We start from the raw sequence: 64,849 nt of genomic DNA, 5'->3' as shown, positions 1-64,849 counted from the left end.
TTGAAAGAATGACGACATTGTTGCTGAAATTTTGAATTTTAATAATTCTAAACACTTTGTTGGCTTCTCAGGCCAATTGAGGCGTAGCCAGAAAATTTTATTTGGAAGCCCAACCGAATTTTTCTTTTGAAATCTTGAATCTTGATCTTTTCAAAGTCATGAATCATACAAAATTACTAGTATTTGCCATTCACCGTCCAATGGTGCTTATGGTTTCACCTCTGATCCATGTTCCAGCTTAGATGTTGCCTGAAGCTGTTTCTATCATCAGCTATTACCAGCCAATTTTACTCCAATGTAACAATTGTCGAGTTGACCTGAAAGGAAGAGTGTTCATTACAAGATTATTATTGTTTTTGGACTTAAAAAGCAGCATGGCTATTTCAGAAGGTAAATTACTTTGTGTACAGTCAGATAACAGTAAGGCTCAGTTCAAATCTGCAGTGCAACATCTTCTACATTTATATGCGCAGACATACAATTTTTTGACTGACCCTAAATAGAAGGAACTAGCGTCCGGTTCTGTTTTTGTTAGTTCATTAGAAATCCAACTTATGATTCACAAAGGGACAATAGGAATAAATCATCAACATCATAGAGTGTACTATTCCCGAATGGCACAAGTTTGTAGGTAAATCGATCAAAAATTCAGATCACTAGGCCGACGTGAATCTGACTTAGTAAGATTTAAATCCGGTACCATGACAGAGTTGCGTCGGTCTTGTGTAGGATTTAAATCGAGTGGTTGATCGAATCAACCACCATTTCAGAGTTGCATCAGCTTTGCGTCGTATTTTTGATCGTTTAATCGATTTGTGTTATCTGGAATGATCGAGAGTTGTCTCTATCAGTCTCATCTCAAGAATTTTAGAACTCAAAATTTTCTTTATTTGACAAAAAATTTGATAACAAATTTGACAACAATCCGAATTTTCTTGTGATTTTTCAACCTCCATCCAACAATAATTTCGACAAATCTGACTCATTTTCATCTTCACGGTTCACTAAACTCTTGTTTACACATTAAAAACAACAATTTTCATTCCTATGGGCCATAAAATATTTCACTTATTATGTTTACATCCAAAGAGTTTGAAAAACAATAAAAAATCATCACATGTTAGTTTAGCCACACATCACATCCAATAATAAAAAGTACAAGGCATTGTTTTGAAAGGAAAAAATCTAAACATAAAAGGTGGAACTGACTTTGTTTTTAGACATTTTCATCTCATCCGAATGTGTTTTTCATTGCAAACAATTCTCATTTGAGCTGATGCTAATTATAGATAACCACTGTTAATGTTTATAATTTTCCTCTGCAGGAGAGCAAATCGAGAAAATTGTTTGTACTCGAAAAAAAAAAAAAGAATTAAAGGCATAAAGTCGTGGAAGAAAGTAAACAAAAATTAATTTTCAATTTATTGGATTTATTATTTACATTCTAATCCCGTATGGCTTGTTGTAATTGAAATTGAATATGTCAAATGTGGTTGGTAGTTAGAGGTGTATTCAGGGAAGGATTTTAGGTGGGTCAAACATTGCTTAAGGGGACTGAAATGCGCTATAACTAGTTAAAGACAAACTAATGTCTAGTTAATGACTAGTTCTTACTGTTTTTTGACCACATGGATTGGATAGTGTGATGTCGAAATTTATGGAACCTGTCTGAAATGTCAAGTCTAATGCTAGACAAGGAGTTGACTAATTGAATTCTGATCCACTTGGGAAGGGAATCGATATATAGACGAATTTGTCAGTGTACAAGTAAGGCCTCTATGAACTAGTGCTTAGATGATCTGACCAAAAATCTGTAACACGTACGTTTATGAGGATGTTAGTTCTATTCGTGCTATAGACAGTTCTATCAATCATAGCAAAGAGTGCTGCTTATGTTGACATGTATTGACAATATTAACAACATTGCAGATACTTAAATATTCTTAACGTATTTCTATTTGAACTAAGGTTTGGCCACGAATTCGCAGATTTCTACTGTAACATATAGTTCGCAAAAGAATTACAGGCTTGCTTTTTTTGTCTGCAGGACTACCAATCTAGATGATCCCTACTCAAAACATGTGACCCCAATAAAGGTGCTTGTAGCCATTTGAAATATTTTTATGGATAAAAGAGCTCAGAGCTCGTAGTAGACACTGATCTTATATGGAATAATTACCTCAGGTCAACTTGACTCCACAAAAAATTCAAGCGTTCTTTAAGCTCTAGTACAAATTTGAGTTATTTACCGTTATTTCGTCTACCTACAAATTCCTTAATCTTCCTCCTATCACAAATACATCCCTGAATGTGGATTATAATTCTCAATTGCAAGTCCAATTTGTCTTCAAATTACAGTAAACTCAAACTTTTTCCGGCTATTATGAACACCTGTCAAAAATAAAATTGTTTGTCAATTTCAATAATATTGAACCACAATAAAGGTTACCGCTAGTTCCATTTTTTAATAATCATTAAAATATTAAATATTCACAAGCTACAAAAGTAACTGATGGGTTGAGAATAAAGGAATTGGAAGTAAATAAAGCATGTAAATTGCAATAAATCAATAACCCTCAACTAATATGCAAAAATCCAGTGCCGATAATTGTATATCATTAAGTGCTGCATGCGCTCTGATTCTCTACGACAACTTCAGTTCCTAATGTTGGGTTTCAATTTCCCGAATCAAAAAGTCAAATATTAGTTTTGGTTTTGCATGCGAAATTCTTCACATTGGCAGTTCCCTTTTTTTTTGTCATGCTTTAAATTTTTCACAATTTTCACTTTTGTTTGCTCTAATAAAATTGAACAGCAAACTATAGATGATAAATGGACATTCAATACTATTGTGTACATGCAGCTATAGGAAGTGGATTTAATGAAGAGTTTCAATTCCATAAAGACATGACTTTTTGTGTGTCAATTTGAAACACTCGAAAAATTTGTTGTTGTTGCATTTTCAATCGCAATTGTCCGAAATAAATTAATTATATCCATAACAAACATGAAAGTCATTAATCAAATATTTTGGATGTCTTTATTTACTGAATTTTATATTCATTCGTAATTTTGTCCTGATAGTTTTTATTATTCATGTTTCAATTGATATGATTAAGTTTAGAGAATTGAATTGATTTCTATAGATGCAGAGATAATATATGCAGAATATTTTGATGATCAATCATTGATGTAATTACGAAAGCAGATGAGATTGTATCTTGGAGGGATTTTGAGACGCATTTGTGTCATTAGGATGGAAGAAGGAATGGATACTTGTGGTTTGTGATGAAGATTTAGATTGGATTTAGCCTTAAATATTGAATATTATGGTATCATCCTTTCTAGAATAAAAGATATTGAACTTGCCCTCACAGGCAAAGAGCATAGTTTCATGGTACAGAAATAATACTAATGTTCATAAAACTAGTCTCATTGCCAGTTAGATTTTAGGGTCAAATCTACTAAGATGGTTGTGGTACATGGAAATAACCGATTCTTCGACTGAATTTTGGTACTTTTATTATAATTTAAAGTAAAACTGGTCATAAAATTACCGGAAAATAGTAACCAATTTCCTGACAATGTTCTGTAGAATTAAGGCAATTTTTATGAATTTTTTGATCATATCTGTCAACTTATGGCCAGTTTCTTCCACACATGTTTGCAAAAAGAAGCATTTCATTGAACATCGGTCGGTCCCATGAGCCACGTCCTTCTAGTACCTAATAAAGGCGACTTTATCAGAGTGGTTAGACACTAGAATCGACACTTCTTTGTAAGGACTTAATGAGGATGTTCGGAATTTACATACCAATTAAAACAGCGGTTTTAGACCCAATCGTCCCTCCATCGTAACGCTACATAACCAGAGCTCTAATGCGACTCTATTTTGGAATATGAATATCAGAGTGTGGCCGTCTCAAATTCAAATTCTTCGACATTTGATTGTCAAAATAACAGTCGTTTTTGAGAAAGCCACACTCTGATAAATATCAACTTAAGTCGATTAGACACCATATAAAATTCAAGTCGATTCTAGTTCTCTTTTAAAAAAAATTATGAACTATGCGTTCCTTCTAACAGGCAAATAGTCTGCATTTAGGTACCGCTCTTTCTGTACCATGAAAGCATGCTCTTTGTCTGTTAGGATCTGAATAAAAATTATAACCGCCATCATCTGTTTCTCACCCCGCTCTCATCCCCCTCTCAGCCCACCACTCATAAGCATAACATAATTTCCAAACATTCTTACAATTTTGCTAAAAAGCCAAAATTTCGATTATTAATTTTGTTCCAAACTTATCTACAACTGTCCATCCCTTGCCTCTTCATATTTCCATCAAAAACTGTCTAATGGTTTTATCCCAATTTTACCCATAAATGCATGCTAATTTTCCAACTAGATATCAATAGAATTTACTAATGAGAAATTATATTAAATTCGACAGAACAGTTGCAAAATGAATCAAAAATGTTTTGTGGCTTTATATCTCAAATTTACCAAAATCACAAAATCCACATTTGCCATTCATCCCATGACTATTGTGCTGTCATAATTTTGTAACAAAGTAATTAATTTACTGGACAAAATTAACCGTTACTAATTATGCTGCACTTTTTCCATTCGTCCATTGATAATTCATTATTCATGTACATCAATACTATGTGCGTATATGGCTCATTGAGCATCGAGTCTATGCATAATTTCTTTATTATCAAACTTCCTCTTATAATATTGATTTTTTAAAAGCTGATTTAAAGAAGTGTCATGACAGGTCAACAAAATGGGATCGTAAAGGCTACTTAAACAAAATCTCCTATTGTTCCCCCTTCATCTGACCATCTGTGCCTACAAAACAATGCTAAGTATAGGATCAAATAGAGTAGAATGCAATTGTAACCTTGAGAATGCAACGATAAGTGCTATTTCTTATGAAACACGTGCAAATTCTCATTTTCCACATAATTTATGCAAGTTCATATAGTTCCTAAGGGGATTAAATATCTTTGAATGTTAGGAGTCAAAACTAGAGGTTCTTAGAAAATGAAATATCGAGTATACTTAGTTGAGTTGGGAATAATGTATGGAAATTTTTGTTTTGTATTAAAATGTTGTTTTGTTGACTTTGTGATGCTTATTGTGATGATATTAGGTGATGCTAATGCAAAGCTAATGCTTATGTTTAGGTAATCATAGATTTTTGCGAGTATTTTATCTTAATCAGTCATGGCTTCGAATTTTAGATCATTAAGAAAGATCCATGAGGTGTCTAGCTGAGTCAGTGTCTTGTTCAAACTCCTGACTTGCTAGATAACTCCACCATACTTAAGTATAACATCACAAAGGCATGGAAAAGGCCAAAAATAGTGCTCTTAAGATGACATGACTCTGACAAGATGGCAAAAGATCGCGAGGAAGACCGAAGAATTCCTGGATTTGATGTGTTGAAAAGGACGCTAGAGTCCTTAATATCCCGAACTGGCAGAAGATTTTGAAGGATTGAGCTGTCTTTAGACATTCTCTACGAGCGTCAGTGAGTCCTCGTGCACCCCATCCATGGAAGAAAGTAAGTAATCGACTAGAGCTATTTATGTGACTTGTCTGCCTTTCAGGATATTTAACACAAGTGTGAACAAGGCATAGCAAAGAACTATGATCCAGATCAAAGTTGCAAAACAGAAACCTGTGACAGACAAAAACCGTATAAATTATCTATAATTTTTATGGATTTGTGAGAAAAATCATACAAATTCTCAAGAATTTGTACGGTTTTTGCCTGTTGTTGGTGCCTGTTTTGCAACCTTCATCCAGATGTAGACACTATCACAACAATCGTTTAAATTGTCACTTATACAATTTCTAAATATTTCGGCAATTGTCAGGCAACAGTCACCGATAGAATCAGCTCTATGCGTCATCTGAGGAAGGTCATGTATGATGCAGTTGATCTGTTCGGTCAGCAAATAAATAAGTAGTAAATATTCTAAATATCCCAAATTTCACGGTTTATGACCCAAATTTCTACCTATTAACTTGCTTTACTAAACATCCACAACATATAGAATTTTCCTTAGAGAATTCTCGTTGATTTCATGTCCATAGACCAATTAGACCTTAACATCATACGCCCATAACAAAATGTTGATATAAAATTACAGCAATTAAAAGAAAATTTTTTTCGTGTTATTTAGCAATTAAGGAATAATATCTCATATATTTAATTAACCCATTAAGATGTTACAATATCAAGCAATTCTGTCAACGGATTGTTATATCTTTCACATAGGATCTAATTGACTTAAGTTCATTTTTATTTGTACATACATTTATCAAGTCAAAATCATGAACAAAAGTCATTATGCACATGAAGACGCATAATTTTTTTGTTAATAGCTTAATTGTTGAGTTTTGAATGATAAAAATGGAATAAAAGTGGAACAGAGAAAATGATAATGAAGTTAGAGTCCATTTAGCTTCTTTAACGAACTGATTAACGTATGAAAAAGATTTTATTTGTTGGTTTTACTTTTTAGTGGGTTTTAATTAGAATTATGAAGAAATCGGACATCTCTTCAGGTCATCACAGTTTGTATTAAGAATGAAGCAGTATTGAAAGTTTGAACCATTGATTTCAAGGCGTACAATGGAACTTAGAATGTAAAGATACATCCAAAGAAAAGTCTATTATTTGTATCCTTATGTGGATTAAAGAACTATCTATAAAACCGTCGAAAGGAGTCAAAGCTGTACGTTGTGCCAATTAAAGATGGGCGACATCACCCGTCATGTTACAACCAAGGCACCTTCAACTCTTGCAACCAGTGCGGCGATATAGCAGCACCATATTGACTACCATTCCGGAAAACACACAGCGTTAAAAAACTGAAATTCTAGCCACAGGTTAGCAAGACTACGACTCAAGATTACTTACTTTACTTCGCTGGCCATGCAGATCAACTGTGATCTATGGCATCTTTCAGTTGACGTCTAAAACTCTAGATTGACGGCTCTAGATTAAGTTCGATGAAATCTGGAGTCAGGCCAGAGTCAAGACGGCAAAGAGCTAGAATATTATTAATGTCTACGCAGTATGTTTACCGGCTATCTTCTGCACATAAAGATGTGAAGAGGGTCTAGCCCAGCGTTTCTCATCTTTATTGAAAACGACATAGTGGACGACATGTCTGCTGTACTTTTGGATCAGATGTTTTGCAAAATACCTGACACCATAATGCAGTAGTCAACAACCTTTTATTTTTCGTGACAAACCTTAGTGGTAAGCCTCGACCGAAATCGCACATGACATTTGCTAACATTTTGAACGACACAAAAAAATCCATAGCACACAAGATGCTCACCACAGCACTAATGTGTCAATCTACAATCTTAGAATGTTTGGGTTCAATCAAATAGACAAATTTCTAACTTACTTACTTCACTGGCCGTACAGATCAAGTGTGATCCTTGGCCTCCCTCAGTCGGCTCCTGAAGCTGGCTCTATCGCTGGCTACCGCTTGCCAATTACCAATTCCAAGTATGACACTATCTCTATCAAATAGACAAAGTACCCCCAAATGAAATAGCAGAAGTACTGTTGATCTAATATCCACCTTCCTGACAAAATATACAAATTACCAATTTTCACCTCAATACACCAACAATTCCAATATTTTGCAAGAATCTTATCCGTTATTCCAATCTAAAACAGCTGTTCACAAATAAAAAAAAATTAAAGTTCTCAATCACAGTTATAAAAAAGCAATTCAACTCAATCACACCTATTCCTTATAATCATTTTCAATATCAAATAATCTACTAAAACTACATTTATGCCAAGTAAAATTATTTCCCTTGAAAATTTCATATATCAGTAAATATAAACATAATTGCATTGCCTATAAGAAAAAAAAAGTCACAATTTAAAAACATACAGAACAGAACTAAAATAAAAAAAAGTGGAGGGGAGAGTGTCGATGCAGCATAGGACATATACACACACACAAAAAAAGTGAAATGAAACATCACATGTTGTGATAGATGTAAATGCATACACACTTACACATATAGGCATATAGGCATAAACAACAAAAAAAAATAATAGAATCGCTGCATAAGAATAACGCAACAGTATAGCGTCAGTTTTATTCTTGATCTCAGTCGATTCAGACGTGCTTTTTGTGAACAGCTCTTAAAAATTAAAAAAAGAGAATTTTCAAAAAAAATTAACAAAAAAAAAATCTCAAAAAACAAAAAAAAAATAATTTTTTAAAAAACAATATCTAATTAAAAAGTTAAAAAAAGACATTAAAAATAATGGCAGTTCCATTTAATATTCCCGACGAGGAAGAAGTTGCAAACAGTGAAATTTTGAGAAATACTCAAGCAACAAATTCACAGCCAAGTTCACCAACAAGACCGATGTCAATTCCAATAAGAAGTGACAATTCACCACAATCATCGCCACTTCCCTCACCCGTTGACAATGAAATGTTGGTGCAAGCATTTTATGAAGCACTTTGCAGATGCTCACAAGGTTTGTAGATGATTCTTTGGTTCATTTTTGTGGACTTTTTTAAGGAAATTTGAATTTTTTAAAAAAAAAAAATGAGTTAAAATTTTGAAAATTTGAAGTTTGTAAATTGATTTTTATAATTTTTTGAATTTATTAATTTGAGTTTTTAAAAATAAAAATTTAAAAAAGATTAAAAATTGAAATCTAAAATCAAATTTTCAAAAGTTAAAAAATATAAAATTTAAAAGAAAAACAAAGACTAAGAATTGAATTGTTATTCAATTCAAATTTTGAAAAGTAAAAAAGTTTCAAATTTAAAAACCAAAAATTGAAAAAATTTAAAAACTTAGAAATTTAAAAGATTTTAAATTTTAAAAAATTGAGAAATTCAAATTTTAAAAAATTGAAAAATTCAAATTTTACAGAATTATAAAAATTTAGATTTTAAAAATTGAAAATTTCAAATTTTGAAAAATTTAAAAATTCAAAATTTTAAAAATTCAAATTTTGAAAAATTAAAAATTTTCAAATTTTAAAAATTCAAACTTTAAAAAATTTAAAAATTTAAAATAAAATAAACTAATCAAAATCTTCAATTTTATTTATCCACAGAACTCCCAAACTTCCACATCAGTCCACCATCATCACCATCAAGTCCATTCAATCAAGGACATTTCATCTTCCCACCAATCTCAGAAAACTTCCAATCACCATCATCACCATCAACATCAGTCTTCTCGTCACCACGCAGTAGCTTCAGAATCAATCAGACAACAAGACGACGATTAGACTCGTATGGAAATCACTCACAATACAGCCATTTCAGTGAAGATAGTGGAATTGCATTTGAAAATGACACAACAAATTGTGAACAAATTCATCAAATTGAGGAAGAAATTTTAAGTGAAGTTCCACAGCCAAAAAGTAAAAACTCCAGCAATAAAAAGAAACCAAAAGATGCCAACAAGAGTTCAAAAATCACAAATTTAGTAATAAGTGCCTTACAGTTTGTAATCGATAGTTTGAAATAGAAATATTAAGCATAAAGTTTAAATCGTAATTGATCTCATAGATGAAATCGGATAGAAGCAAATATTTTTCAAAAGATCTCAAAAGAAGAAAGAATTAAAGAAATTTAAATACTTCAATAAGCGTAATTGTGATATAAGATTTAATAATATTTTGTAAGTTTAAGAAATTAATCAAAAATTAAGAAAATAAAAGAAAATATTGAAATAATTTTAAAAAAGAAAAATTTTGATGAGTTTTTATTTAATTTTATAATTTTAATGAGTTTTAAATTTAAAAATTTAAATTTTTGATTTTTTTAAAATTTTAAATTTTTACAGATTTAATTTTGAAAATTTTTAATTTTTTGAAATTTTAATATTGATTTCAATTGGTTTTTTGTTTTCAAATTTTAATTTTGAAATTTTTTCAAATTTAAATTTTGAAATTTTTCATTTAAATTTTGAAATTTTTTCAATTTTAAATTTTGAAATTTTTTCTAAATTAAATTTTGAAATTTTTTAAATTTTAAATTTTGAATTTTTTTTTTTAAATTTTAAATATGAAATTTTTCAAATTTAAATTTTGAAATTTTTTTTAATTTTTAATTTTGATTTTTTCTAAATTTAAATTTCAATTTTTTTTTAAAAAAATCAAATTTTAAATTTTACAGAACTTACGAAATTCAAAATTCAAATTCAACTAAGTTTTTGTTTAGATTTAAGTCAACTCCAGCCAACTCCATCCAACTTCAATCTCTCCACCAATTAAAGCACTAAACACCATATACCTCATATTTACAACATTTACACAAATTTATGAAATTAAAAAAATTTTATTACAGCTGACAGAAGCCAATACCCACAATTAATGATGCAATAGTCAGTAGCTTGCATATATACTTTTTGCAGTGTTTTTTTCTAATTTTTTTACGACGCAAAAACCAACAATTTAACACTTTTATTAGCTTGTTTAATAATAGCTTTAAGTCGAATAAGAATTAATTTATTAGCATTAAGATTATCATCATATATATGTTTACGATAGTCAGGTACTAGTTTATGCTTCAGACTGTGATGTATTAAGTTGATATTTATGCGATATTCAAGGATATAAGTGAGATTTTGTAGAATTTACAAAAGGCTTAGAGTATTTAGGTCCTGATTTAGTGTTTTTAAAATTTTAGATATTTTATTTTCCTATACGATAATGAACAGATACAGCTAAATCAGCTACTTACTCCGCTGGCCGAACATATCAACTGTGATCCATGACCTCCCTCGGATGTCGTCTAAAGCTGGTTCTATCACCGGATTCTGTCTAGCAATCGCCAATACCAAATACAATGCTGTTCCCATCGATAGCTTTCTTCAATGAGCTCTTTCGTCTACCACGAGCTCTCTCTCTCTCGAGTCAATAAAATCAATAAAATTAAGAATGTGAGTATAGTCATGAAGATGTCTCTTGTTTGCTCGAGTTTCAACATCATGAAATCACAATTAAGCAAATTTAGAGTAAATTAGGTACTATGACCTTCAAAATCCTGAAATTCATAAAAATCCCCGAATACCACAAGTCGTTTAATATGTCTAAAACCCAGCATTAGGCCGACGTGACTCTGGAATGGTTTAAAGCAAGTTTGCCATCAACTTAGGGTCACCCCGGTGTAGAATCAAATTTTAGATCAATTAACCGACTTGTGGACTTTTTTGTACTAATGGAGGCCATGGATCACAATTGATCTGTACGGCCAGCGAAGTAAGTAAGTAATTGATTTGTGCTATTCGCATAGAAACGATTATAAACGCGCAGCTATGGACCTTAAGGTCTGAACAGCTAATGTTTATTTTTTATGTGCTATTCGAGGATCTTCTGCATTTAGATAAGTGACGCTAGAAAATAGCATTTTTGAAGATATAGACTACAATATTGAAGATAGATCTATCTAAAATTGTCTACTCAAGCTACACAGCGTGTCTATAGCACGCTGCTGCATTAACGGTTAGACGCGAAGTTATCCCGACGTCACCGTGACTGAGGATTTCTATCAATTTTCACAGCGTCAAATGTGATTCTAGGCATTGTGCCGCTTCTGCTAATGTCCTATCAATAAGCATCAATAATATACACAGAGTCTGTCTGATTTTCTAGTCACAGTATCTCTAACATTTAATTAATCGCAGTACAAAATCATTAGTCGATACACGAGCTATAAACGAACAAGGCTGCATTACAACAGAAACAAATGTTTCATGTCATCTAGCTTCCAGTCAGCTTAATCAACATGCAACGTCGACGATCAATTCTGAGGATCAATTTTTACATTGCATTATAAAGCCACAAAGGTAGCATCAGCATCAAAATCAACTAAAAGCAATTTCAAATTTCAATTTTAGACCAAGAAAAAATAGATTAGAATCCATCCAAACCTGCCATAAATGTACAAAATCAATGGTAAAAACATTTACACTAATTCCAGCTTTTAGTCATTAATTTTCCTAAAAATTACAACTGTTACAACATTACGATTACATTCTGTTCTCTATTCTCTATTATTTATTTATTTGTACTATCCATTAGGCATTGCACTTGAATATTTTTTTTTCTACTGACTTATGATCCACGTGCAGGTTTATCATTCAAATCACGAGTGAAACAAACAATGATATTCTATAACGTACATTAATCGAAAACTTTGTCTTATACTCTATCATTAATTCCGTTGAATCAATATTACTAGCTTTTAAAGGAAGGGAGTCGATTGTAAGTGATGTGGTAGTGTTAAATGTGAGTATTTGGACTGTTCGATGGATGAGTTCTCGAGATGGAATTGAGATGCATTTGAGTTTATGTCGGTTTAGGGATTTTTGTTTGAAAACCTTAGTTTATTGAAGAATTTTGTCCAAACTGGAGGTGACTTAATGTCTTTACTTCGACGATCTAACGAGACCGTTGCTAAGAGAGTGATCGAGACCATGACTGAAATTGAAACCGAGACAGTGACCAACACTGTGAATTGGACTGGGACTAAGACTGCAACATATATCGAGACCAGGACTGAGTCTCTAACTACGATCGAGATCAAGAATATGACCGGGACCGAGACTTAGACCACGACAGAAACTGGAACCCGTGTATAAATCAAGACTGTGACCTAGATCGAGACTGAGACCGGGACTGAGTCTTTAACCGTGATCGGAATCAAGGCAGCGACCTAGATTGAGACCGAGAATAAGTATACATCCGCGATTTTGATCAAGACTGTAATCGGGAACGAGACTTAGAACCGGACTGAAACTGAGACCGGGACCGAGACTGATACTGCAACCAGTATCGAAATCAACACTGTGATCTGGATCGAGACTGAGACCGGACCGAGACCGAAACTGCGACTGGAACTGAGCCTACAACCCCATTTTGGATTAAGATTTTAACCGAGACCGAGAATTATATCAGCACTAAGACTGTGACCAAGACAAAGACTGAGCCAGGACCAAGACTTAGACTAGGACTGAAACTGCAACCGATATTGGAGCCAAAACTATGATCTGGATCAAGACTAAGACCGGAATCAAGACTGCGGAAGAGACCGAAACTGCGACTGGGACCGAGTCTACAACCGAAATTTAGACCAGGACTTAGAATGAGACCTGAAACAAGACTAAGACTAGGACTTAGACTACGACCAGGCTGCGACTGAGACTACAAATGAATTCTTGAAAGTATCGGTCTTTAAAAGAAGGGGGTGGAGAGGTTGACTCCAGATAGTTCATAAATTAGGCTGTGATCAATTTTAAAAAATTCTACAAGTGGGTAATAGCCCCTCAAAAATTAATAGAATTAACATTTCATTTCTTACCTCTAACCCGATCATTAGGCAATGAAATGCTGCAACCAGAGCTAAGAGACATCAGTTAACATAGAACCAAGTTCCCGCCAATTATCAAACATCATCGAATTCGCCAATGTCTGCTAAATTGCCAGAGATATCCGTCTCGTAGCTAGAGATATCCACCTCGTAGCTTGAGATGTCCGTCCTCCCAAAAACTATACATCATTACCACATAACCCCCATTTACATACAAACTTCTTATAACGAATTTTAATTTATTCTATGGATCTTGAAGTAGAATAAAAATAAAAATAAAAAAAAACACAATGCATCAATATACACAATTTGTTTGTAAATGCTGCATTAGCATTAAGAATAAATCAAAGTTTGTATAGTACAGTCAAGACTATGAAATATAATCCCATCCTATACCTGTATAAGACCCCATTTCAAGTCACTCGAACACTTTCTGTATATTTTTCTTAAATCTAATAAAAAGTATGATCACACATCGTCATTATTATTATTTGATATTATTACTACCAAGCGTAGTAACGTAAAAATTGGATACGAAAGAGAAAAATGAGAAGAAAGATCAAAATTGAAAGGGACAGGACTGATAGATAAGAAACTGCATAGTAATAATATGTAATATACTCATAAAAAATTATTATTCTTCTTATTCTTCAGGCTTAAATTATGGAACTACTTCTTCTTTTTTTCGTCTTTCTCTCATTTCTTTATGCTCATCATATCAAACACAAGTGTTCAAGTCTCGATTTCATCTCATCTGAACAGCACGCAACGATCGAGACACAACAATCATGTATATTTCTTCTTATTCTTCTCATTCGTTCTTATAAGCCTGACTATATATTGAGGTTTGCAGGCTAGAAAGAGAGAAAACAATAACAAAGCCTAAAAGCAGTTCATTGCCTTTTTTACGATAAAGTTTACATAAAGAAACATCAACGTCTTTTTTTCTGTATGTGCTGTATGTATGCCTTTATATACTTTATTTTTTTTTTATCTTTTTGATTCTTTTTTGCCTTGATTTTCTTATTTTGCTGTATATATGTGGGGGGACTGTTGATCAGTTTCGATCATATGGTGAAATTTGAGATGGGTCAGGAACGATTGTCACATATGGAATTTGTTTGTTCGCTTCTTATTTGTTTTTGCAGAGACTTCTTTTTTTTTAGTGCTCATTTTTTTTTTATTTATTATTGTAAAGTGGTAAACCAGTAGGGTGTCTAACTGCGCAGCGTTTAGAGGGATTATTGTGATTTTGCAGAAGAATGTCCCATATTATGGACGGGAGATGGGTTTTGTTGATTTTTGTGCTATAAATCAGTTTGGCAGATTTGGATTGCTTATTGAGATGTTTTGGGTGAGGTTTGATGAATGTCGACCGGGATTTAGGAAAGGACAAGGGGTGCAATCGATGGTTTAATTTTCCGTTCATCTCTAGGTCATATTAATTGAAATACTAGGGTATTTTATAACAGGCAACCATAATTTAACAAAGAACTATTTTAATAGAATGTTACGCCATGACCCTTTTGATTTCCGTCGTCAAAATGGACCAAAACAGGTACCACAGTAACATCGAGTCTTCTGGGACTTCTCAGTCTTAATCTCCAATTATTTTAAGAATTGCTTTACTTTCTCGATATAGGTCTTAATTTGGTCTCCATCTCAAAAAATTGGTCGATATCGACACTTATTCTTTAATTTTGTTGATAAATTTAGGTCAATAATGATGATTAAGTGGATATTTTGTATTCGTTAGCTTAGGGTTTACGTTTAATGTATAGTATGTTCCAGGCAACTGACATCCGAACTCTTTTCTTTATAAAATTACCCAATTTTAGGGATTTAATTCATTAAGATTAAGATTTTAAGCAGCAATTCTCAAACTTTGCTAAGGGACACATTGGCATGTAGCCAAAACCTAACGGAACACCACAAAAATATCGCGACACTCAAGATCAGTCTCAAGATTTACAATAGATATATGATCGAAATACTTTAAGGAGCAATTTAGTATACTTTAGGGCATAGCATGTCGCGGCCAAAATCTTGAGCAACATTGCACATGAGTACGGTAGTACGTCTAAAAATAGGAAGAGTGGGTCATTGAAAAAACCTAAAAACAAGAATAAAGCTGAACACAAATGGTAACCAAGTCAACATAAATATGTTATAGATAAGTTAATGCCCAGTTTATGCTTAACCAATTTTGTCCACTCAAGATAATATATGATTAATGACAACAACAATCTTTTATGTCAGAACATAAGAACTACAAAACATGACAAAACTGTCGAACAATCCACCCACAAAAAAAAAAAACGAAAATATCAATTTTTTTGTAAAACGCAATAGAAAAAAATGGATGAAAACATAAAAAAAAATCAGATAAAAACTAAAGATTTGGTTCCTCACAATTGGTGCCAAAAGCATATATGTTTTAATTTATGATCGATTTATTTATTTTTTCTATCTTCTCTTTATGTATTATATTCGTTAAATTCATTTTCAATAGACCAATGCAACGAGTGAGCTTTTTTTTTACGATCATAAATATTCTTGACCTGTCACTGCTTAAGCCTAATAAATTTCCTACCATTATTTCGTGTTGTAATGCTGATTATAAACTTTTTTTCTTATTTGTTTGATTTTTTTTCCATTCTTATTCAATGAGATGTGCTACAAATAAGTGCCATAAAGAGAGAGAAAATCTAGAGAATTGAATAAATATTAAGTACGTTAAATGCCCATTGAATAAGGTATAAGATACCTGTTAAGTATGTATTTTGAAGATGTTCAATCTTTTACACAAATTGTATTGACAGGCATAAGCTGTCAATATTTATTAGATTGTCTGTCGTTTATTCATAAATCATTGTGCATCTATTTAATTTTATTATGTAGTTTTTGAAGCCCTATTTCAAGATCTTTATGGCGATAATGCTCATAATATCCTCGAACAGTACAATCGATACCATTAATTATGATAAACAGAATTAGATTTGGATACAAAACTTTTTTTTTATTATTTAACGGAAATTTAAAGAAAATAGTAACAAAACTGATGTAAATCTTGGTAGACGGGATGTTACTGCCTTTGCTATTATCTTATTCAATTGATGGTCAATTTAGATTCTATTTTATTCTATTGAATTTACTTATTAGAACCTGTGAATAGCCCCAAAAGGAACCAATTGTTGAATTTTTTAATATTTAAGTAATTTTTTCATGTTAACAACGCGCCTTAAAGAATTATGAGAAGGAAGACGTGTTAAATGTGTACATAAACGAGCCAGACATGTCGACTCCTTCATAAACACGATTCTTCATGACTTTTGAGTTGTACAATTTTTTTTTGAGTTTAAAAAATAAATTATGATTTTGAGCAGGTATCATGTGAAGGCAGGTAAAGTGAATTTATGAATGTTTGAGTTTGCTGTGTTTGCTGAATTTTGATAAGGTTTTTAGATTTTTAGACTGTGATTTAATAAGGGGGGTCATTTACTTGTTGGCGTTCTCTTTTAGAGGGGGGCTTGGGGGATTGTGCTGGTGCCTCAAATAATGTTTTCATGTTATATGTGTCTCAGGGCTAATGACAGAATAACAACTGATAGGAAGAGCTCAAAGTCGACTCGGATTTTGTATGGTAAAATCGACTCGACTGAATATAAAAGTTGAGTCGACTTAGAGCTCATCTGAGTGGGTTCGCTAAACCATAGCGCTTAAACCTAGACCTTCAGTTAATAGTGGCATCCGAGCAATCTTTTTCACTAGTCATCACCTGGGCATTAACTTGCCATATAGTTTTAACGCATTTTTGTCCTCTTGTGGACATAAATGCCTGTGTATTTTTCAAAGGTAGGCAATGCGCAACCTTTTCAGTGCATATGATTCGAAAAAGAAAACATGAAAGGTTCCCTTTGCTGAGTTTCGAATTCAAGCCATTTTGCCACGGAGCCACTTCGACTCACAGCTAGCTCATTAGTTGGCTTTCTTTGGACAAGTTGATTGCAGAAATGGTCAGTTGTACACCTTGCCATCCCCAATCGGATTGTAGAGCTGCCACCCTTCAAACCTATTTAAGTACCTTTAAAGTACATATCCCGCCACAGTTAATTCATGACATCTGCATATTTTCGAGCAGAATTTCTGATTTTTCAATAATTTATAATTTGACACTATCCATAAACTCATTTTTCATTCGATTCCACATGCAAAACATCATCTTAATTCCAATCATTTATCAATAAATTAATATAAATTAACTTAAAACTCACAATTTATCACATTAACTCATATTTAACATATTACAGAAATTTGATGCATTACAGATGTCTGTTATCTATCAACACAGCGACTCGATGCCATTTGGGGTTAAAAGAGTTTCTTAAAAGGACTCCTACAGGTCTTTATCACTAAGAATTACAATAAATTATGATAAATTGACATAGCAGACTTCATATTTACTTTATAAAGTGCCATAAATGTAATCATTGCAGTCACTTGACTTTCATCATTTCACCGCGTCATGCCATGTGTCTCACTTTTTCTCTGTGTTCCTTCATGCTGTTTATTTAATTTAAAAAAATTTACTTTTTTTTTTAGTTGAATTTTTTCGGATAAAAATTGATTATCTCAGTGCTGTATACTTATTTTTTAGCAATTTAATAATCATTTCGATATTGTAGACATGAAAAATTCATTTTGTTATAGGTCATTAACTAGTTAAGCACCCAAAAAAAAATCTCTTTTTTCATCGCAGAAATCAACCCTAAAAATAATTCAATATTTTTAAACTAAAAAAGTGGCAAAATAAAAAACAGATAGAAAGGTCTATTGATGATGATTTAAACACAAAAAAATACTTTCATCGACCCCTAAGACAGATTTTTTTGCTTTGTTTTCTTTTTTAGCACATTTTATGGGATTTTTTTTGAGGACATTATTAGGGTCACTTTGTCTGGAATAATTATTGAGGCTACAACTCTCTTTGAAGGTTGTGTAGGTTGTGTAGGGATGAGGATGATTAAATATCTAGCTTACATACGTCTTAAATGACTGCTTGTGCTGGAGTTGCAATCGAATTCAATTAAACCATGTCAGTAGCTTTGATTAGGACTAAAATTAAAGATTGTGTATAAAACTTATAACCAGGATAGCCCATGACGTAAAATGACTGAAAATCTGACCCCAGACCAGCATGATTCTGACCCTAATCTAGATTTGATGAAATCCGGTCTCAGTCAGCTTGACCGCTCAGTCGACATGATTCCGGGTTATCTTCGAGCCTTATCTAGACGGGTTTTCAGGGCGACGCACCCTGTATTATTCAGAGCCTTGCTTGAGCAGCTATCCTTTAGACGAGGTGATTTGAACTGTCTTATACTCTATTCTATACCATACTTCTCTCAGTACATAGGATGGTTATCAGCGGTGTATTTAGATGTATCAGGCGATACCACGAGAAGGTATGCACTTGACATTTGGTCAAGAGTTTGGATTCAGACTTCGGCTTCTCTAATCCCTAGTAAACAGTCTCTATGAATCGATTGCTACTCAAGAATAACTAAATTTCTTCTAAAATTGCAAATCATCATAATTACCGAAAATGCGTTCTAGTCCCAATTCAATGTGAAAATTCTTACTTGTTTATGATTGTTTTCATAAAAAATCATCAAATACTTTTGTGTCAGTTCAGGCTGAATAGCTCCTAAAAATCCTAATAATATTTTTGTCATCGCAAATGATCCTTGAAGAATTTTTTCAATCTCTTTACAAACTGTTAATGAACAATTTACTCAAGTCACTGCGGTCAATGGCATTATTAACGTCAGGCTCATTTGACCCTTTCCATTTACCCTCGAAGTTGCTGCTTCTTTTGATTTATTTCATTTCCACAGTTAGAAATTTTTTTAAATTGATTTGATAAAGTGACAACATTTAGCTGCAGATTGACGATTTGTCAAGTCAGACAATAGTGAATGGAACCGCATTTTAAAACCGCAATCATTTCATGTCCTCATACTCAAGTGCTTGATGTTGATTGTCACATAAAAAATCTGCGGAATCAACCGGAACATATTACAATGTCCTTTATCCAGCATAAATCTTCCCTTAATCGACATTTATCACTTTTTAAATTGAACTTAATATTTTCAGTCATGCTGAATTCAATGAGTTGAGGCTATTTATATTAATAACTTCCAATACATTAAATCCCATTTAAAAGGCAACATTGTGTTGAGCATGTTAATCCATTAAAAGTGTTGACCATAGAAGAATAAGAAGGCAAAGAAAGAGTTAAGTGAGGATCAATTTAATGTCCAATTTTATTGTCTATACTTCATAATTTATGCGCATTAAATTCTCATTTGGACTAAAGTTATTGGATATTTATGCAAAAATCCTCAACTTTTTTCTACTTTTAATTTATGAATTTGCATGAAAATTTTATACAAATTAATCGTAAGTCATATATAGGAATGGAACCTGCATGCATGCATATGAATATGCTAAATGAGATTTATAGCTGCGTAGTAATACATTATGAGCAGTTAGTTGTTTTGTGTCGAGTGTCTTTTTTGATTTGATACTCTGTATCATTCTAGTCACGATCGTCTTACGAATGTCATAATGTGATCTTCTTATTTACATGCATGTGGATTTAAAGATATATAAAGTTCATCTGAGTAGGCATTTGGACAATTTTGATATTTTTTGAAATTTTAGAGTTTTTTGTGAATTTGAGGATGTTTTAGAGACTGATTGGACACTATACAGCCATTGACTCACGATTATAATTGCATGTAAGTAGACAGCATGAGAGGAAGGTCATGGATCCCAATCCCGAGTGGAAAATTTGACATAATGTCCAGTTATTAACTAGACCTCAGGTCGACCCTAGTCATTATGTCAAGTTGTCCACACGGAAATGGATGCGTACGGCCAGCAAAATAAGCAATAGTCAAAGCAGTCCGCGCAGTTGTTGAAAGTCATTTGACCGTCGTGAACATTTTGTTAAGAATGCTTTGAAAAAGTCAATGACACGATGTCTTACTCTGGAGTGTTGCAGATTGATAATACTTCAGTGACAAAATAATATTCAGAACAGAGTTGGCAGGACTTTGGAGTCCGGACTCCAAAAGTCCCAAAAGTTCGGACTCCACATTGAAGTCCTGCCAACTCTGATTCAGAATCAAACCAAAAATTCAGACATCAAACTAACTTCCTATATCACAACCTAGATCTTTTCTAAAGCTAATTAATTGGATACGTGTTGCACCTCATTTAAGCCACTGTAGCAGCTTCAGGTAAACACCAAAATTTTAATTCTATGTCATGCTGTGACTGTGTAAGACGTTTTGATTCAAAACAACTAATAAGGACTTTTCACACTTTTGGATAAATGATTTTGGACATGAAAAAGGTATAAAAGGATCTGAAATAGAATTTGTCACCAATATTAATTGTTTGATTCCTTACCTTTCTACTGTTTTTGGGTGAATTTGATGAAAAGGAACATCAGACTTCTTTAAGGACTTAGTGAGATGTGAAGAGATGAATTTTGAGGCTCAAGACACTCTGCATGTCACATACAATCAGTCTTGTGATCCAGGAAGTTCTTGATCTAAGATTGATAATTAAAATGTTGCAAAACAGGCACCTGTGACAGGTAAAAATTGTACAAATTCTCCATAATTTGTATGGATTTGTAATAAAAAACCATACAAATTATCAAGAATTTGGATGGTTTTTGCCTATTACAAGTACATGTTTTGCAACTCTATGCAGTTGTTCATATTTTTAGTACTGATCCAGCCCCGAGACAGACAATTTATGTATCAAATGACAATAAAGTGTCAAAAAGTGACAAACTTTGTCATTTGAGTAGTTTATCTCTTGTATCTAGCTCATTGTTGATGCAAACTCCATCCAAAACAGCACAATTTCACACAATCAACTCCATCCTTCCACAAACTGCGTCACAAACTCTTCTTCCAAATCAACAACAACAAAACCACATTAAAATCAAACAAAACACACCAAAGCCTGCTAATAGAACATAATCTGTAGAAATAAAAAGAAGAAAAATTGCAAAAGAAGCACAAAACAAAACAAAAGAAACGCTGAATATGATGATGTTGAGAAGTTTAGAATATAAAGGTACAAACAACTTAACTGCTGAGATGTTCTTCTTTCTTTACTCCAATGCAGTTAATAGTCAGCACGACATGGACATGGAGAGAGAGTAAATGGAAACACAATCATGAAGAAAAAGAAGAAGAAACCTGTTGTGAGGCACACGTGCGTTTTTACTTACTTTGCTTACTGCTGACCATTTATTTACATCATATAAAACCGTTAAAATTGAACTTTATACATAAAGGTTCAAGTTTATGGCAACAATCAAACTCCTTTATGTCTCGTTATGCTCATTTGCTAATAATAGATCCAATGCATTGGATGGATTCTGCGTGCACAAATGTGTATGAGGAATATTCCTAGACTAATTATTATTAATTGGACTGGTGTTGTCAAAGTGATGTCTTTAAGTAAGAATATCCATTTCATAATTGAATGTTGCGTGTGTTTACAACTGTATAATGTGCATGATAAGATGCCAATTCAATATAATTAATAGAAATGGATATAGTTGCATAATTTTATAGCAATTCCAATTGCACACGTGCAGTTGAAGCTTGATTTGTAGTTAATCAGCATACTGAGATTGGTTTCACACTTGCTTAATGGATGAAGTTGTAGCTTGATATCATTTGATTGATTATTGAGGAATTGAGGCTGATAATTGCATTAGAATCATTGAATTAAATTGATTTGCAGTTTAACGGTTATTCAGAATTAGAATTTACAAAACCTTACAAATTCTAATGTAAGGTTCTCAAAGTTTCTTCAAGTTTCGTTCAGTTTTCGTGAAATGAAAACAATATAATAAGTGATAAATTAAGAAAATCATTAATAATTAAACTTCCTGATCGATTTCTAAAGCTGTATCTAGTTCCATAGCTACATAAGTGAACAAATCATTTGTATATCAAGCTTTAGCATCAATATCTCAACAAGAAAAGAATCAATTATTAATATTTGTAATCAAAAATCTTACAAAACACAACAAAATACAGAACTTATCAGCATTTCCATTGGCGACATCATCAGATAATACGAGCGTATGTTGCAACATTAATAATTAAGTATGGTTAATAGAAATCAAGTCTAATGCAAGTCATTGTCTTCTTTCTACATCTCATTGATTGATTATTCATTTTTTTTCTTGCCTTTTGTTCCTATCTCGTCATCTTTATCAATTTTACTCTATCCATCCAAATCCATGTCATTCAAATTTTTCGTTTCAGCACCAACGACCGTTAAAAGAAAGAAGGAACAATAAGAATAAGAAGTAAAAGTTTGTGTAACGCAAGTAGCAACTGTGAATTCGTTATGGGCATGATGTTTTATGATGTTTGAAAAATAATGATAATATGAATATGAGAAGAACAAGAAGAAGTAGAAAGTACAGCATGATGAAGCACAAAAGAAAGAGAAACAAAAATAATCAAATAAATCTTTTTAAATCGAAATTAAAACTTTTGGAGAGAATTGAACCGAACTTGATGCTGATGCTGAACTGTTTATCATTCTAATTATATACATTCGAGTCAGATGAAATAGACAAAACTTGACTATCGAGTTGACTACTCCATTACACGCTACAATGAGTTGCGTGCTCTAATCTATTGAAACAACACAGGAATCACTTCTTCTTCTTCATATGTTGCCATCTACTCATTCTGGGTCCAAATCGGATTTTAAAGCTTCAATTCCCGATAATTAAAAATAAATTGAAAATGATGCAGCAGAGATGAAAAATCGTTCCTTATCACTGAATGAGCATCTTTATGACAAAATTATGCATAAAACAAATTAAAAATCTTGATATGGAGGAACTGTCATACTGAGACTTATTTGATGATCAGATTCAGATGCATCTTCATCGATTATTTTTTGTGTTTTTTACAAATTTTCGACACATCTAGCTCCTCGCCTTTCTGTCAATATTGCTATTGGGGGTTTGGTTGTCTATGATGTCACTGATCTTGTAAGGTGTTTTAGCAGAGTGGAATCTTATTCTTCTACTGCAAAGGAAAGTGATGCGCAATACAGATGCTCATCACCCTTCAGACTCTCTTATCCAAGTATCTGTTTCACCTTCACGTGGTGCATTCTGGCAATGGCAAACCAACAATCAGTCAGACACTTAGAATAAAAGTTCATATATGCAACATTAGGGCTGAACTTGGTGCGTTTCAGATGCGTTGACCTTCAATTCTTGACATACCTGAGCCTTATTTAAGATTGATCCAACCTGAATAGCACATATCGGTCAACCGTTTAAAAGCCTAGCCAAGGCCGGCATAACTTTGTCTTGGTTCACGATTCGGCTTAAATCCAGCACCATGTCAGAGTCACGCCGATCTGATGCCAGATTTTTAATCAATTAACTGAATTATGCTGTGCGAGCTATAACTTCAAACACAATAATATTTAGTAGGTATCTCCCAAAATCTGCAAACCTAATCTTTCTACATAACTAGTAATGAAGCGGATCACGCTTCATGGGAATATTCACACCATACGTAGTTCAGAAAACTGTATAGAAAAGTAAGAATTAAAAACACAACAAAATAATTGATTTATGAAATAAATGTGATAAAAAATTATTATTTACACATTAGCTAAAATTATTTAAATGAATGGTTCCGAACTATTAAAGTTCGAGCTTCGCTCGAACCATTTCTCTACTCACGGCAACATATTTTCATAGATATGCAGTTTCTAATGCTTTTGAAAATTTTCACGCCTTCACTCGCTTCGCTCCGTTCAGGTCGCAAAAATTTGTGAGCTTCGCTCAACCAAGTCCGAACTGCTTTCAAACTCTTTAAGTTCGAGCTTCGCTCGGACTATTTTTCTACTCCCTGAGCTTCGCTCGCCCGATTTGGGTAGATTACAGTACTTTAATAGATCACTATACGAGCCGGGCTGAGCTTCGCTCGCCCGACTTGGGTATATTACAGTCCTTTTATAGATCACTATACGAGCCGGGCTGAGCTTCGCTCGCCCGACTTGGGTAGATTACAGTACTTTTATAGATCACTATACGAGCCGGGCTGAGCTTCGCTCGCCCGACTTGGGTAGATTACAGTACTTTTATAGATCACTATACGAGCCGGGCTGAGCCTCGCTCGCCCGACTTGGGTAGATTACAGTACTTTTATAGATCACTATACGAGCCGGGCTGAGCTTCGCTCGCCCGACTTGGGTAGATTACAGTACTTTTAAAGATCACTATACGAGCCGGGCTGAGCTTCGCTCGCCCGACTTGGGTATATTACAGTACTTTTATAGATCACTATACGAGCCGGGCTGAGCTTCGCTCGCCCGACTTGGGTAGATTACAGTACTTTTATAGATCACTATACGAGCCGGGCTTAGCTTCGCTCGCTCGACTTGAGTAGATTACAGTGCTTTTAAAAATCGCTAAGCCTTATAGTCCAGTAGGATCCGTATAATTTCCAGAAACATAAAAACAAGATCCAGTAGGATCCAGTTCACTTCCAGGCTATCAAAATGAGATCCAGTATGATCCATATAACTTCTAGACCCATAAAAATAAGATCCAGTAGGATTCAGTTCACTTCCAGACTATCAAAATGAGATCCAGTAGGATCCATATAACTTCTAGACCCATAAAAATAAGATCCAGTAGGATCCAGTTCACTTCCAGACTATCAAAATGAGTTCCAGTAGGATCCATATAACTTTCAAACCCATAAAAATAAGATCCAGTAGGATCCACTTCACTTCCAGACTATCAAAATGAGATCCAGTATGATCCATATAACTTCTAGACCCATAAAAATAAGATCCAGTAGGATTCAGTTCACTTCCAGACTATCAAAATGAGATCCAGTAGGATCCATATAACTTCTAGACCCATAAAAATAAGATCCAGTAGGATCCAGTTCAATTCCAGACTATCAAAATGAGTTCCAGTAGGATCCATATAACTTTCAAACCCATAAAAATAAGATCCAGTAGGATCCAGTTCACTTCCAGACTATCAAAATGAGATCCAGTAGGATCTATATAACTTCCAAAGCCATAAAAATAAGATCCAGTAGGATCCAGTTCACTTCCAGGCTATCAAAATGAGATCCAGTATGATCCATATAACTTCTAGACCCATAAAAATAAGATCCAGTAGGATTCAGTTCACTTCCAGACTATCAAAATGAGATCCAGTAGGATCCATATAACTTCTAGACCCATAAAAATAAGATCCAGTAGGATCCAGTTCAATTCCAGACTATCAAAATGAGTTCCAGTAGGATCCATATAACTTTCAAACCCATAAAAATAAGATCCAGTAGGATCCACTTCACTTCCAGACTATCAAAATGAGATCCAGTATGATCCATATAACTTCTAGACCCATAAAAATAAGATCCAGTAGGATTCAGTTCACTTCCAGACTATCAAAATGAGATCCAGTAGGATCCATATAACTTCTAGACCCATAAAAATAAGATCCAGTAGGATCCAGTTCACTTCCAGACTATCAAAATGAGTTCCAGTAGGATCCATATAACTTTCAAACCCATAAAAATAAGATCCAGTAGGATCCACTTCACTTCCAGACTATCAAAATGAGATCCAGTATGATCCATATAACTTCTAGACCCATAAAAATAAGATCCAGTAGGATTCAGTTCACTTCCAGACTATCAAAATGAGATCCAGTAGGATCCATATAACTTTCAAACCCATAAAAATAAGATCCAGTAGGATCCAGTTCACTTCCAGACTATCAAAATGAGATCCAGTATGATCCATATAACTTCTAGACCCATAAAAATAAGATCCAGTAGGATTCAGTTCACTTCCAGACTATCAAAATGAGATCCAGTAGGATCCATATAACTTTCAAACCCATAAAAATAAGATCCAGTAGGATCCAGTTCACTTCCAGACTATCAAAATGAGATCCAGTAGGATCTATATAACTTCTAGACCCATAAAAATAAGATCCAGTAGGATCCAGTTCACTTCCAGACTATCAAAATGAGTTCCAGTAGGATCCATATAACTTTCAAACCCATAAAAATAAGATCCAGTAGGATCCAGTTCACTTCCAGACTATCAAAATGAGATCCAGTAGGATCTATATAACTTCCAAAGCCATAAAAATAAGATCCAGTAGGATCCAGTTCACTTCCAGACTATCAAAATGAGATCCAGTAGGATCTATATAACTTCCAAACCCATAAAAATAAGATCCAGTAGGATTCAGTTCACTTCCAGACTATCAAAATGAGATCCAGTATGATCCATATAACTTCTAGACCCATAAAAATAAGATCCAGTAGGATTCAGTTCACTTCCAGACTATCAAAATGAGATCCAGTATGATCCATATAACTTCTAGACCCATAAAAATAAGATCCAGTAGGATCCAGTTCACTTCCAGACTATCAAAATGAGATCCAGTAGGATCCATATAACTTCCAGATACATAAAAACTAGATCCAGTAGGATCCAGTTCACTTCTAGACCATTAAAATGAGATCCAGTAAGATTCAGTTCAATTTATTTTTTTGTTTGTTTACAAAAATGTATTTTGCAATAATCGGCTATAATTTGGCCCAAAAAAAGACAGTTTTTTACATCGTGTGCCTCAGTGGAAGCATCTTATGGCTCCAAAAACAATACAGTTCTTGCCATACCCATTCCCTACCAGAAGCAAAAAACCCGAAGTCTTAGTATTGAGTTTGAAGAGAGATATCGTGCTGATTAACTAACTAACTAACTAACTAACTAACTAAATAACAGAAAGTGTTTTTTTGCGATTTCTCAGCACTGGAAGCACCAATCAAGATGCGGTTTTCACTGTTGGATTGGTATTTTCAGGCACAGACTTTCCACCATTGGAAATATTTGTCAATTCTGTAAGTCTGATGCAGGAAATTAAAAAAACTGAAATTTCAAAATACCAAAAGCAATATATTCACCCAAATTGAAAATTTGGTGTGAATATGATAGATCTACAATCTTGCAGCTTATGGATCATGTTCTTAAGGTTTTCTGATCAATCCTAGGTTATCCTCATTTGTCAACTAATGGCATTACTTGACCGGTGTGCTTAGCGTAGTTTTGACCTTATGAGTATGAGCTTAAGATGTATTTCATTCAAAAGATATACAAAGATTCAAATGACATCCTTATCATCCTAAAGTAGACCTAAAATCCAATTGTCAGTCGACATAACCTCCAAATAACCCCCAATATTATTATTTTATCTCTTTTATTTTTTATTTTTTTGTTTGAATCCCCAAAAGGTTTTAATTTTCATTTTCGTTTATCGTTTTGACGTTCTCAATTTAACAAGTGTCTGAGTTTCTTTTATACATCAACATAGGAACCAAGCAGTAGTATAAGAAGAAGATGAAGAAGAAACTGCATTTGTCGTAGTAACATTTCTTTATTGAACACCTGTGGCTCCGTAAAATTTATGTATAAACTGTACACAAGAAAAAATGGTGAAAATAAAATGAGGAATAAAACTGTCGAAAAAGAAGGAACAGAAAGAAGGCATAAAAAAAGTGGACAAAAGCAGAGAAAATAAATAAAAAAATAAAATAAAGTTTACAGCTCCGAAAATGAATTGAATATTGTTAAATGGATGCAATGGATGAGCATATTAAGGAACAATTAATGTCTTTGGGTCAATTAGGAACCAGAAATATACTTTAATGGATTTATGTTGTATGTTAAAGCATGATGCATGTGTAGAGAAGCTTAATACTTTTTACGTCCCTTTCCACTTCTGTTTATTTTTTTGCCATTGATTTGTTCCTCTTTGCGGGGGTTGAATATGCTCATATATCCAATACTGCACAAGACATACTCCTTTTGTTATCATCGACTGTATTGTGCATTAACTGCTTCTCCTTCATGATGACCATGGACTTAGATTTTTTTTTATGGACGGATCTTCATCACATTATCAGGTATAGACAATAGCCGACACGTTATAACATGATTTTCCAATTTTACTTGCTTGACTCTTTCTCATGCTCCTTTTGTTGCTATTTATCTCTTGTTTCGGTTATATTTTGTGTGCAACATAAAGCTAGTGCTAGTCTTTGGATACAATTATCAAAAAATATTAATGTTGACTTTTGGAACAGTAAACAATATGAAGCACATCTTCTAGGGTGGCTCTTGCCATTTATTTTTAGAAACATTTTCTGTTCCTTTTATCTTTATGCGATTAAAAACTTCCGACTTTTCAGCAGCAGAAGCAATAATTTCATCTCAAGTATATTCATTTTCCTTGAATGCAGAACGAATCAGCCAGACACCATATATGACGACAATGAGAAATGAGGATGGAAAGAAGACGTCGCTTATTCAAATATAGTCATTGATATTGGCGCCCGTTTTTGTTATGTTCGTTTGTATTACGGTATTAATGAAGTAAGTTGGCTATTATGAAATAATTAAGATTACTTGAGTATAATCGCATTAAGTCTTATTTTACGTGATTACTAATTTATAGTGATTAAAGTGAAAATTATAAAGTGGTTCTTAATGTTATGTTTGAAGGTAAAATTGAGTAGTTTTGTGTCTTTGTTCTATGGTTGTTTGTATTAAGTTTGAATCTTATGGATAACATGAAATGTACTTTTATTTTTAATATTTCAATGGTCCTGAATTAATGCTGATTTTGAGTGGAAAAATTGGTTATTAATTATTTCTTTTTGCCTAGCATTTGATGTGATTGCAGCTAGGTTGGATAATATGAACAAAAAAATATTTGAATTAATTGCAGCTAAATTTGATCGACAAAATCCAATATTTTTCCACAGGCGTGTGCATGTCAAAAATACTTTAGAACTAATCAATGACAAGTTAATGTCGTGTTCTAAATTTATTTGTTTGCTCAAGTAAAGTTCGTCCAAAGCTTCAGATCAGTAATTTTGGACGAACTTGTCCAAATGTTAGTCCAATGTTAAATGAATATTAGGTTTTTCGAGACGGAGACCAAGACTGCTAAGTCTCGATCTCAAGACTTTTCGATGCCGAGATTTCTTATAATTCCCTTAAAGTTTCAAGCTCAGTCTAGAAAATTCGTTTATACAGGGATTATATAGATCAGGTTTGCAATTGATTTATTGTACATACAAATTTTTTTCTATATTCCAGACTACCTAAAAAGCAAACGAAATAAGTAAACGCAGTAAAACTACACTAGAAATCGGGAATTAGCAAGCAAGCGCCAGCGATAAAACTAGCTTTAAACGACATCTATGTGAGGTCATGGATCACAATTAATCAGTACAGCCAGCAAAGTAAGCGAATATAAGAAGTAAACGTTAATTTGAGAATTCGTGTAATAAATGAACAAATGACCAATATATCTCATATATTAGCTAACAATGTATAACAATAGCGCATTCATTTAACAAAAAAAGCAGAACAATCTATTAGTCTAGTCTGACTAATAAGACATAAATCCCGCACGTTTTTGCAATAAAAATTATTCAAATTCTATTCAAACACAAAAATGTTAATTTGTGTCTCAAAAAAGTTTGCGAATATCCGAAATATTTTTATTAATGATTAGATCGCAAAATATCAATAATCAGCTATTAAGAGAAAGTTTTTAAATCCCAGAGTTTGTTCTATATTCCAAAACAAAAAGATATAACGGAATATTAATCTTATCTGTACCTTTACATTAACAAAAACGCGTAAATTATCGAAACCAAAAGTTGAACTGCTAAATAAACAAAATCGCTCGTACACAATAAACAATGCCCGATTAATTAACACGTTCTATCCAAAACTAATCTTCTTAGAAAAAAAATAAACTCCAAATGTCTCAATTACCTCAGATAATTACGATCAGACGCCATAAAGTCTACTTTATGTATACCTTTTTGTTATACATTCTCTTCATAGTAACGATTTATTTATTTTCACATCTCTTTTCAAGTGTCAAACAACACGGGACATGAAAAAAAAATAAAATAATATTTAAAGTGCAAGTCAAAACATAAGTTTTGAGTTCAGTTTTTGTGTATATATAAATAACATGCTGACATTAGTCATAAAGTACCGTTAATTTTCATTACATCTTGCCACACTTTTTTTTTTCATATTTTAAATAAGAGTGTGTATCGATATTGAAGGCAATGAAGGCAACAATATGATTCATCATATTTTTTTTTTTTTACTTCACTCTTAAGTGTATTTTAAATTAAATGAGAAAAAAAAGACATAATTGAATTCGTTTTCTTGGAGATTGTAGGTTAAACAGTAAGTTGTTAAGGAAGATCTTTCTGTCTGTCTGTCCAGTAGTTGAAAGTAGATTAGCTAATGTATGTATCTGGATTGATTGAGACATTTGAAATCGACTTCAAGTAGAAGACGTGATATTAAGCGCATTAAGCGGTGATTCCTGAAACATTTCAACATAGATCTGATCGTGCGAAACCTGAATGGAACATAGCACGGTCATACAACGGACATAGTGTCCCTAGACAACCGTGATTCTGACTTCAAGTTGGATTTGGAGTCACGTTGGTCTAGAAATACTAAGTTCCGACTTTTAAAGTCCATGGTCCTTTAAAAATCTACACTTAAACTTATTTCCTAACATACAATCAGCATGTACATACAGGGTATTTTGATGCGATCACATGGTATCATAGCATAGTCTGGTTGGCATCCATTGAATTTGGACAGAATTATATTCTAGGATAGCTGCATATCTGATCTCTAAAACGGCCAATGATTTCCAAACTATGTACTTGACTATGTATGACTTAATGTTTCAAAAATCAATATTTAAGTAGCTTTGGCTTTTTAGATTAATTGAGAATTGAATGCTTAAGAGAGTAAGTTGCTTTTTTGTGGTATCTTATGATACATCCAAATAGCACAAGTCGATTAATCAATTTAAAATATAACACCAAACAGGCGTGTCTCTGACATGATGCTAAGTTTAAACCAAATTTGGCAATATGTAAGTCAATTACGCCGATTTGACCCGACCTATTAATCGATGAATCGATTTGTGTCTTTTAGAATACTCCAATAATTAAGTAAATTTATAATTTGAAGATATCAACCAAAAAATGCGCCTTAACCACTCAAATCAAACTCAGAAAAATCCAACTCATTTCGTGGTTTTAACTAAACCCAAACAGGTTTCTAATTTTCCCCAGAATCGCTACAAATAAATGTAGAAATAAGTCATTAGTTCGTATATATATATATTTTTTTTTTGTTAGCACACCGATTCTTATCGTACAAACAACTAAGCTATCAATTTCCATTTGCTACTTTATGTCATTCAACCGTCTCATGCCTTTATGTTAATCTTCTATTATTTTTTTATTCACTTATCACATTGTAAAATGAGACGATTCATTTGAACTACTTAATAAGTGACATTTTATGGAGCTCTAAAAATCATCAACAAAACTATGAACAGTGTCCAATTACAGAGATTGTGCTGGTGCCTGAGTACGAGGAATTAAAAATTTTTTGATTTAATTGCGTTTTAAATTTTTTTTATCGTATTTTTTTGAGCTCAAAAATTGAGTTCAAGTTTATGTGATAAAAAATAATATTTACATTAAGCCTCAGTTATTGACAATTTTGGTTTTAAATAGTTTGAGTGTTTTATGATGACACAATTATTTTTTTCATGATTCATTTTAAGGTAGACATGAATTAATTTGAGTGACTAATTTGACGTCAGTCAAATTTTCGCTTTGAAGATGGATTTATGCATGCTATGGACATTTCAGTGTCGATATTTTGGAATTTTTTGCATATTTTTGAAGATTAAAATTATTGAAAACTTAACGGATTTTTAAAATTCAAACGAAAAAATAACGGCTTTTTCGACATGTCCATACCATGGATTTATCGAGAAAATATTAGATGAAAATTTATTTTGAGAATGAAAATGTCGGAAAATGTTCAGCTCAGCATGGGATGGAATATTTGTGGTGATTTAGAAGTTTTAATAAATTGAGCTTGAAGATGATGCTGTGGCGGATATGAAAGTATTATTTTATTATTTTTGTGAATTTTCATTTTTATTAAATGTTGACGGATTGAATGGGATTTTGTGGAATTAATAGAATAATATTTCTTATAAAATTTTCTATTTATAATGCTGAAGAATACTTGCAGTGAAAGTAGCTAAATACAATAATAATAATGGATAAAGTCCTCCCAGTCAATGAGTATACTCATCTTAATTCTCAGTTTTGACATCTAGCTGGCATTCCTTCTTTACTGTCCTACGCCATGTTGCTCTTGGAGCACCTTGACGCCTTTTTCCTTGTGGATTCCAACCAAGGGCAGTATAGCAAGCTTGTGTCTTATCTTCATCTACAACACTATTCCGTTTTCGAAGTGTGTAACCTATCCAGCCATATTTACGCGAATGGACTTCTCGATTGATGTCCTCCTGGTCAGCGCTTCTTAATAAAACTTAATCTTAATCAGCGTGTTTAATTCCGAATTAATTTCCAATTAATATAATTGATGCTCACACAAGTGAGTATGCTCCTTGTCTTTTCAGAAGGATTTCATTGGTTCATGTAGAGATGAAGTGTAGAGCTAAAGGATCTGCAATCCTGATTGTCCATGAAATGAGCAAAATAGCTCAATGGCGCAATAAATTATACAGCAATTTTACTCGTATAAATTTTTTGAGTCATATGTAATAAAAATGCGACTTACAGCTTATTTTTGCAGACTGCAGACAGCAGACAGCAGTGTCGTCAAAAGAGTGGCTTCACACTCGATTGCTGAACTATCGTCAGCCACACGCTAGACTTACGATGATTTGGATTTTCTAGATTTGAACAGCTAAAGTTAAACTGAGGAGGATTCTAAGAGTTATCTTTGGACCTAAGAAAGAAGGAGTCCAATACAAATGTAGAAGTAGTGTGGAGCTGTATCAGCTATATGGAGAGGCTGATATTACAAAAAGAGTCAAAGTAAACAGACTCCGATGGACTGGACATGTTATTAGAAGACCTGTAGAAGCTCCACTAAATAAGGTCTTTAAATCAGACTTTGGAGATGGTGAGAGAGCTCAAGGTAGACCGAAAAACTCCTGGAAGGATGCTGTCGATAGAGACAGCATTGCATTTGGTATTGGCAATTGGCAGGCGGAAGTTCTGATTTCTCGTAGGATAAAAACTACTTTTGCTAAATTATTCTCAATTATTGGTAAACATTATTTAACAACTTAACCAGTTTAAAGTGACAATTTCAAGTGTATAACATTGATCAAAAACTATCCAACTTGTGTTATCAGATTAAGCAGTAATTGATCAGCTACAAGGTTTTGCACAATTTAAGATATCTATTAATAACCCCGGATAGCATTTAGAGTTGACAAGTCGAAAAATCTGTCACCAAGCCGACGTGACCTGGCCTGTGGCAGGATTCAGTGAAATTCAATCTTAGATTAGAGTCAGGACGGTCTGAGTCCGAATTTGTTGCCTAATCGGCGATTTGCCTTATTTGGTAACAACTGATCATCATGATCAGCACAGATACTAAGCAAAAAAATATTAAATAATCTTACGAAACTAAAAAGAACGAAGCAAAAATATGTCAATGACCTACTTAGCACAATATTTCCAAATCTTACGAAATAAAGTGTTAAATATTTCCATCATCACATCATCAGATGCCTAACCTTAGAAATTAACACCTACTGAATAATTTTTTTATATATTTCATTTATTTGTATATAACCGTTAGGTTGTTTTACAGAATTCTTACATTTATGTACATCATAGTGTTGTTTTGAATTATTTTTTTTTTTTTTTTTTATTATTACTACTTATTATCATCACAGTAAGTTTCAAAGAAGTAACTCGGGATTTGAATAAATTTAAGGAGAATGTGTTTTTTATTGTCTGATTAATGAATTGTATAACGATAGGCCTCTTATAAAAAAGGTTTGACTGCCTAATTGTGTACGAGATGACGGAATTACATAATTTTCTCTTGATCTGGTGCGATGTGCATGTCTTTGGTCAGCCGTTAGAAGTACGACATTATTTACTAACATATTCCGTGATAATTTGAATGCTTGGATACATATACTAATTTGACATAAAGTGGTGACGGGAAGGATTTTGATGCTGTAAAGGTCAGATTTGAAAATTTTATTTAATAATATTCTTAGAGACTTTCTCTGCGCCACTTCTAGTGGGACAATGATATAATTTGCGGCGGCTGACCAAATAGTGTTCATACCATGCGCGATTGTACGTGGGCATAGTATAATGCTAGCGCTGTAGTATTAGAGAGGAAATTTTATTTTGCGAGATCTTTTATCTTATTAATATGTTCTTTAAATGTAAGCGAATGAGTCCTAATAATCGTAGACTACCCACGCGTTCAAATGTTTAAAGCACCCCCAGTATTTTCGAATTTCTTCTTGCTATGGAACACCAAGTATTTTGTTTTTTCGATGTGACAAGTCTATTCAGATCAGCCAATTTTCAATTAAATCATGTTCAACCATTGTTTTCAATTCGAGATGATTACATGCAGTGTTTATGAGAGTGATGTCGTCGCAATAAAGTGAGCTTTCCTTTTAGTTCAAGATTAAAAATATCATTTATGTAGACGTTAAAAAATGGACTTGATTCCACCTTTGTACCCGAATTGTGAATTCAGAACATCGTCTATCTTTATTGCTTGTTTTCTGTTTTCGAATAAGAGATGTTTAGAAAAAATTTATCGGATGTAATTGTTTCAATTTAAAAATGAGGATATTTCTCAATGGAATTTTTGACAAATCGATGCAGTTAATTTTTTGATTGTCAATTTCATATCGTGGAGGATCTGAGCTACCGCTATTTCTGTGTTTGACTTTTTTACAAATCCGAATTGTCTAGGGTGAATTATATTGTTTAGATCGAGATGGTCTTGGAATCGACGCTGAATGGTATATTCGAATATTTTTCCCAATATGGGAACACTGATGGGACGGTAATTATTGCTGTTTTTCCTGTCACCACTTTTGAATATCGGGCTAACTATGCCAATTTTGAGTGTGTCAGGAAAATTTCCTGCAAACATTTGTTGATTTAGTTTTGTAATGTTCAATAAAGATTTATATGTCTTTAATGTTATTTGACATTCCGTACTCAACCGCGTTCGAAGATTTCAGGCTATGATAATCATCGAGATCTCATCTTCAGTCTACTGGGCATAAAGTTGTGTAGGATTTTATGCGGTGTGTAAGGGCTACTGTACTGATAATGAGCACCTGTTTACGCATTGAAATGGTCAGCAATTGCTTGGGGGTGTGGAATTCCAACTGAAAGAAGAGAACAAGCTGATCGATAGGGAGATTTGTTGTATAAAATTTCATTGCAATCGTTTACGTTCTGAATGAATTTTTTTTCATAATATAGTTTTTTTGCCTTTCTGATTGATCGATTCACTAAGTATAATACCGATATCTTTCTTTGAAATTGAGTACGGATGTTTGGCTTTTAGCACTACAAACTTTTACGTATTTCAATGAACTGTCGAGTTTTCATGTCTACGAAAGGTTTGATGTAAATTGGTTTGGATAGCTATTGTGTTGTTTAATATAACATTTGCGATTGTTGATGTTAAATCATCAAACGATTCTTTAAATTTTCTAATTGTTTGTTCTTGATGATCCTAACATATTGACACGTTTAATGAATGTTTTTGCATCTTTTCTCTCAGCATGAAATGAAATTTAAGAAGGATTTCATCGCCTATATTATCGATTTGATGAGATACGTTATCTTTATAGAAATGAAAATCCGTAAAGTGGTCTATGCAAGTGTTGGTATTGAATCTGTATGGGTTGGATATTCACGTGATGTCGAATTTAGGAACTTTAGACCATGAGTTGACTGTGTCGATATAATTATTTACAAGCGATGCGGATTGGTCGATATATTAAAATCGCCAAAAAAATATATTTTATGTGTGCTTAGCAGTATATCAAGTTTGTTTAAGAACAATCTTCCATCTTGATCAAGAGGATTGTTAGGTTGTCTATAACAAAGCCGATATTTATATTAGCTTTTATCAAGGAGATTATAATGAAATTTTATTATTGAACGATTTTTATAAGATGTTTCCCATGTCGAACTCTTCAGAATGAAAATTGATGCACCTAATGAGTTAGTTCGTCGTGGAAATGATTGGCTTTTAACAGATTGATTGTTTCTCTATTGGCTTGAACCACACGTTTCGACCACGAGAACGACGTGAATTTTGAATTTGACACTGGATTGAAGGTCATCTAGGGAGTTTCTTTGAACGACTGAGAGTTTAAATAAAGAAATTTATATTGTTATGGGAGTGAATACTTCTAGGAAATTCATTGTGATATTTTATTTAGTTTCTAATTCAAAATAAGTATTTTCTTGATTCATTCTTAATTTAATTATTCTTATTTAAATTATTTAAACGCTATCCATTAGAGCTGAGTATTTTGAGAATTTAATTCCTAATTTAACTTGTTAATTCATCGAGGATGAAGTGGAGCTTTCAAACAATTTTGACATATGAGTATATGTTTCTTTTGACTTTATGATAATGTGAAATGTAAGGCCAATAGTTTGATTAAGTTCTTACGACCAATTGTAATTAAGTGTTATTTTTGGTACGAATGGTTAAGTGGAAAAACTATTTTTCACGTTTTTTTGAAGTCGATCCGGTGATATGTCATTCTCAAGGCCAGGACTGAAAATATTTAATTGATCAATCGAGAATAATGCACAATTATTTTTTTCCATTAAGTTCCATGATTCCATCTTACGATCTTGTGGAATCTAATGTCGTAAAACATCCACCGCGGGCGAAAGAGGTCACCGACTGAGATTAAAGTTGTGAATATGGAGCAAATGTTTTCACATTACATGTTCATAGTACGCTCACTATGTGAACTGGATTCTCAGTAAGAAAACGTGTATAGCTTCATGGCAGCTGCCTCGTTTCTATGAAGAATCTTTTCGTATGAACAAATTGATAACCGTTAAAACGTATACGAGACCATGTGAATCTAAAAGCGTGCTGGAAACCGAAGTATTTACGATAGAATATCACAACATATAATTGTGTGGAAATTCGATGTCTCAATTCAAGTTCAAAGATTGTGAATATGTCTTATAGAAATCGGTCAGATTTTAATTTTTAAACATAGGAAATTAAAATAATTGATTTAATCATAGGATAATAATTACATTTTGGTACTTAAATTATGAGTAAGCGAATAAAGTTTATATGATTAACATGCTATTGTGAGACAACTTAACCAGTTTAAACGTCAATTGTCAAGTCTCTTGATTTTTCAAAAAAAATTTAAAATTGCATCCAAGTTCTAAAACTGTGTTACTCTTAATATTTTAACAGTGTGAATTGATCAGGATTTTGAAGGTTTCAAGCTTTTACACTCTCGAACAATTTTAGATATCTATTAATAGATATTTATTATTACCTGATTACGATTTAGAGGAGACATCGAGTGAAAAATTAATCTGTCACCTTGGAAACCGGATTTTGACGTGACTCTGGCCTGTTCCTTGGTTGAGGTCATTGGAGTACGGAACTCAATTATTTTGGTTCTATTGATGTCTGAATCCTTTAAATTAAACATGTTTTCATTAAGTATTCAATTGAATACCAGGAACGCAGCTTTAGAATTAGAGTCAGGGCAATCTGTGGCTCAGGAGTGAGTTTTTAAAGATGTTTCCGAATTTGTTGCCTTATCCAAAAAGCGATTTGCCATTATGGTTGGTAGCTAAATGATCATCATGATCAGTTGACAGATACTAAGATATTAAGCTATTAAATAATCACGAAACTCAAAAGAATGAAGCAACTTCAGATCTTATTTCCGTAATTTCATCCTTAACCATTTTCAGATCCAAGGTCAATAACCCTATGTTATTCTCGATTTTTTGAGTCAGTTCTTCAAGCTTCTGATTCATCATTGTCATTTCAGAATTAATTTTTTATTTATGACCTTTAACATCTCAACATTCTTGGTATTCAGCACAAAATTTCCAAATCTTACGAAATAAAGTGTTAAATATCCAATAAGAATTCCAACTTCCTTGTTTGCAATCACATCATCAGATGCCTAACCTTAGAAATTAACACCTACTGAATAATCAGTAGAAATTCACTCAAGGACGTGCATGTACAGTTAATCAGTTCCAAAAAGCTATTGAACCCATTAAAAAAAGTTCCGATATCATTTATTAATAATCATAAAAATGAATTCTGAATGAAACTTGTTTGATTTTTATCTACACAAAAAAAAAACGATTATTTCAAGTCCATTGACTGCCTGCAAAAATGAGTCATAAAAAGATGAAGAACTAAATGCGTAAAAAAACTCAATTTTTGGTTCCGAAATTTTCACCATTTCTAATATAAAACTCATCCTTTCCATCACGATTAAGTCCTCCTTTGTCCGCATTCGGGACATAATGAATTTCCATTGGCAAGAAGAAGAAGACACGAACGTCCTTTTTTCCATTTTTTCCTATATCCATCTCATTCTTCCAGCACATCCAGAAAATGGTTTCTTCCCTAAAAAAAACAATTTTTTTCGTGATTTTGTAATATAAAAAAATTCTCGTAAGGAAGTCGAAAAGTTGTGCTGAACTTCTTTCTTTATTTCTCTTTGTGCAGTCATCCACACACAGCTACACATTATTTAATATTAAATTTTATCGTTGTGTTAGTGAATGAAAACATTGAAATCAGAGCAGTTTTTCATAGTAGAAGGGATGGTGGTGGGGATGACGTTGCATGTGATTTGATTGTGTTGGACGCATCGACTGTCTTTTTAGTAAACATTGGAGAATCTTCAGCTTGTTAAAGACTTTCGACGAAGTAAGACCGTCTTTTTGTATTGAATAATTTTTTTTTGTAAGAAACGAAAGATTTTACGTAGTTTTAAATAAGAGAGAAAGTGTGTGGCTTGTTTTAATATAAAGTGGAGAAGAAGACATATTGTGAAATTGAAAAAAAAAGTAATTTGAATATTTTTTTTATAGGTCCTTAGTTTTTATTTTAAGTTTGTTTAAAAATTATGTTTTAAAATTTTTAAAAGTTTTGCGATTTTGAATCAATTTTTTAAATTGAAATGAAATTCGAAGTTTAAAAAAATTTAAAAGTTTAATTTTCAAGATTTAAAATTTAATTAATATTTTAAGTTTATTTTCCAAATTTTGAAAAAAACTTAAATTTAAAGAAACTTTGAAAAAAGATTTTGCAGTAAATTACAAGAAAATTCTGAAAGAAAAATAAAAACGCTGAAAAGATTTTTATAGTTCAACAAGTTGAAGTTGAATACAAATATAAATTAATATTGAAATTAAGTTCCGCTAAAATAGTTATGCAAACTTCTTTTTCAAACATATTTTAATAAATTTTAAATAATTTACAATCTGATGAACAGATTTCATAACTTTTTGAAAATTGAAATTTAAAACTTTAAATTTAAACTGATACAAGACTTAAAATTTGAAATATTTTTGAAAACTTCATCTTCAATTTTTCACAATTCAAATTTTAATATTTTTAAGAAATTAACTAAATTGATTTTCCTGACATTTTTCAAAATTGATTATTGAATAATTGGAATTTATATTACATGATATTTAAATTTTTTAATCTTTAGTTTTCTTGAATTATCAAACTTTATAAAGTTAAAGTTTCATTTTATAAAAATTTTAAATTTCTGTGCTTAATTCTAAAGTTAAGCATTTCAAAATTATTTAAGATTCCTTAATTTTCAATTTCTTACAATCTCTAATTTCTTTAATGCTAAAACATTTTTGACAACATTTACAAATTTTAAAAATTGCTTGGGTTTTAATATTTTATTTCTTCCTAGTTTCTTAAAATTTAAATATTTCTTTGATTTTTATCACTTTTAACATTTTTTAAAAATTAAATATTTAGTGATGTAATAATTAAATTTAGCAAATTAAACAACTAAAATTTAGTTTTATTAAAGATATCCATTCACAAAAAAAAACTTTTTAAAACAATTTATTTTTTGATTTTTTGAGGTTTTTTAATTTTTGAAAATTAAAGCAATTCTTTGAATTTAAATACCTAATCCAAATTTTCTCAATTTTTCAAAAATTTTAACATTTCTCAAAAATCAAATACTAAAAATTCGCAAACAAATTCTTAAATTCTTAAAACCTTTCTTTTATTTTCATTCACATTTGAAGTTCTCAAGATACTTTTTTCTTAATTTCTCAACTTTTCTTATAGGTAAAACATTTCTACAAATCAAAACTCCAAATATTGACACAACACAACTCAAGACCCCCAACAAAGTGCCTCAAATATTTACCCAAGCAAAAAAAAAAGCCAACTCGTGTGAAAAATGGCAGTTCCATTTGAAAATCGAGAACAAAAGTCAAAGAAATCAAAACTCAAATTCTTAGTGGTTAAAAAGAAGAAGAAATGCGACAAAGAAGAAGACAAGGATGGAGATAAATCGACAATATCGCTATTGTTCCTGATGAAACTGCTTTCCGATACGCATTTTAAATTTAAGAGGTTCGTATGACTCAATTTTTAACTTAAATTGGATTGCCATAGGGGAGAGACTGAATGATGCAGGCATAAATATTGAAAATATGTAAATTTACTGCTTTTTATGCCTTTATCTTTTATTATTTATTGAATTTATATTAGATTGTTTTTTTTTTGTATGGACACAACTTGCATCCAACGTCCAGAATTTTAAATTTACATGTCAAATATGCAAATTGAATAACACAATTGTGCAAAAAAAAATGTCTATCCAGTTAGAATCAGAAAATTGCGTCAACACTCGTGCGTTTACAAAAGAAATTTATGAGGACAATCATGAAATCAAAATGAATAAATTAAGTGATATAAATGTAAAATTGGGAAGATAGACGAATATTATTAAAATAACATGTTTGAATGATTCACAATCGAAAGTGTTGGGATATTTATATTATGGATATGGGATGATAATAATGCTAATGTTTGCAAAATGTTATAATAGATTTTTTTTTGTTATAAAGATTATGAAATATGTTCACATAAATGTTGGATAAATTGACAGTATGTGAATATAGTAGGTACTTCTTACGGTATTAGTCAAATACTTTTAAACTTTTCAAGACTTACTTAATTCTTTTGATACAAAATTAAGAACTTCGAACAAATTTTAATCGGAAAATTTAGGGAAAACTGAACTAAAAATCTTGAATTAGTTTTTAAAGCATGCAAGAAGAAAAATCGTCACCAAAACGGCGTCAGGTCCATGAAGAATAGAACAGAATAATTTGTAAGGATTTCTTATAGTATCAGGTGTTATGACGTACTTGTGTCAATGAGCAGAGCTTGCAAGTGGTTCGGATCCCACTATAAATTGTAGGGTGTAGTTCAACAAACTTAAATCACAATGTCTTTAGCTCATAAGGCTGAATCCTTCAAGCATTATATTATATTATATTATTATTGCAAAGAAGCACAGCGATCATCGATCTGTTGTACTATGCCATTGCTCCTACTTTAGAATTATTATATCCTGGATGAAACCGACGACATTCAAATGTAGGTCAATGTAAATTCGGTTGCGGTATTGGTAGAGCTAAGTCCGTGACCTATTTTTGGTCTTCTTATATCGAATGTCATCCGGGTAGGTGTAGTCCGGGTTAAATCTTCTTTTAGAAGTGGCGAAGATAATGTTAGTTTATACTTGAATAACTCAAAATTAATTACTAATTAGAAGAACTCTAGATTATTTTAAACTCTCAAATTAACAAAGAGTTAGATGTGTTCTAGATTATCATTATTCTAGAATCAGTGTTGTCTAATGTGTGTCACCAAATATTAGTGGGCTGACGAAATGTTGTGGAAATGTCATAAAGCGTAAAGCGTGTTCAGATTTTGTCAACGATTACCACCGATTTGTGCTGTGATGCAAAAAATTTTTAGACAATACTGTTCTAGATATTTAGAATGATTATTATTCTAAAATTCAGAATCCTGTGGATTGAGTATCTTGAGGCATGTATGATATCATAGAAGTTACTAGGACTTTGTTGAACACTTACTTACTTCGCTGGCATTACAGATAAAAAGCATAAGCCTCTGAGTTGATTTCTAAAATTGGTTCTATTGCTGGCTTTTCTTTGCCATTTACACTTACTTATTTCCTTTGTTAAACGAATTTCGCAGGGATGTTTTTATTTCTATCCTCTTTGCCAAAACCAATATTAAATGTTCAATTTAGAATTTTTGGTATGTAAAACTAAGCTAAGATCAAAAAACTTTATCAAGACCTATGAATTTTGGAATATTTGTCAAATGTTCATAAACTTTTTTGGAAGCTAAGATCGACTTTTATCAAAATGCCCGGCTTATATTGAATTTTATCTTGTATGAAATGATTTATATACCATAAATATTCTAAAAACATTTTGGTTACATGATCAGAATAATAGCCAAAATACAGTAAAACTGCATCAAATTTGATAATTTCTCAATTCCTTTGATTTTGATTACTTCTTCCCATATGGCACTCTGAATACTTCTCAATAAATATTCCATAATTTTCAATAGCTAATGATATCAAAAAACAGTTTCGCAATCATCCACACCTGTTTACAATTGAATTCCAATTTCACCCACAATGACAAATCCACAGAACTTTATTACCTCGCATTTACATTAGTTAACTGTATAAAATAGACAAAGAAATGATTACTTCATATACCTTTATAAGGTGTCCGTTCAACTTCATTTTACATGATTTTTTTCTGACAGCTTCTTGTTATACCTCGACATGCTTATCTTATAAAAAATAATTTCTTTATTGAATCAAAAGTTTCTCGTCTTCCTGACTTGTACTGGAACTACAAAACGAAATAACTCATACAGACATTATAATGTGCTAATAAAATGTAAAATGATTCATGAGTTTCACACTCGGAGAGTATAATAAAGAATAAACAGCATGAGTCATTATATCAAGGCATACACTGGCTGCGGTCAGTGCAGTCAAGCGCAGGTTAAAGATTTCTTAACAAAAAAAAAAAATTCTTTCGAGCATGAAATGCAGCACTAATTTACAACTTATGATTCTCAATATAGATTGTGCCAATTAATAAAAAATTTGGACACGAAATTTCCGTGTTTATAGCAAGTTGTAAGGTACAATCCAACACATGACTCGTTCGCATAATGAAATATGCAAAATCAACAGCTTTTATGTCCAAATATGCATGCTATCTATGAATTATTATTAATCACAATATTTAGTAATTTAATTTAAATGTAAATTAATTTTTATGATAATTTACTCTAATTACAGGTTCAAATAGAGAAGTCTGGGGAAGCTCAATGACCGCTGACATGCTCAACTAACGATTGATACTTTTTTTTTGTACAGATTTTTATCAGCTATATCATCATTTCATCATCACAAATTACCATAAAATTAATTTTTAGTTTATATATTATTTTTTATTGCACCAGTGCCTTTGGTATACTTATAGGATGTAAAGTTTATAGTTATGTAGTGTGAAGAGTGTGGGCTGGGAATTCTTTTTAAAGTTGGAGTTGAATGGATTGAAGATTTTATTGGAAATAATTTGAATTTTTTTGGAAATTGTAAGTTGAATGTTGAAAATTTGAATTTGCAAGCTTATGTCTTAGACTGTGTCTTATGTCTTCTCTTATGTATTAGACTCTGTGTTTTTCAAACTTTAAATTAATTAAGTCTAATTTATCGCTTTTTCGACTGCATGGCTTCGGGAACAGTTGTGTGATGATAAAAAAAAAATTTGAAAATTAAAAATAAAAATTTCAAAAATCTGAAAATCTTTTAAAAAAAATTTGAAAAAAAAATTCTAATAAGTTCAAAAAAAATTTAAAATTTGTAAAAAAAATAATTTTTTGTACAAAAAAAAGAAAAGAAAAGAAAAAGAAGTTTTTTGGAATTTGAAAGAAAAAATTTAAGAAATTAGAAAAAATAATCAAAAAATTAGGAAAAAATTTAAAAAAATGGAAAAAAAGTAGAAAATTAAAAAAAGATCAGAAAATCAAAGTTTTGAAAAAACTAACAATTTTAAAAAAAATAAAAATATAAAAAAATTAAAAAATTGGAAAAATGAGAAAATTAAATAAAAATTTAAAAGTCAAAATTTAAAAAAAAATAAAAATTGAAAAAATGAAGTTGAAATAAAAAATAAAATTGATAGTTTACGAAAAAAAAATGAAATATAACAAAACATTGATAATCAAAAAAATTAATTTTTTAGAAAACAAAAACAAAAAATTAAAAAAAAAATTCGTAGAAAAATTTAAAAATTGAAGGAAAAAATATATTTAGCAGTAAAAAATTAAAAACTAAAAAAATGAGAAAATTAAAAAAAAAGTTAAAAAAATTTAAGAAAGTTTAAAAATTTATAAAAAAATGAAAATTTAAAAAAAAAATGAAAATTTTAAAAAGAATTGAAAATTTAAAAAAAATTTGAAAATTTAAAAAAAATTTGAAAATTTAAAAAAAAATTGAAAATTAAAAAAAATTTTTAAAAAAAAATTGAAAATTTAAAAAATTTGAAATTTGAAACTTTAAAAAATTTCCAGAAAATTTGAAGAAAAATTTTAAAAAAAGTTTAAAAAATTGAACAAATTCAAATCTCTTTAAAAATCCATAAAACCTCAACTCAATAAACGCCCAATCCACCTTAACATAAACTTATTAACACAAATATATCACATAATATAGTTTTCATTTGATCTCAATTAAAACAACAATAAAAACAAATACCTAATTTATAAGATCTCAAGAACACAGTTTATAAGCTTAAAAAAATATAAAAGAAGTAAAGTAATGAGCATAATTGTGATAAATTTATTGTATGAAATTGGATTCAATAATACATTTATTGCAGTCAATTGAAAAATTATTATTTTTTTTTTCTTGTATTCCTCAACATGTAAAACGTATGCAATATCGGTTTTCATAATCATATTATTCATTTATAATTTGCAATATATTATAATGATATGGAATATAAATGCACAATACCGAATGAAATAAATATCTTTTGAAAAATGAAATTAAATTGTAGTGTTTCAATAAATTTTATAGTTGACGAATGACGGTGGATGATTGAAGATGCCACAGTAAGTTCGTCATTATTTTCTAGCTGCTAACTGTTTTGATTCGAAAATTGCATGTCGCTGTTTGCTGTCTCAGAGTCAGAATTATTTATGTATTAATATTAATGCTTTTGTTCAAATACTGTTTCTCCTTTAATGCAATAAAAGTCGCTTGGTATCGGAATTTGGCAAGTGGAAGCCATCGATAAAGCCAGCTTCAGTCGACTCCTTTAGAAGGTCATGGATCACAACCAGAGCTCGAAGTTTATTCGAGTAGACTAGAAAAAAACCGAATCGACTCGAGTCGACTTGAAGTCGAGTACATTTGAGTCGAGTCGAGTCGACTTCAACCATATCAACTTCGAGCTCTGATCACAACTGATCTGTACGACCAGTGAAGTAAGTAAGTAAGCATGAAAAGTCAATTTCTATTGAAAAATTATTAAATTCAACAAAACTAAACTTTGACATAGTAAAATACATAAATTGCATGTATGTGGGTACAAGACTGAACATGACATTTTGAAACACCTCAACAGTTAACGAAAAACATTTGTAAAGTTCTATACATTCAGTATTGTCAGTTATGTGAAACTAGAATACACACGCTGCATTATGTTTTAAAATGTATTAAAAATGTATAACTTTTAGGGGTAGAAAAAGCAGGGATTTAGTGATGTGTTGCTTTGGTTTAGGTTAGTCTAATTTATTAGGGGTCATTCAATTATTACGTAAAGGGGAGAAATGGGGATGAGAGTGAATTTTATTTAAATAATAGAAATTTGGGCAATTCCATTGTTCATTTCCAAAAAAGTTCATTTTTCTGTAGCATAATAAGAAAGCGGTTCCCAAATTTTATGCAATTTTATTGGAAATATTGTCATTTCTGGAATTAATGGAAATTTAAAATTCAAACTTGTTAATACGACTTAATTTTAAATAAAGTGATAAAAGACATAATGGCCCGTTAACTTATTACGTTCGATTTTTAGGGGTGAGGGGGAGTCTGACGATTTTGTAAATTTCTAAACCAAATTTTTTTTTGCATGTTCATTTTGTAACGAGAGGAGGAAGGAGGGTCTTGAAATTCGTTTGTTTGCGTAACGTAATAAGTGAACGGCCCCTAAGCATTTTCACGATTACATTTGTTTGAGATTATTGCGTCGTTGAAAATCTTGTATAGGCCGGATAAAAAGGTGTGAAGTTTCGAATGATATGATGAAACTAGAGTGTAAAATTGGCAAAATGATCGAATATGATAATCCGAAAAGCACACGGTATAGAAATGTGTACGCCGTATGCTTTTTTGTTAAAACTGTGTCAATGTCTGGCCAAATACTAAGTCTGAATCCTTATCACACACCTTGATAGAAAGGAATCCTTCAACATACTTAAAACTCTTCTTTCGGCCAAGAGTTTAGTGCTGCATTTCTTGAGTTTTAGATACACTTGCCTGCAGTTTTCAGTAGTATCTTATAGTTCGTTTCATGCTGCAGGCCTGCATTTTTGGACGAACCCTAATAATAAATCCTGAAACTCTCTTACTTCATCCTATTACATCAAATCTCTTTCACAATAATTATCACACATTCCACGTGCTTTCTAATCTTACAAAAAGCATGACAAAAACTCATTCTCGGCATTAAATCATCACGCACAACAAAAAAAATAAGTTTCCAATCATATGATTTTCAAAATGTTTGAATACAATGTTCAAATAATTCTTCTTAACTGCTGAAACTTAAAAATACACAAATCTTATCAGCATATGGCCAAAACAAGTGCTGTGACGAAAAAAAAATAATTCACTCACATGTCTTATCACTTAATAATGTCATTAAATATTTATTATCACATATGGTTATGTAATTTACACTACTGATCTAGTTACTTGCTAATCTAATCTCTTGGTGATCTTGATTTTGGGGGTAGTTGGGAAGGTAATGGACTCTATGGGTTTATGGTCATTTTTTGAAGAATTTTGTAAGTTAAAGTCCCTTACCATACCCACTACACCCTTAAATGTATGCAGTAGAACCCAGGGTCAGGTACTTTAATGGACAGTCCTGTACTTAATGTCCATTAAGTGCTGTGACGGACAGTATTGTACTTTTCAGTAAGTACAGTAAGTCAAGTGAGTATATTACTGTACTTAATGTATTTTCCATACAGTAGGTACAGTCCTGTCCATTCATATAAGTTCAATAAGTACAGCAGGTACAGTACTGGACTTCAGCAGTGCCTGACCCCTGAGTACCCCTTAAAACTACTTAAAAATATCAAAAAATTCCTTAAAAATATCAATAAATATTATCCAAAAAATAAATATTAAAAATCTAGTCTTGCATTGAGGTGTGCAGTCTTGCTTATTAATTTCACAATAATCACTTAAAATTTAAATCTGGAACATGTGTACAGGCTTGAAATTAAGCCACAATCCACCTTTCTTAATATTCAAAAACTCATTTGGATCTATTTTCAGTTCCTCACTCGTCCTGCTGTTTACAGTTATTTTAAAACTCCTCACAAGTTGCACAACAGCTGCTTTACATACCATCGATGCAAATTTCATTCCTAAACATTGTCTTGTGCCATTTCCAAATGGCAAGTACAAGCCGTCGTAACTGTAGTGATGTGAACATCTTTCGGGTATGAATTCCTTTGGTTTTGGGAAGTATTCGGGATCATTTTGGATTTGGTATAATGGAATGTAAACATTTGTTCCTTTTTCTATCAAGACTGTTCTTCCTTTTGTCACTTCTAGTCGAACATCTGATGTACATTCTTTTGATATTATTGTGAATGGTGGGTGTAGCCGTAATGTTTCTATAGGGAGATAAATAAATGAGATATTAGTTACGTATTTTGTTATCAGATGGGAAATTTTTGAGTTGTGGAAAATACGTAGTTGGAAAATACCAGTTAAAGTTGTAAAGACTTTAATGCGTGATATCTAAAAATAAATTCAATTACTATGCGCATTATCTGAAAATAATGCATGATATTGCGCATTATCTAAAAATACTTTTAAATATCCATCGCACTTTAAAGTAGATAAAAATATCCGACAATGCGGCACTTATTTAATTTTAAAAATATATCATATCATGATTAATATTCTTACCAGCTATGACAAGTTCAAGATAAGCCATTTCATTAAGCACATCATATGATATTTCGTCGTAAGTATCAATATATCTATTAATTTCATCGCGCAGTTTGCACTGAACCCCCTCATTATTTGCTATCTGATAAAGAAAAAAAAAGGAAGCATTAAAATAGATTTCTTAATCCATGCATTCATAAATTCACTCACCTCATATAACGTATGTGCAATTAAAAGGCTTGTTGTCTCCATTCCATCACTAAAGAACGTCGTCAAATGTCCAGCAACGTCTTTGTGTGATAATTTCTTTTTTTCCCTTAACGAAATCACATAATCCAGAAAATCATCAACCTTAATTCCAGTGCGCTTTCTTAATCGCATTGAGCGTTCAAAAAAGTCGAGAAAAAATTCCTCGACGTCATCGGTTATGAATTTCATTGGAAGGAATTTACGGCAAATTGGAAAAATTTCAGCTAAAATCATGAAAAAGACTGTCTTTTTGGGCGGCGATGACAACTTTTTTGACATTGTTCTGACTTTACTGCAACCTGACAAACAGTCAGAATTAAGATTGAATATACAATTGGAGACGATGTCAGCTGTGAATCTGAGTGACAATTCTCGTGCTTCAAATGGCTGATTTATGTGATAAATCACTTGACTATGTAAATTGTCGAGAATTGATTCAATAATTGGATACATTGTTCTCAATCGGACCGATGAGAATGCTGTGGCAATTTCACTACGATATTCCTTCCATGCGTCACCGCTTGCCAAAAATGGATTTCTTGTGAATAAAGGATCAATTTTTGGATTGAAAATTTTGCTGAATTCATTGGCACTAAAATGGTTGAATTTTCTGATTAGAACTTCATTGACCAGCTTAGGCTCGATGACCATAATTCGAGGTTCGCGCATTTGGAAGATTCCAATGAAGTTTGCAGTTCCTTTGTATTTGCTGGAAATGAAAAGAATTTAATTAATATTTTTACTGCGAAATTTATTAATCCCAAACGGAAGGTTGCACAAGAAGGTCGATTTATATCTTAAAACTTAGTTTTAAATCCTCTGCGTTTGATAAGAAATCTCAGTTATGTGATTCAATGACTAATTTAACGTGACTGCCCAAGTGTTTACGAAACAAAAAAATTGCGTTTCATAATATTTATTTTTTTTATCAAAATAAAAGAAGTAAGTCTGAATTGAGTCTAAGTCTTGTAAGTAGATTCATGGACATTCTGGAGGTATGTCGATGGAATTATTGATAAATTGACTCAGGGTTTGGTTTAAGCTATCTTAAATGGCACAACTTGCAAAAGGTTCCGAAAGATAGTCTTCAGACATTCCCTACGCGCGGCAATGGGCCCTCGTGCGCCCCAGCCAAGGAAGTAAGTAAGTAAGTAAATGGCACAAAGTTTGTAAGACACGAAATTCCCTAACAACACAATGATGGCTGATTTTGATTCATTTTGCGACGAATTATCAAGATAGACCCATTCTTGTTCCGACTTATATCATCAATTAATTTTTTACGACGAAAATTGCAATTCGACGTACTGTACTCAAAGGTTTGGGAGATTATAATGAAGCTGTTTATGCGAATGGAAGTACACTGTTGATAGTGAGAATATTGCACTTGACCCGAACAACAGGATGTAAAGCAAATTTTATTTTTGGAAGTAAAAATGGAACGAAAATTTGCCGAAAACAACCGTTCTGTTGTGGTCAAAGTATCTTTACGTCTAGCCGTCAATGTGGTGACGTATCATCACACTTCTGATTATAAAATGTGCTGCTTGGGTCATTATTAATTGGGATGCATTTTGCTAACGATAGAGCACACTTAAGGAGCTTTCTTAGCGATGCCGTGGATAACAAGTGATCTACATGACCGCTAATCTTAGCACATGTGAAAATTAATATATTGGCCCACCCTAAAGTGTAGATTTACCTTTCCACAGAAAAGTTTTGAATGCTTTTTCAGATCAGAAGGTCCACAGAAAAGTTGGCTAAACTACACACCCTACATGACCAACAATTCATCTTAACCAACTAAGAAATAGTTCAATGCTTAATTTTTTAGTTCGAAAATTTTTTTAATTTCTGTGAATTAGGGATTCTTAAGTTAGCTAATGTCAAGACGGTTCAATGCTTAAATCTTCTAAGAAAATCACAAAATACGAGATTTTGAAGCTGAGCATCCCACCCCATCCTCAAGTACACCTCTTAAAACAGTCAACTACAGTCTATATTCCCAATAACATGCCACTTAGCCCCCAAATCAAATATCAATAATCATAACTTCCAATTAAATTATACTCACTTATAAAATTCAGAAAAATCATCCGACACGTGCCTGAGTCTTGTCATTGATTTCTTAAAATTACCGAAAAACAATACAGGCTTCTCGTATGGAACACCGCGAACTTGCCAAAAATCATAATTCCACTTGAGATAATAATAAATTATCGCCACAATAAATAACAGAAGTAAAATAGTCAACATTTTTGTTTGAATTTTAAAATAGTACTGACACATATCAAGCTTTAATTTCGATTTAAAATATAAAAAAAAAATGAAATTCTACAAATGTGATAAGAATTAAGGTCGATAAGATAGGTTGGAATCTATTCGTTGTGGTCTTGTTAGAACTGGATGTGAAAGATAAAAAATCCCACCAGTCTAGACGTAATCTTTTTAATATCTGAAGTCCGATTTATTTTTATAACTTATTCAAAAGTTGTTCAAAAGCTTAAAATTCGCACAAATGCCTCCAGTTTTAATTTTGGAACTTAATTTTTGTTGATAAGGAATGGATTGTCTTTTGGGTTTTTCAGGTAACTGTGACTTCATAGTTTTAGATTATTACAGCAAGAGAAGCTTTATTTTGTGACAAGACAAATCACATGCTGAAACAGATTAGGTGTGGGAAAAAGTTAGGCTGGAGCAACTTCCAGGTCGTGGCGATCTCTGAGTGACTTCCAGATCGGCTTGACTTCTTGACCAGCTTGACTTCTAGACCGGCTTGACTTCTTGACCAGCTTGACTTCTAGACCGGCGTGACTTTCAGACCAGCTTGACTTCTCGACCGGTGTGATTTTCAGACCGGCGTGTTTTCTAGACCAGCTTGACTTCTAGACCGGTGTGACTTTCAGACCGGCGTGTTTTCTAGACCGACGTGACTTGTAGACCAGCGTGACTTCTAGACCGTCATGACTTCTAGACCGGCGTGACTTCGAGACCGTTGTGACTTCCAGACCGGCTTGACTTCCAGAATCAATTAAACAAATAATGCTTTTCGGACTAATATTAACCAAGCAAATGCACACCTCGATCCATCTCGAAATAGTATAAATCCATAGTGATCTGAATAAGCCTTTGAATAATGCCGTCAGAGCAACTTTGCGTCTTATCGTTAATCCGGGTCGAAACGGTGCCTTAAAAACCAGGATGTGCTATTCGGACAATGACTCTCTAATATTTATTAGAACCTAAACATTGATTTCCTTCCCAATCATATTCAACGTCACTTTAATTCCATAATATTCAAAATCAACAAATTCCTTCCAACATTCTTGATGACGTCACAAGTGTGTCACATCCATCACAAAAAGCTTCACAAAAAAACCTGATCGAGATAAGACATTTTTTGAAGCTTGTTGCTCAACGTCACGGATGTTTTTTTGATTACATTACGTAATTTATCCTGGACACGTTTATTTTTTTGCCAGCTGTTTAATGGAAACAAAAATAAGTTTTTGAAAACAAAATGATAAGAAATTGATAACAATTCATTTCCATATATGTAGCGTAGTTCCATATATGTATGTTGCTATCATTTAATTCCAAAAAGAGAACTTTGATTAGTTTAAATTATTATTTAATTTACTGAGGGTCATTGGATTATTATGTAATCAAATTGTGAGCAGCGCATGCAAATATTAGCAAAGAGACAGGCTTTATCAAGCTTGAAAGGCATACGGGATGAAAAAACAGAAAATAGTGTTCTCAAGCCGACATCACTCAGGTTTCGATTCTGATTTTTGTAAAATCCGATCACATGCTATAGTCACGTTGGCTTGTGACAAGACAATATATTGTGCAACCGGAACTCGAACATTTTGTCGCAATCAGAGGAGGTAAGACTTCATTGGACATAGTCCATTCCAAAAATAAGGACTCCTCTGGCATCCGGACTTAAATGTGGAACTGTTGTATACTATTTCTATGCCTTGACTTAATTTAAATTCACTGATGTGTGGCTTAAAGGTATGGTTTCGTCCAAAACTGCCATTGCCTTTACTTAAAAAACGTAAGCCTGCAGCCTTGGACGAACTATAAGTACAGCAGAGAACTATAGGCTTGTGCATTTTAAAAGGTCATGTAGGTTTGCGGAGCATTTCCAAATCCTTACACTTAAATTGCACATTTTGATTTATGAATTTATGGTCTCCACCGCTTCCATGAGACGAAAAAGTCTTAAAATGCTGAATACATGATGTGACAAAGTTTTAAATAAAATACCAAAACTATTAAATTGATATAAAAAATTTATTCGACTCAAATAATTAATTCAATAAAATTAAATTTACATCAATACATATTATTACAAAAGTTGTGATGCTTAATAATCCTTTGCTGTCTTTCATAAATTATTCGTCACTTAATGGCTTGAAATCCAACCACAAACCTCCAGTTTTGATGTTCAAAAATTCAATTGGATCAATAACCAATGGACTGTCTTGTGTCTTTGAATTGACTGATATTTCGAAGTTAGCGATGACTGTGGCGAGTGCAGCTTTACTTTGAAGTAAGGCAAATCTCATTCCGAGGCAGATTCTGTATGAAATAGAATAAATTGAGTATTAGGAACTTAAGTCAGACGAACCGAGAAGAATCAGGCTATGAGAATGCTCATTTAGGTCAGCAAGCTCATTGTCTGTTATGGATTATTTTGCTTTGGCTTACCTTGGACCACCACCAAATGGCATCAACACACAACGATCCAAATAATCCTTCAATGCACCATCATCAAATCTCTCAGGATGGAAATTTGTTGGTTCCAAAAAGTTCTCTGGATCATAATGAACCCACAAGTATGGAATAAATACATTCATTCCCTTTTCGACTGTAACTTTCTTTCCATCATATTCCAATTCAACATCTTCTGAGCATAATCTTGATGTAATCATTAGTGGTGGATGCATACGTAAAGCTTCGTGGAAGACTTGATCAAGATAAGTCATTTCTTGGAGCTTCTCGAAGCTGATTTGTCCATTCTTGTCCAAATTGCTTCTGACTTCCTCGCGAAGTTTAGCCTGGACGCGTTTGTTCTTGGCGATCTGTTTGGGAAATGATTTGAGAAATTGGCAATGTAAGTTATATATTGACTCTAATAAGTTAAAGTAGATGAGATACTAAGTCATGGCTGTAGCAAATTCATGTTCAGAGTAGGTATGACTAACTCGAGCAGGACATGAGTGCTCATTAAATGACAGGACATGAGAGTGCTCTGAAAGGACATGATGGATGACAAGACATAAGAATGTCTCGATGATATTAATGCCCAATGTTCAAGTAAAGTGCTGAACCATGACTTATTATCTCACAAAAGCATACTCACCTCATATAAAGCATGTGAAATAGCAATAGACGATGTCTGGAATAATTAAGAATAAATTGTCAAACTCCTCTAAATATTTCCGAAGGTCACGGAACTGATTGTTCAATTTTAACACATTTCTGGACATTTCAATCAATTCCACTCCTTTAATTCCTCATATCTACCTCAAATCCATCTGAAAAGAAGCTAATTGTATGTGATGCCATTTCCAATTCACTGATGTTCTTCTTGTTCCTCAACTGGATCACAAAATCGAGGAAATCCTCGCGTTGGACCTTCTTCTCTTCTCTGTATTTCAATGCCTGCTTCATAAGATCAACGAAAAATTGTTGGACTTCCAATTCAGTAAATTGAATTTTGATAAATCCTTGAAGGAACTTGAAGGACTCAAGGATGATCATTTTGACAAAAATCCATGCTGATTGTGAAAAAAGTCTTCTGCCCATTTCACGAATTTCCGGTTTTTCTTTGGTAAATGACTCAGCATCGATTCCGAAAATACAGTTGCTGACTACATCAGTTGTGAATTTAGCAGATAATTCACGAGCATCAAATGGATCAGCTTTCTTGACTTCTGTATTAATGTACTTGACCATACGAACACTGACGTCTTGAATAAGTGGATAAAGTGCCTTTAATCGATTTGTTGTGAATGCTGGAGTGATTTCAGCTCTCTTTTCCTTCCATTCATCATCTCTTAAGAGGAATGGATTCTTTGCAAATAATGGATCCAGTTCTGTATCAATTAGATATGAAAATTCATTATTTCTGAAGTGATGAAATTTGCGGACGAGAACATCTTTAATTAATTCGGGTTCTAAAATCATTAAACGTGGGTCACGGAGTTGAACGAGGCCAACAAATGGAACCTTTCCTTTATATCGTCTGAAAATGAATAAATAGACATGAAATGATCAAAAATTGAGAGACCAACTCGAATTTCCTTACTTGTAAATTTTCTCAAAATCGTAGACCACATTTTTATTCCTTAAAATTCCATTCGGTAAGTTACCGAGCAGGACTCTTGCTTTCGGTGACTGAACACGTCGCTTAGCCCAATAACTGAAGTTCCATACTAAATAAGTATATATAAGCGCAGCAACAGCAAATACCAAAAATATGAAAACAATCATTTTTTTTGCGACTTTACTTCTAAAATGTTGGAACTAGACTGAGAACGAAAAAATATTTTGTGTGACTCTCGCTCCTAAATCCATAAATTTTGAGAGAATTTCTTGTTTTTCTCTCTGTTTTCATTTTTGCGTCCACACGTAAAAATTTAATTTTAGCAGCTGAACATAATTTGATGTTGGAAGCGGCTTCTCATTTTTATACACAAAACACACATGTGATGAGAATAATAAAGAACTTCACAGTTTTGAATTGAAAGGAAGTCATTTATAGTTTTTTATTTTGAGCTTCATTTCGCTTGATACATATTAAATAAAATTATTTTCTTTTTTTGTTCCGTTGTGAGGCAAAGTCATTTGTTAATTAAAAATTAAATCTTGATTAGATACCAAATATGGGAATAGATTAAATGTGATTTTATTCTGAAATGGTTATCTTATAGACTGTGACAGGAGCGTAGTCAGAGATGGTTTTTTGTGGAAGTTTGTTTCAAATTCTAGCAGGCAAAGACTGTGCAGTGCGTTGCGTGCTCTCAGGAGCCGATTAATGTCAGAGTTATGCTCACTAGTGTGCTCATCTATTATACATTAATTGAGCAAGCTCTCGAGAGCATGTCCTTTGCCTGTTGGGAAAAAAACTCAAGAAAATATTGAAGAACTATGTCCAAGAGGCTTCCGTCCCTACTCTCTCTGGATACTAATTTAGACCAATTATGGGCAACCTTTTTAAACTGCACACCTTGGAGTTAAGCCTAGACTGAAACCGCACATAGAATACTGTTCATGAAATTTTCAAAAAAAAAAAATGGCGACACATCGGTTATCTTTAACTGCTCTAGACAGTGGATTATTCAGAAATATAAATTGAAAAAGTAAAACACAAAACTCTGCAAACTAAAAGAGTTAAAGCTAATTGTATGTATGAAACAAATATGGTGTCAAGCAGAGGCATAGTAAGAAGGGAAAGGGGGGGTAGGATGGGTTATGGTTGTGGGTCAAAATTCCTTTCTTTCAAAAATAAATTTCAACTTAGGGGTTTTCGAGTAAAAAATTCGAAACTCTCACGAAAAAATCTAGCTTCGTCCCTGGCACCATGTCACTTCTTGTTATATCAACCATCTCAACATCTTCTTCCTAAAATCCTGAATACGCTCCTGTTATTTATTACAATATATTTTCGAATCTTTATTTATTCTTCATTTAAAGGCTTAAAGTTCAACCACAATCCTCCAACTTTTACGTTCAAAAACTCCTTTGGTTCTATAATCAATGGTTCTTGTGTCTTTTCGTTGACTGATATCTCAAAGTTACGAATAATTGAAGCGATAGCAGCTTTACTTTGTAGTATAGCAAATCTCATTCCAAGGCAGATTCTATGTTAGGAAATAAAACGATAAATTCCAAAAATGCAGCTTTAGAGTTTGAAGTCGGCTCAGATATTGTATGAAAAAGTCAACTCAGGAAGACACGACTCCATATAAAATTCAAGTCGACTTCAATCTCTGCACAGCATTAAATTTTAAATTCCTACCTTGGTCCACCTCCAAAAGGCATAAAGACACATCGATCAAGATAATCCTTCATAGCACCATCATCAAATCTTTCAGGATGGAAACTCTTTGGTTCCAAAAAGTATTCAGCATCATAATGAACTGAATAAATTGGAATATAGACAGTAATTCCTTTCTCGACATTAACTTTCTTTCCATCATATTCAAGATCAACTGTTTCATTGCATGCTTTTGCTAAAACAGTCGCTGGTGGATGCATTCTCAAAGCTTCATGGAAGACTTGGTCAAGATAAGATAATTCGTTCAATGTTTCGAAGTTTAGTTGATTATTGTTGTCCCAATGCTTGTTAACTTCATCGCGGAGTTTGTTTTGGACACGAGGGTTCTTGCCTAACTCATAAAGTGTATGGGCTATGGCAACTGATGAAGTTTCGAAACCATCTGAAATAAATTTTTACAATATTATGGCATAAACTGTCTAAAGAGTCTGGAACTGCAAACTACGTCCGATTGCATCCATCAATGCCCGTATCAACGACTTAGCCTGAATGGATTTGGGATCTTCAGGATGGCTATGGACCAAAAATTTATTGTGGTTTTGGGATCTTTTTATGAAAATCCCTAGAAAATTGAAGTATTTTTCCAAAAATCCGTTCCTCTCTTAGTGGCACGTAGCCAATATTAAGCCCCAAGTTACAATCGGACGTAGTTCTAAATTGTTAGACCTAATAGCCTCAATACTCAATACGGTTCATTGGTCCAAAATCCGGTACCAAACTGACATAACTTTGACATTTTACCGGATTTATATGGAATCCGGCTACATATAAGAGTCACGCCAGTTTACTACCCGATTTTCATTAATTAGCCAATTTGTACTATTCATATTCATTCGTGATACTTGACTCATACCTGAAAAGAAACTAATCGTATGTGATGCCATTTCCAATTCACTTATATGCTTCTTGTTCCTCAACTGAATGACATGATCGAGAAAATCTTCGCGTTGAATATTTTTCTCTTCTCTGTACTTTAATGCCTGTTCCATAAGATTTACAAAGAATTCTTTAACATCTGTGGGCATAAACTGAATTTTAACGATTTTTTGAAAAATTGGAAATGATTCAACGAGGAACATTTTGATGAACATTGTTGTTGATAATGCAAAGAGTCTTCTGCCCATTTCACGAATTTCAGGCTTTTCTTTGATAAATGACTCAGCATCGATTCCAAAAATACAGTTGCTGACCACATCAGTTGTGAATTTAGCAGATAATTCACGAGCTTCAAATGGATCGGATTTTTTGGACTCAGTTGTTATGTACTTGATCATTCGGCCACTGACGTCTTGGATAAGTGGATAAAGTGCCTTTAATCGGTTTGTTGTGAATGCTGGAGTGATTTCGGCTCTCTTTTCCTTCCATTCATCATCCTTCAAGAAGAATGGATTCTTTGCAAACAGCGGGTCTTGTTCTACATCAATCATCTCAATAAATTTGCTATTACGAAAATTATTAAATTTTCTGATGAGAACATCTTTGATTAATTCAGGTTCTAATACTAATAAAAGAGGGTCACGCGTCTGAATTATTCCCACAAATGGAGTTTTGGCCTTGAAATCACTTAATGTGAAAAATTTCATTAATGATCTAAATGAATAAACAAAAAAGCTGTTCTTACTTGTAAATCTTTGCAATATCATAAATCACATTTTCCTTCCTTAACAGCCCATTTGGTAAGTCACCGAGTAGAACTTTTGCCTTTGGTGATGGAACACCGCGTTTGGACCAATAGTCAAAATTCCATGTTAGGTACACATACACAAGTACAACTATTGCAACTATTAAGAATATGAAAATCATTTTTTTGTCAACTGATCAGTAAGAGCGTTGGAGTTAGACTGATGTAATGAATATATTCACTTCCATTTGTGTCGCTTCTTCAATTCTCACTTTAAATTTTTTTCTTCTTTTTTAACGTCTCTGTTTTTGAAATTCTCTCTGTTGTGGTTGGAAATGAGAAAATAAATGAATTATTTTTGCCGGCATGACATAATAGTTTGTTTATGTCGTGTTTATGCATGTATAGCACATGTGATCAGGGCGTTTGAAGTTGTTTATGAATGAGATTTTAATGCTAAGTAATAATTTGAGTTTTATGTCTATTTTCCAACTCCATGGAAGATTCATGCACTCATCTGAAAGGAATGCAAAGCTTAAACCCATGCCTGGATTAAATTAACAACGACGACTCAAAGCACATGAATCTCAAAGCATGGAATAAGAGTTGTGAAACGTCCTGATTAAATCGGGCGTCCAAAAACGGTGGCAGATAAAAAACGGCGAGCGATAAAAAACAATGCCCGATAAAAATCAATGAACGACTGGCCGATTCTCTCGGTCGCCGACATCGGCCATTACAACTCTGCATGTAATTAAGGCCCAACCCCATGCTCATCAGGCTTAACCAATCTTAAATTTTGATTCCATGTTTGGTGATTGGTTTGCTTTGAGTCGTCATTGTTAGTTCAATCCAGTTTGTATTCTGTTGCTTTTTTTGTCCATGTTCAATTTGGAAATAGTAGACTTTATACTTTAACATTCCTATCCTGATTTTAAGGCTGCTTTACCTGAATAGTAAGATAAAGTCGTTTGGATGAGCTCTTAATCTATCCGTTAAGGTGCATAACCCATCACAGAACTTGGTCGACAGCGGTTCATTTCAGATTGGGTCACAATTCGGCTCCCCTAAATTCGGCCTCAAATCAGAACCAAGTCTACATGCAGACCTATGCACGACCATTTTTACACCGTGTTCTATTTAGAGAGTGTAACCTTTGCCATTAAAACCATAAAATGCATGGAATCAACTTAATCTAGCTAATAACACTTGAGCGCTCCTTGTTTGTTTTTACTAAAGTTTTATTATCAACTCTTACATTGTGTCACAAAAATACATATATTAAAATTATTGACAGGTAAAATGATAAGCATGAATCTCGATTAGATAGCCATAAACAGCATACATTACTATATTTGGTTGTGCCAAATGTCAAATGCCATTAATAATTTTGGCTCGTGTTATCAGTTGCCGATTTCTTATTCTTCGCTTAAAGGCTTGAAATTAAGCCACAATCCACCAGTTTTAATGTTCAAAAATTCCTTTGGATCGATGATCAATGGATCAGCTGTCTTCTCGTTGACTGACATTTCGAAGTTTCTGACAATTGCAGCCAGAGCAGCTTTACTTTGAAGTAGAGCAAATCTCATTCCAAGGCAGATTCTATATTAAGGAACAAATCAGGGAGTTAATAGACCACAGCATTAAATATCAAATTCCTACCTCGGTCCACCTCCAAAAGGCATCAACACACATCGATCAAGATAATCCTTCATTGCTCCATCATCAAATCTTTCAGGATGGAAGCTCTTTGGTTCCACAAAGTAATCAGCATCATAATGGATCTGCATAATTGGAACGTAAACATTCATTCCCTTCTCAACTGTAACCTTCTTTCCATCATATTCCAAATCAGTAATTTCTGAGCACATTCTTGATGTAATAACTGCTGGTGGATGCAAACGTAAAGCTTCATGAAATACTTGATCAAGATAATCAATTTCATTCAATTTCTCAAAGTTAAGCTGTCCATTATTATCGCAGTGTTTGTTTACTTCGTCGCGTAGTTTATCTTGGACACGTTTGTTCTTTGCCAGCTGTTGATGATAAGAAATTGGAAAAATATTATTGATAAGATTGGATGTCATTTTTGGATGTCTAAATGGAGTTTTATCAGGGTTGAAAGGTTGTTTAAAGTATGGAGCGTAGTCAGTGGGTGAAGGTTCCTCATTTTCAAATATTACAGCATAAAAATGGTCGAAAATCCAGTCCCTGGCAACACTTACTCTGGTCCCAAGCCAGATTCGATGAAATCAGTCCTCAAACCAAAGTCAAGTCAGTCTCGGGATGGATTTTCGGTCATTTCTACGTCGTGTGCTTCCGGATAATTAAAATAAAACATTTAATTGTATATTTAGCAGTCAATTTATATCAAAAATTTGAACTCACCTCATAAAGAGCATGTGAAATAGCGATCGATGATGTCTCAAAACCATCTACACAGCACAGCAAAATAAATATAATAAAATGTGATTAAAGTGTCATGGAATTAATGTGTTTGCTCAATTTGAATGTTTTTTTGTAGTTAAGTGCATGTTACGCCCGAGTGGTTCAGTATTAAAAGCTTTTTTGGCATTTTGCTGAACATGGGGTCGATTTCTTAACCTACCCGAGATGCTCAACCCATTTATTCTTTCCTAGGCACCAGGGTTGTTAAAACATATTCTGTTTTACAGAATGTGTACACAAATGTCACATATTTCATGTGTGCACAGGGAAAAATGTGTGGATATGTGTAAATATATATGAAAATCCACACATTTTCCATGTGACACATTTTCAAAACACACCAGATTCTGTTTTTAACAACCTTACACTACCCCTTCCTAACTGCCCTAGGATATAGTAACACCCCTTTTTAGGTTACCTTAGTCCTGCACGGATAGAGTAGGGTATACTAGGTAGGTTTAGATTCTGGCTCATGATTACACCATTAAGGCTCTTTTAGGTCTATTTTGAAAAGGTTGACTTTTTTAACAAGTTTCAGACACTCCAAAGTAATGTTTTATTCTTAGAGTACTTACTGCAGCTCTAAGTAATGCACTGTATTTTCTGTCAATTTTACATTATGAAAATCAATTAAGATTAGTCACACGCGAGCTACTAAGAACATACAAAAACTTTAAAAGTTCTTATCAAACTGTGACTTATCATATCAATCTCTAAAAATTACACACGTAACATAAACTCAATTACATCAAATTTTGAAACTGATTAGCTTAGAAACCACTTAATTATGCCATACCTGAAAAGAAGCTTATCGTATGTGATGCCATTTCCAATTCACTAATGTGCTTCTTGTTCCTCAATTGAATGATATAATCGAGGAAATCTTCACGTTGGACCTTCTTCTCTTCTCTGTATTTCAATGCCTGTTGCATCAAATTAATGAAGAATTCCTTTACGTCAAGCTGCATGAACTGAATTTTGATGAATTTCTTTAGGAATTTGAAAGATTCGACAAGGAAAATTTTGAAGAAAACTGTCGTTGATGGTGCCAAGAGTCTTCTGCCCATTTCGCGAATTTCTGGCTTTTCTTTGGTAAATGACTCAGCATCGATTCCAAAAATACAGTTGCTGACTACATCAGTTGTGAATTTGGCAGATAATTCACGAGCATCAAATGGATCGGCTTTCTTGGATTCAGTATTAATGTACTTGACCATACGAACACTGACGTCTTGGATAAGTGGATAAAGTGCCTTTAATCGGTTCGTTGTGAATGCTGGAGTGATTTCGGCTCGCTTTTCCTTCCATTCATCATCTTTCAAGAAGAATGGATTTTGTGCAAATAATGGATCTTGTTCAACATCAATCATGTCAGTAAATTCGCTGTTACGGAAATTGTTGAATTTTCTGATCATAACATCCTTTACAACTTCGGGTTCCAAAATTAAAAGTCGTGGATCGCGAGTTTGGATTATTCCCACAAATGGAGTTTTGGACTTGAAATCGCTGAAATTTTCATTTTTAATGGACTTAAAGAATTAAGCTAAAATTCCTACTTACTCATAAATTTTCTGCATGTCATAAGTGACATGCTTCTTCCTTGTCAATCCATTTGGTAAGTCACCAAAAAGAACCTTTGCTTTTGGTGCTGGAACTCCGCGTTTTGTCCAATAGTCAAAATTCCATGTCAAATACACATACACAAGTACAACTATGGCAACTATTAAGAATATAAAAATCATTTTTAACCGTCTGATCAGCAAGAGCGTTGGAGTTAGACTGAAAAAACACGAAAAAAATTCGATTTTCGATGAATGCTCAAAATTTGATTCTCGCTCTTCTCCAAAATAATTGCTCTCTGTTTTGATTGAGTTTTGTATACAATCATTATTTATAGAATTAAGCGTGCTACAAAATTTTGATCAACTCGCGCGTTTTTTCTTCGGTTTTAATGTGCTGATGATAAACATATGTTGTGAGTTAAAATGTTAATAGAATCGATGATAATGTTTTTAAGTCGTAGAACTATATGAGTGTATCTACAATGTTGTTCGTATATCATACACGTGCTGCACGTGAGAATTTGATTCTCTCATCTTCTTATTTCATTTTAAATTACTCATTACTGCTTAGATGCTAACTTACTCAATTATGCAAATCTACATAAATGAATAGAACAATAATTTTAAATAAATGTGTCATTTAAGTACATAGTCAGAATAAATTGCGAATATTTTATTTAAAAGCGAAAATTGGATGTCTTACTTAGTATGTTCATTATATAGAATGTATATTGATGATCTGAGAAGCTGAAGCTCATAGACATCGCTTGTTGTAATTTTATCAGTATGGTCCGAATTCTGGCCATATCGACATCACTACATACTTATATCCCGAACTGACAAAGAGCATGCTCATGGATATACTCTTAAAATTAAGCATACTCAACTATATCGAATGAATATACTCATAAGTACACTCATTTGAGTGAGTATACTCATTGTTTGCTAGGGTATGTGATGATTAAGAGAAATCGACTTCTGATAGGAATTGAACTCACATCCTCACAGAATTGAGGGTAATATATATCCAATCTGTTACTTAATATTCGGCCACAGTGGCAATACTCTTTGCAAATTCGATGATTGCCAGTGATAGATTCGCAGATTCGCAATGACAAATTCGCCTTTTAAATCAAAACTTGCAATTTAACGGTTCTAATAAATTGCAATTAAATGCAAATAAATCAAAAATGTTTGAAAAATTTCAAAAAGGAACACAGGCAGGGAGCTGTTGCACTAGCAAATTTAATACACTTTTAACACCATTATTGATGTGGCGAGGAGGTGTTGTTAAAACCTCATTGAAGACTATACTATTCCACAAGATACAATCTTAAACAAATACTTCTACGTAGTTCAACATCGATTCCTACGCAATCACAACATCAACAAAATTTGTCTTTTTAAAAATAGATGAATAATGCAGTCTCGTGTCTCAATGAGCGTCATCACCATTAGCTTCACAATTTTATTTGATTAAACTGATGAACTTTTTTTTTCTATTTTTTAATTCCCGTTATTTATGACCAAAATAGACTGGCTGAAAATTTCAAAGATAAAAAAGTTTAAAATTTGCAAAAAAATAATATTGGCATGCGTTGATAAATAAAATTTCAAGATGTGTCAGTGGGGTTTGTTTATAGAAATAAACTGTTTATAAATTTTAAAAATAAATCATCTTTGCTTCCTGCTTCTGGAGATGGAATTTAATATAAACACTAAAAACTAGAATTTTTACTTTTTCACGATGATTTAGATAAAAAATTAAGATATCAATAAGGAGATTCAGATGACGAAATACGGATTGGACACACACCTCGTAAAAAACATGCAGAGAAAATTTCCATCTGGCTACACTTTTTGGATCTAAAGAGAAAAGAATTCTAGAACTACAAAAACTGTATGATGCAGAACAGGGCTGTAATTAAGGATTCCCGAAGTCTCTGTCTCGAGAAATTCAAAACTACTTTGGAAGTTTCAGTCTCAGTCTCGGTCTCGGTCTCGCCATCAGGAACCCTAAGTTAATAATGTCAACTAAACGTGCAAAAAGGGAATTTATAAAGACTAGGCGACAGAGTTAGCAACAGGTTTAGAAATCAAAC

The 64,849-nt window shown here is 32.7% G+C and overlaps 3 protein-coding genes and 1 long non-coding RNA gene across 4 annotated transcripts; 2 read left to right on the top strand and 2 right to left on the bottom strand.

Annotated features, from left to right (window-relative positions):
• The first annotated feature begins 8,308 nt into the window (after nt 1-8,308).
• LOC139088524 (uncharacterized) lies at nt 8,309-9,547 on the top strand. The gene is made up of 2 exons (XM_070637786.1): nt 8,309-8,537; nt 9,129-9,547. Exons 1-2 carry the CDS (start codon nt 8,318-8,320, stop codon nt 9,545-9,547), a joined length of 639 nt encoding a protein of 212 aa, XP_070493887.1. The 5' UTR covers nt 8,309-8,317.
• A 29,859-nt stretch (nt 9,548-39,406) lies between these two features.
• On the top strand, nt 39,407-44,339 carry LOC139088935 (uncharacterized). Its single transcript, XR_011544263.1, has 3 exons — nt 39,407-39,551; nt 40,807-41,097; nt 43,892-44,339. It is a non-coding gene; the product is annotated as an uncharacterized lncRNA (long non-coding RNA).
• A 3,166-nt stretch (nt 44,340-47,505) lies between these two features.
• LOC139088514 (uncharacterized) lies at nt 47,506-62,973 on the bottom strand. Its single transcript, XM_070637775.1, has 13 exons — nt 62,746-62,973; nt 61,982-62,691; nt 61,126-61,172; nt 60,400-60,773; nt 60,158-60,339; nt 58,738-58,930; nt 57,970-58,679; nt 57,078-57,498; nt 56,739-56,919; nt 51,117-51,337; nt 49,004-49,751; nt 48,812-48,935; nt 47,506-48,513 (listed from the first exon to the last, which is right to left on the bottom strand). Exons 1-13 carry the CDS (start codon nt 62,925-62,927, stop codon nt 48,083-48,085), a joined length of 4,524 nt encoding a protein of 1,507 aa, XP_070493876.1. The 5' UTR covers nt 62,928-62,973; the 3' UTR covers nt 47,506-48,082.
• Nucleotides 53,326-55,593, bottom strand: LOC139088787 (probable cytochrome P450 28a5). The gene is made up of 5 exons (XM_070638078.1): nt 55,365-55,593; nt 54,581-55,301; nt 54,417-54,452; nt 53,762-54,135; nt 53,326-53,632 (listed from the first exon to the last, which is right to left on the bottom strand). Exons 1-5 carry the CDS (start codon nt 55,547-55,549, stop codon nt 53,446-53,448), a joined length of 1,503 nt encoding a protein of 500 aa, XP_070494179.1. The 5' UTR covers nt 55,550-55,593; the 3' UTR covers nt 53,326-53,445.
• Nucleotides 62,974-64,849: the final 1,876 nt, after the last annotated feature.

The sequence above is a fragment of the Chironomus tepperi genome, unplaced genomic scaffold (genome assembly GCF_022539635.2).
Source record: "Chironomus tepperi strain 1889 unplaced genomic scaffold, CSIRO-AGI_Ctep_v1 contig_12, whole genome shotgun sequence".
NCBI lineage: Eukaryota > Metazoa > Arthropoda > Insecta > Diptera > Chironomidae > Chironomus > Chironomus tepperi.
The sequence above is the reverse complement of the archived record's forward strand: the minus strand, read 5'-3'. Positions and strand labels throughout refer to the sequence as shown.

Coding starts and splice junctions, on each gene's coding strand:
- LOC139088524 (XM_070637786.1), top strand. CDS start 8,318: ATGGCAGTTCCATTTAATATTCCCGACGAGGAAGAAGTTGCAAACAGT. Junction 8,538..9,128: donor ACTTTGCAGATGCTCACAAG/GTTTGTAGATGA, acceptor ATTTATCCACAG/AACTCCCAAACTTCCACATC.
- LOC139088787 (XM_070638078.1), bottom strand. CDS start 55,549: ATGATTGTTTTCATATTTTTGGTATTTGCTGTTGCTGCGCTTATATAT. Junction 55,302..55,364: donor GATTTTGAGAAAATTTACAA/GTAAGGAAATTC, acceptor ATTCATTTTCAG/ACGATATAAAGGAAAGGTTC. Junction 54,136..54,416: donor TTTCACATGCTTTATATGAG/GTGAGTATGCTT, acceptor TTTCCCAAACAG/ATCGCCAAGAACAAACGCGT.
- LOC139088514 (XM_070637775.1), bottom strand. CDS start 62,927: ATGATTTTTATATTCTTAATAGTTGCCATAGTTGTACTTGTGTATGTG. Junction 56,920..57,077: donor CCTTTTGGAGGTGGACCAAG/GTAGGAATTTAA, acceptor TTCCTAACATAG/AATCTGCCTTGGAATGAGAT. Junction 51,338..56,738: donor TTAAGCCTTTAAATGAAGAA/TAAATAAAGATT, acceptor TCGAAATTAAAG/CTTGATATGTGTCAGTACTA.